Here is a 72,089-nt window from a genome sequence, read left to right on the forward strand (position 1 = left end):
TCGTGGAGCACACCCATTTATCACTAAACCCAATCGCTTTCGCCTACCCACTATTAACAGGAAAGAAAAATAGCACAGAAACACATTGCAAATAACTAGAAACCCCCCTTTAAGTGACTACAGCGAAATAAATACATATTTCCTGTACAACTCAATATTGTTCCTTTCTGGATTTTGCTCCATTTTGGAGCAAAGATAAGAACCTATCAATCATGTATGTGTTCTGTCTGCACATTGAAGATTCCATTATGGAAGGGCACAATAGTATTTGGCTGTTTATGTTCAAAGCCAAACAAAAGCCAGCCAAAGGAACCAATTTCCTCTTTGTTACCTCCATGAATAAGAAACCCATTCGTCTTCCACTGTTCCACATTCACAACCCAAACAACAGAGTAGTGAAGAGCCATTATCAAGCTGTCTGAGAAAATTAAACACACCTCACAGTCTCAACAATAATGGTCAAAGCTCAACTGAGAATTGAAGGAATACTGTACACTGAGGGTGTCTGTGGTAGGGCTTACCCACTGGACACAGATGTCAGTTCAACATCTAATTTTGATGTACATTTGGTTGAATTCAACAACAAATTCACCATGTCATTGGATTTCAGATCAATTCCATTATGTTGATGGCTATTTTCCAAACCCAATCAGTTTTCCATATCGATTCAACTCATTGATATGGAAAACACACGTTTTCCATATTCAACGTCATCAGATTTTTGTTGACAGAATGACAGAAACAACATTGATTTCCCCCCCAGTGGGATGCTTCAACAGCTAAATTAAATTTGTAGACCATAGCATCATCATAAAGGCTGAGGTGTTCCTGATATTGTTGTGTAAAGGGCTTGGCCAGTCCCATTATAATACTCCAGGTAGATATCATTTTAAACCATCATTTGTGCCAGGAGTCTTTCCCTGACCATACAGCCTAACTAGGAAACACTGAGCCGGAGTTGTATAGCACAATACAAAGGCTCAGAGGTCAAGGTCACTTTGTCAGGATATCTCTTAGTCCTGTGACCTATGATGTCAACACATCAACATTACAGATCAAGGGTGCATATTTGTGTCTGAACAACCCACAATAAATATATTGCTGTTGCCTGATTCTCTCACCCCACGGCTTGTCTCACACCTCCACAGCGAGTCCATTGTCTCCATCGTGGCCTGAAAAGCATCTCCCTCTGAGAGGCTATCAGATGACAATCCCCGATTCCGCTCCTCTCCACATGCTAAAGGTCAACACAATAAAACGCAGCACTTTACAAATGAAGCTAGTCACGCTTTAATGTTTCTCAGAGGGCTGTGGAGACAAGAGTACACGCAGGCACACACACACCATGTCATCCCTGTGAAGCCTGTAAACAAACAGTGTGTGTGTGTCTTGGTGTAGTGTTCGTAAGAGCGCATCACGTTCAGCCCGACCTCTCACTGGGGGAGGAAATGAATCCTGATGGCAACATAAGAGCTGTGACTAGAGACAGGTGGCGAAGCCTTGAAGTGACACACTGGTGAAGTGGAGTGTGAAAACTGTCTATCGGAGAATCGGCACGGGGGGGCGAAATAAAGTCAGAGAACAGTCTCCCATCTAAGCTGCTGAACTTGGCATCCTGTGATGATGCTGTAGTTATTGCTTTGCTCTGGTATCAGTCTGGTCTTTTCTGTCTGAGTAGGAACTCTAGGGGCCAGATTGTAGTGTTTGGGAGGAGAAAATGTAGTTCAACCGCAAATAGAATTACAGTACACCTGGGAGGTAGAAGAAAACGCGGGGTAAACAGTTATGTGAAAGAGAAAGACGTTGACATAAAGTTGAAATGAAGACACGTCGCAGCTTTTGATTTTGGCGTTTCATCTTATTCTGCACTTGACAACCCTACAGAATTTGTCTCTACAACTGACAACAGTATTTAAGTTTGCGCTATTGGACTGATAATGACCTACCTCTGACAGAGTATACAAAAGCCTGAGCTAAATGTAGAAATCCACAACTTAATTTCAATTGAACTAAATACATCTATAGAGTAAACCCTCTGCTAAGCTACCCACCATTCAAGCATGAGGGCCGGCTGACACAGCGTAATACTGAGAAATCCCCAGTCTGCTGGACTGTATCATGTCCTGTTGATTATTTCTTTGAGGCCTGGATGTAGCTCCATAAATCATTAAGATTTATAATTAATGGAACCAGTTTTGTTCTAATCAACTCTAATCTCCCATACAGTTTGGATTGCGGCCCAAATGGCACCCTATTCAGTGCACAAATATTTACAGGACTAGAGCCTTATACTGGGACAAAGGTAGTGCACTATGTAGGGCAGGGTTTCCCAAACTCAGTCCTGTGGACCCCAAGGGGTGCACGTTTTGTTGTAACAACACCGGTGGTGCAGGACCGACTTTGGGATACCCCGATGTAGGTAATAGGGTGCCATTTGGGATGCGCCTCATATTTCCGTTGGTAACGCTTGGGAATTGATGGGTCCTCCGCCACTTCGGGTCTTTCATCTCATGTAAACGCGAGGCATTATTCAAGATGTGATGAAAATAAAAATCAGGGGAAACTGTGGCACTCTAAATAAAACGATTACAACTGGAATAGACCTAACAGAGGGTCTGCATTCATTGACTGAGGAGAATGCATCTGGGTCATGTTCATTACGGTATGCAATAGAACATGTTTAGAAACAGACAAGACACTTATTGGATGAGTCAGGTAGTCCCTCCCAGTTGCAGTGGGTTCTCTTCTGGTTGGTGTTGAATAACCTCGACGATTGCATTCTGTTAGTGCATTTTGTATGACACCATAGCACTGTAAAATCTGATCACAAAGGTTTATAACATTTTTACTAGCACAGACTTCTCCGGGGTAATAATAATATTTCTTAGAAATACTAGGGGGCTTTACTTAAAGCTCACGTTACAGGCAGGATGGTGCTGTACATAAAGATAAAGGGATGCTGTAAAGGAAAACGTCATTATCATCAAATAATCCCTGCTAGTTCCTGGGGGGGGGGGGCGTGTTCAGCCATACAACACACACAAACAGAGGTCAGGGTCCCAACTCTCCCTCCCTCATCCACAACTTTTCCTCCCTCTCCTCCACAACTTTCCCTCACGTCCTCCCAAAAACCCAGGGTTACATTCAGTAGGTACAGAAAGGAGAAAACAGCTTCAAACAAAAAGGCCCATTCTCATTGGATGCGTTCAGGTGACGCCTACGTTCAAGTGAAAAAACACATTCAGTGACTTCTGAATTTTTTATGCATACTGAACGCTACCCTCCCTTCCCATCAGACCGAGGGTCTCCGTCTTGTTCCAATCACTCCTTCCTGCGTTTCTTGTCATGGTCATAGTCCTTGGAGCCTCTGCTGGTGGAGGGTTCTCTTGGAGCCTCTGCTGGTGGAGGGTTCTCTTGGAGCCTCTGCTGGTGTAGGGTCTCGTGGAGCCTCTGCTGGTGGAGGGTCTCGTGGAGCCCCCGTGCTGCTTAACCTCCTCCAAAAACTTGTCCAGACCGAAGGGATCCTCCTCAAACTGGACGGGTCGTCACGACGAGGACCGTGATCCGTACCAGAGAACTCACGGTCAGGAACAAACCTGGGAGAGGGGAAGGAGAGAGTCAGGATATGTTTTGTTTCTGAAACAGTAGACAAAATGCTGCTGCAAAAAAAATAATGACCCATAGAAAGTGTAATTCAGGGAATATTTTCTTTAATGGTTTATTTATACAGGTATATGTAAATATATAGCTAACTAGATAAATAAACTAGCTTCTACCCCCCAAGCCATAGGACTGCTGAACAGTTCATCAAATGGCTACCTGGACGACTTGCATCGAACCCCTAATTTTATTTCCATTTATTATCCTTTTTTCCCAACGACTCTCTTGCAGAGGCTGGATGTACATTCACTGGACTCTAACCACACACACCTCTCCGTTTATTATTTATGCATAGTCACTCTACCCCTACCTATATGTACATCACAGGAGGTTGGTGGCACCTTAATTGGGGAGGATGGGCTCATGGTAATAGGTGGAGTGGTATCAAATCCATCAAACACATGCAATTCCATGTACTCCATTCCAGACAATATTATGAGCCAGCCTCCCCTCAGCAGCCTCAACTGATGTATATTACCTTAAATTAACCCGTACCCCTGCACATTAACCCAGTACCGCTTGTATGTATCCTCATTATCATTTTATATCATCTTTTAGTTTGTTTAGGACTTTTTAAAAACTGTATTGTTGGTTAAGGGCTTGTAAGTAAGCATTTCACTGTAAGGTAAAATGTGATTTGATAAAGGACAGACACACTTTAGTAATAAGGGAAACAAAGTATATTGAAAGCAGGTGCAATTATCCTCCCATCAATGTCATAGAGATGGAAAGAGGCCTCATCATTGTGTCCGTACCACTATGGCATCTGTGACAGCATGGGCAGTGCCATTGAGGCCATCAATTTTAAAGTAGTACATTTTCTTATTTTGTGAAAAAAGTACAAAGCTTATATTGGTGATCCACAACCTGCAGTGCCTGAATCCTGAACCAAATATTGCGTCATTCATTTATTGTGGCCACTAGATGGCGATGTTAATGCCATTTACAAACCATAGGACCCAATTGGAAGAAGACAATGCGCTGATCATTGGATGTTGGTTCCCAAACAATAGGAATCACCACCGATGACTACTTAAAAAATGGTGGAAGCCCTCAATGGATCTCTATGGGTCATGAATAAAAAGTCTGTTCTCCATTATTTTGGATACCATGTTTAGAAGAGGAGATCTCGGTGACTTTGAAAGAGAGGTCTCAAAAGGGGGTTTAACGCTTTATTATAGGCACTAAACTCTGTTTTTCAACTGGTACCCGGCTCCCTTCAGAATAGTCTTGAGGCTTGTTGGCGCCCTAGAGTAAAACCAACGGCATCGTGTTTGTGAGAGTCTCGTCTCTCCATAGAGGGGTGTCGTGTCTTTACTCTCATTAACTGAAGACTGATAGTTTTTATCAAAGATTCTCTGTAATTAGTTACAGTGCCTTGCGAAAGTATTCGGCCCCCTTGAACTTTGCGACCTTTTGCCACATTTCAGGCTTCAAACATAAAGATATAAAACTGTATTTTTTTGTGAAGAATCAACAACAAGTGGGACATAATCATGAAGTGGAACGACATTTATTGGATATTTCAAACTTTTTTAACAAATCAAAAACTGAAAAATTGGGCGTGCAAAATTATTCAGCCCCTTTACTTTCAGTGCAGCAAACTCTCTCCAGAAGTTCAGTGAGGATCTCTGAATGATCCAATGTTGACCTAAATGACTAATGATGATAAATACAATCCACCTGTGTGTAATCAAGTCTCCGTATAAATGTACCTGCACTGTGATAGTCTCAGAGGTCCGTTAAAAGCGCAGAGAGCATCATGAAGAACAAGGAAAACACCAGGCAGGTCCGAGATACTGTTGTGAAGAAGTTTAAAGCCGGATTTGGATACAAAAATATTTCCCAAGCTTTAAACATCCCAAGGAGCACTGTGCAAGCGATAATATTGAAATGGAAGGAGTATCAGACCACTGCAAATCTACCAAGACCTGGCCGTCCCTCTAAACTTTCAGCTCATACAAGGAGAAGACTGATCAGAGATGCAGCCAAGAGGCCCATGATCACGCTGGATGAACTGCAGAGATCTACAGCTGAGGTGGGAGACTCTGTCCATAGGACAACAATCAATTTCAGTCTCTCGATGTGCAAAACTGATAGAGACATACCCCAAGCGACTTACAGCTGTATATTGCACAAATCTGGCCTTTATGGAAGAGTGGCAAGAAGAAAGCCATTTCTTAAAGATATCCATAAAAAGTGTCGTTTAAAGTTTGCCACAAGCCACCTGGGAGACACACCAAACATGTGGAAGAAGGTGCTCTGGTCAGATGAAAAAAAAAAAAAAAAGTTTGAAATATCCAATAAATGTCGTTCCACTTCATGATTGTGTCCCACTTGTTGTTGATTCTTCACAAAAAAATACAGTTTTATATCTTTATGTTTGAAGCCTGAAATGTGGCAAAAGGTCGCAAAGTTCAAGGGGGCCGAATACTTTCGCAAGGCACTGTATTACGCGATTAGACTGATTAATCATGTAACCGTAATTACTAGGAAGTCGGGGCAAGGAAAAATATTCAGATTACAAAGTTATCATTTCCTAAAATAACTTTTCAGATATTCTATCTGATCAATTAGTCTTCGAATTAATTAATTATTTACTTTACCTCACGTTAGTCTCATTCCAAACGTCGTAAATTGTTGGTTATCTGCACGAACCCAGTCTTCACTATGAGTCATCCATACATCAATTGTCTTAAATCATTTATTAATAACTAAGTAATTCACAGAAATGCATAAACAAACAAACAAACATGGTAAATGTGGTTACATGAAATGATAGGAGAATGTGCCCTAGTGGCCTAAACCGGCATGGCGGCTTGTTAGACAAAAGGGGAAAGTGGGGGTCAACTAAGAAGTCACTACAGAGTGATAATTATAACAATTGAAATGCTAATCCTTTACACATGAACGCTCACTCATTCGGGAACAATTGCAATCAATATATATATTTACGCTCAGTGTGTCGTCTTGATCGCTGGTGAAAAGTTCATTTATTTTGTAGAATTGTCCGTCTCTCTCCCTCGGTTGTGGTTAGAGGGGATTGTTCAGAGTGACATTCGTTATAGAATGAATGTTTCGGCGGTTGTCGTTCTTCGCGTTCAATGATACCAAATTCCTAGCTGCAGACTAGTAATTATTATCAAAGACTTGTTCTTATTCTGTTGGTAACGATAGTCTAAGAGTTTTACCACGTGGTATGGTTAAAAGATTCAGCAATGGTCTACAACCTTTGTCCTCCTAATGGAGAAAAACATGGTCTGCAACCTTTAGCCATCTGGTAATTGAGGTAAGCTCGGTCTGCTGATCGAAAACCAGAGTGGGGGTTTCATTCGGAAGGGCCGAAGAGGGCTGTTCCAGGATGTCTGACCCTAACTTGGCTCAGGGGCGGTCCTCTGATTTAGTTCAAATCAAAAGGGAATCATATTACACAAACAGTATCATACTCACTCATTCATCTTATACAACAATTAGATGTAAACCTCATATCTGAGGCTATTATATAAACAGTGTTATGGTAATGTGGCCACACCGTCTCCCATGAGCTTCCCAAGTTGTGACAAACGGACCAGTTCGTAGCTGGATTCTTCACCGATCTTTTATACTTTCTCCAGAACATGAAATTTGTTCATACCTCAAGTTCTGTGAGGTGGAAGGATTTCCTTAGTCCTCTATGAAAATGTACTCTCTCTCTACTATGTGGCAGGGTATTCTCAGGAATTTACAACCTCTGACCACAGCAGCCTAGTTGAAGGAGGCAAGGGGAAGGCAGAGAGAGGGGGATGGGGTTGCTATACCCAAAGAGGCCAACGTCATGACAGGGGTCATAATAGTTTGTTGGCCAAACTGTTGGGACGCTACAGAGAATTTTGTGAGAAGACCGATTTCCCGCGATGTCTCACGGTTTGACAAACACTGCTCTAGCTCTGCCGCCTTTCACGCAGATGCGAAAGGGCGACATCGGCAGATGCAGAGGTTTGAGACGCAGCCCATGCAGAAATGTGATATCTAGATAGATATTCTAGTTTAATGTAATTAGATTTCCAAGGGGACATTGACACTAGGGGGTTAAGACACCACATTGAGGTTTCCTTTATTTTGGCAATTACCTGTATGCATTGATGTGTACTGTTTGGAATGCTGTCCATTGAACTTTCTCAGTGTATTATTTCCCCCAATAGAAATGTGATCGAAACAGGTAGAATGTGTCAGTGACGGCAATCTGTCAGATAACAAATACTGTTCTGTAGTGTCTAGAAGGCTATAGCTAGTATCGCATTCCACCACCAGTCCCTGTTAGTGACTGGGTTATCTGTAGAAAACCCAATAAAGAATCCTAACCTATAAACCAGCCAGTACAACGAACTGAGAGTGGATTTCAGTAGAGATAATGTACCTTAGGGGAGGGATACTACGGATTAAGCAAGCTGCTCTGCTCTGGTATACGCACTATACTGTAGACGCCTGCATGTCTCGCTTTGGTGCAATATCCCTACAGCCCTTACAGTACACATCACTACAGCCCTTACACTACAGACTGCAGCGTCCTTGCATTGCATACGTAGGGTAACAAAATGAGGCTTAAACATTGCATTTCTCAGCAGTCGACTGCATCGCTCAATATATCTCTCCCCAGAGAGGAAGCAGCGCCAGGGAAACACACGGCCTACGATACCTGATGCTCTGCACACGAGTGACCAGGTCATCAACATACAGTAATATACTGCATATGGATATAGTATAAGCCAGGTCTCGCCAACCCTGTTCCTGGAGAACAACCTGTCCTGTAGGTTCACTCCAAACCCTGATCTAGCACACTCAATTCTAATAATGAACCTGTTGACAAGCAGAAGCAGGTTAGTTAGAACCTACAGGTGGGTAGTTCTCCAGGAACAGGGTTGGAGAGCCCTGGTATAAGCTATAGTCAGCAGGGTCATTTAACAGACGGAGGTGGTACCTGTTGCTCTGCATGAGCTTGTCCAGGTCGTCTCCATACATGTCCTTGTCAGAGCTCTTGGTGGGCCGGTAGATGTTCTGGGCCATGTCTCTGCCAGTCCTGAACGGCTGGTCGTACACATTGTACATCTCATCCTCCCCGCCTGCAAAACCGCTGTCCATACCCTTGGGGGGGGGGGGGGGGGGAGGTGTAAACAGGTGATAAAGTGTAACAGGTGAGATCTTAAGTCACTCTAGTAGAAACACCACTATAGGAGAACCTCTGACAGCACAGCAGGTGCTTGTGTGTGTGTGTCACCTTGGTCTGGTTGAATAGTCGTACTGAGCCTCACTGGAGGCTCTAGGGTTGGGCTGAACCAGAGCGATGAGCTCACTGACGTCCCTGTCCTGGTCTCTCTGTAGCTTCGACCTGATGATGGGAATAAACCAAACCAGACGGTTAGTTAAGAAAGAAAGCGAGAGAGAGAGACAACATATGGATACGGGAGAGCTTGGTGTTTAGTAGAGCACCCCACCTCTGTAGCTTGTGTGTGAAATGAGTTGCTGCACCAAACATAGCACGTCACTGTCTGCTAACATTATCACAATCCCAACATATCTGCAGATAATCACATCCAGCAGAAGCGACTGCAAGGTTAAGTAGACGCTCTGGGCTAACCGGCTCTTCATAATGAGGCCATTTACAACCAGCAGTCAGGCCTGTCGTTGTAATCAGTGGCCGTCTCCCTATCCTTTCTTCCTACTGCTCTCCCCCTTTCCCCCTGCCATCATCTGACAGCTCCACTGCAGAGACAGACAACTGGAGCAGAGTAGCCTAATCTCTATGTCTGCCTCTCACCAATTTGCTCTTTCATTTTCTTTGCCCGTCTCCCTCTCGGCCTGTCTCCCTATCTCCCTCTCACTCTCTGAAGCACTGCAGCTGTAGCAGACAGGACGGTCAGGGGGTCTGGGCTGGGTGCTGCTGTGGCCAGCTGCGTTCCTTCAGCGCTCCGAATGAACCATGAATGATTCAGCAGGGTGTGTGTGTGTGAATGTATGTACCTCTTATCGGGGAGGCTCGGGAGATGTTCCTGTCGTGCTGTCTCTCTTTCCTCCTGTCATGGCGGATCTCGTCACGCTCTCTGGCCTCACCGTCCTCGCCACCTGCCACAGGAGAGAGAGCGGGAGGGAGAGGTGGCGTAGAAGAAAGAGGATAGAGAGGAGAATAAGGGTGAGAGGATGGAGAGAGGGGAGAGAGAGTTACAGAGTGACGACAGAAAGAGGGGAGGTATGGAGGGCGAAAGCGTGCGAGAGAGAAGGAGCAAGGGTGTTACCAGGCAGCTCACTCACACATAATCAGGACTGACAGCTGAGTAGTCTGCTCTCTGCGTGCACAGAGCTACTTGGACAAGATTCTGAGAATGGTCTAGGGGTTTGTGTTCCTCAATGCTGCATTCGGTTAAACCCCGTCAGTATATTTCATTTCAAATATATTGATTGATATGTCACAGACCATCCACACAACTTTACAACACTTTACATTGGCAGTCCTTGTACAGGAAAACACGACATCACAAACAGGTGACCTGATCCTAGATCTGTGGTTAGGTTCAAGCAGGAAGAGGTTGTGGACTGACCTCTGTCACCTTTGATCCCTGCCCTGCGTTCTCGCGCCATCTGAGCCAGCTCTCTTGAGTTTTTCCTCCTTCTTCTACTTCTCTTTCTGGGCCATCTTCTTCTCCACCTGGGATCTCATCTCCACATCCTCTCTGGCCTGGATGCAGTAGACACAGAGTTAGTTTACATTCATTTAAATCACCATCACATTTTAAACTTTAGGATACAATCATAAATGTGGCTTGGAGGCATATAGGCTTAGACACAGCACAACGAAGAGAAAGAAAACACAGAATCTTAATTTTAGGATGAGAGAATCACTCTAAAGGCTAGGGCCAATATCATACAGAAAAGTAGTCGGCTTTGAAATTGACACAAAGAGATGACCATTCACCCCAAAAAATATATACAGTGGGGAGTATTTGATACACTGCCGATTTTGCAGGTTTTCCTACTTACAAAGCATGTAGAGGTCTGTAATTTTTATCATAGGTACTCTACAACTGTGAGAGACGGAAAAAATCCAGAAAATCACATTTTATGATTTTTAAGTAATTCATTTGCATTGTATTGCATGACATTCACATTGCAAATTAATTACTTAAAAATCATACAATGTGAATGTCATGCAATACAATGCAAATTAATTACTTAAAAATCATACATTGTATTGCATGACATAAGTATTTGATCACCTACCAACCAGTAAGAATTCCAGCTCTCACAGACCTGTTCTCCACTCATTACCTGTATTAACTGCACCTGTTTTAACTCGTTACCTGTAAAAAAGACACCTGTCCACACACTTAATCAAACAGACTCCAACCTCTCCACAATGGCCAAGACCAGAGAGGGTATAAGGACATCAGGGATACAATTGTAGACCTGCACAAGGCTGGGATGGGCTTCAGGACAATAGGCAAGCAGCTTGGTGAGAAGGCAACAACTGTTGGCGCAATTATTAGAAAATGGAAGAAGTTCAAGATGACGGTCAATCACCCTCGGTCTGGGGCTCCATGCAAGATCTCACCTTGTGGGGCATCAATGATCATGAGGAAGGTGAGGGATCAGCCCAGAACTACCCAGGAGGACCTGGTCAATGACCTGAAGAGAGCTGGGACCACAGTCTCGAAGAAAACCATTAGTAACACACTACGCCGTCATGGATTAAAATCCTGCAGCGCATGCAAGGTCCCCCTGCTCAAGCCAGCGCATGTCCAGGTCCATCTGAAGTTTGTCAATGACCATCTGGATGATCCAGAGGAGGAATGGGAGAAGGTCATGTGGTCTGATGACACAAAAATGTAGCTTTTTGGTCTAAACTGCACTCGCCGTGTTTGGAGGAAGAAGAAGGATGAATACAACCTCAAGAACACCATCCTAACCGTGAAGCATGGAGGTGGAAACATAATTCTTTGGGATGCTTTTCTTTTCAGGACGACTGCACCGTATTGAGGGGAGGATGGATGGGGCCATGTATCGCTAGATCTTGGCCAACAACCTCCTTCCCTTAGTAAGAGCATTGAAGATGGGTCGTGGCTGGGTCTTCCAGCATGACAACGACCCGAAACACACAGCCAGGGCAACTAAGGAGTGGCTCCGTAAGAAACATCTCAAGGTCCTGGAGTGGCCTAGCCAGTCTCCAGATCTGAACCCAATAAATCTTTGGAGGGAGCTGAATGTCCGTATTGCCCAGCGACAGCCCCGAAACATGAAGGATCTGAAGGTCTGTATGGAGGAGTGGGCCAAAATCCCAAACCTGGTCAAGAACTACAGGAAACGTATGATCTCTGTAATTGCAAACAAAGGTTTCTGTACCAAATATTAAGTTCTGCTTTTCTGATGTATCAAATACTTATGTCATGCAATAAAATGCAAATTAATTACTTAAAAATGTTTTTTTTGTTTTAGATTCCGTCTCTCACAGTTGAAGTGTACCTATGATAAAAATTACAGACCTCTACATGCTTTGTAAGTAGGAAAACTTGCAAAATCGGCAGTGTATCAAATACTTGTTCTCCCCACTGTATGTATGTATGTGTATATATATATATTTCAGAGAGACTCGGAGAAGAAATCGCTAATCACAGAACAAACATTGGTTCTCAAAACCACAAACAGTGTACCTTTCTGTCAGCAATGTAGAGGGCCTCGGACAGTTTGGCAAAGTTGTCATTGATGTGAACGGTCTGCAGTCCTCTACCGTACGCTTCCAGATGCTTGTCCAGGGGGGGTGGTGTAACTCGAGAAGACAAACCCAGAACATAGGACTCAACTTTGGGAACACTTTCTATGAAACACACACTCACACATAATTAAGTGGTAATGCCAGAGAAGCCGGTGTTTGGAGGATATACTGGCACAGGTCTGGTTAGGCTTTATCTCGGGTCGGCGAACCGTGCCAAGATATCCTCCAAACACCGGCTTCGAGGGCATTGTCACTTTTAAAGAACAGGTTACCAACATATTCAAATAATGACAGACATATTTCAATTTTTCATACCATTTCATCCTTCCACAAGATATAGTCCCGACACATCTAGGGTTGCTACCAATGCCGGCTGGTTGTTCGTTCTATCGGTTCGGTTGCTAGAGATGCGATCCAGTCGTTCATTCTAAATGTTCCATTGCCATACTGGCTGGCAACTTTCTTATCCCTTGCTTGCTAGCTAGCCAACTACAGCTAACTTAGTCACATCAAAAAGTGCAGCCAGAATAACAGCAAAGTCGCCGCATTTGCATAAGCTGTTTTCTAGTGACATTTATTTGGATACATCCATAACAATGACCTAATGAGGCGTGATTTCACCTGGCATAGAAAATGTGCTCACTCGTCAGGACACTGTCGTTCAGAGGAGCTAGCCAACAACACAGCTAACACAATCACTTCAAACTGACCTGGAAAGACATCAAACAAGCTGCACTTCCTTTCACTTTTTTATTTATTTTTTATACATATCCATAAAATGATGCCAGCTGACTCATAACTTCGAATGGCTGAGAAACGCTGCCTGTCTATCTCATCCCCCGAAACTGTCTATATGCTTTTAATAGTGGAGATCAAGTTAATGAAGTGCCTGGCTGGGCTGATGAGACAGTGGATTGCTCAGTCAGATGGAACAGAGTAAATAGGCATTTTAACGTCATAGGATTTAGCCGGTGGTAACTTGTGGAATAGACACAGACTGGAATGCGGTTTTAACCAATCAGCATTCAGGATTAAACCAACCAGTTGTATAATGCCTTACAATAGAAATATAGTGCATTACACAACTTTGCTTTAGGCAATCACAAAAACCACTAGTCATAGAACACAGGAGTGTACTTACAATGTCAGCAATCCTGACCTCAAACAAACACAACCTCCCATTGAGTCAGTGTCTCCAGAAGGAGAGAGCAGAGTTGGTATATCTTTGCGTTCTTCCAGTTTGAGATGCAGGGAGGAATCTTCCTTGACTGTCATCTGGTAGGACAGAGAGAGAAAACGCATCACATCTTTGCTCAACACATCAACACAGCTAGAGAAGAGAGTACATTTCATTTGGACACGAAAAAAGGTGTTGAGTTGAGCTGATCCTTTTACACATTATTAAAAGTAATAAAAACACTATTGGCAACTTAAAATCTCGAGATCAGTTAAGTCTGTCTGAACCCCAACGGTACCTTTCTGCTTGGCGAGTGCATGGCAGGTGCAGGAGGGGAGGGAGGTCCACCAGGAATCTTCTTATTGATCCTGGAATAAGGAACCTTGACACACCACATCCTAGATGACAAAATAAGCGAGTGTGCTTCTAGCTTTATTTAGCAGATGTGCATGACTCAAGTTATCCTAGCACATAGGCAGGTTGGCTGTTTAGCAACAAAACCGACGAGTGCACAGCTATAGGACAAAACAGACGAGGTTGGCTTCGATGGTTGACAACATGTAAGCTATATTTTGTACAAGGACCACTCGTCGTCTCTCAAATACATTGTTACAGTTGCTTGTTAGCTAGCCAGCGAATATTCAGTCAAAACAAGACATGGTATCAAGAACAAGATAAAACTAGCTGAAATGAGCCACCCACGATTCCCCACATGGCAGCTTCTTGTCATTGTTGCTAGCTAGGCAGGGCAGCCTAGTGGTTAGAGCGTTGCAAGTTCAAACCCCCGAGCTGACAAGGTACAAATCTGTTATTCTGCCCCTGAACAGGCAGTTAACCCACTGTTCCTAGGCTATCATTGAAAATAAGAATTTGTTCTTAACTGACCTGCGTAGTTAAATAAAGGAAAAATAAATATCTAGCCCCCCCAGAATCACATAACACATGCCCCATTGAAATGTGCGCATTGTTTCTGTGATGTTTTAAAGTTTAGTCAGTTATGAGTTTAGTCAGCGACGCTGGTGGGAATGTACTTACTTGACGCGTGGGGCTCCATGGGGTCCTTCTGCATCTCCACCATACGTTTGTCCCCCCGAGTTGAAGTCCACGCCCACACAGCACAGTGTGTGGAGGATGTATTTTCTAAGTATGCCCTAGTGCTCCTGATGCTTTCTATACCGCCCATGATGACAGGATTTATATAGCCTAGTCTTATTATCTAGGGCATTCACTCACTGCTACAATGTACAATGTACACACACACACACACACACACACACACACACACACACACACACACACACACACACACACACACACACACACACATTACAGGTCACAAGTTTTAGAACGCCACCATTTCCCCAGTTGTTATTGAAATTCACAGTTTAATGTCTTAATGTACTCTGAAATTAAAGCATAGAACAAATAAACAACTGGAGACAAAAATAAATGTAACCATGGAATCATTTTGTTTAACATAACACTTTGCATACATAATAGCCAAACACACTTGTGGCATTCTTTCTACAATGGAAATCAAATATTGTTGGGAAAGTTCTTCCCGACACTGTTGCAGAAGTTCCCACAAATGTGTTGCACTTGTAGGTTGCTTTGCGTTCACCCTTCTGCCCAGTTCATCTCAAACCAGCTCCATGGGGTTTAAGGCTGGAGACTGTGCTGGCCATTCCATGATTTGAAGCCTACTGTCTTGTTCTTTTCTTCTAAAGTAGTTCTGACATAGCCTGGAGGTATGTTTTGGGTCATTATCTTGCTGTACGATGAACCCCTGCAAAAGGCTGTGATCGCCGTTTTGGTTCAGGGTGCCACTCACTCTGTGCAAGTCGCCAACTCTGGATCCAGCAAAAGTGCACCAGACCATCACGCTTCCTCCTCCATGTTTGACAGTTGCTGTCACACACTGAGGAACCATCCTTTCGCCTGCTTGACGGCGTACAAAAACACTGCGTGATGAACCGAAGAGTTCACATTTTGATTCAGCAGTCCAGAAGACCTCCTTGAGGTCTTCAGTTGTCCGCTGGCAGTGCTTCATGGCCCAGGCAAGCCTCTTTCTTATTTTGCCATCTTAGCAATGGCTTTCTTACTGCCACTCAACCTCTCAAACCTACAGCTCGAGGTATTCTCTTCACAGTTGAAACAGACTTGCTTAAGTTGACCAGTGTTAAGCTGTGCTTGAAGCGGTTGTCCTGTGAGCCACCTATCACGCAAGCTGTTGACTCTCAGAATCTTGTCTTCCGATTCTGTTGTGGCTTTGGGTCTGTCTTTTGATGGTGTAGGAAACTGTACTCACGGACACCTTGGCAATTTCTCTAAAGGAAAGACCTACACTTTTTTAAGGGTTATAATGGTCTGTCTTCCTTTGTTAATTGCTTTTTCCCCTCGCCATTATGATAGCAATATACTACTTCCTGCAGTACAGTACTGTCCAAATAATGCTTAAGAGGGTGTAGTAACACAGTCTGTTCCAACACGGCTTTTATATAGACTGCGGGTTTGTAAGTAATCAACAAAAGTTGGGACACCCGTAGGAACTGTTAACATCAACTTTCAAGGCTTAATTTTCTTCCATTGCTGCAGAACAGCTGTAAGTTGTTAACCCATTACTTGTTCCCTGAAAAAGGCCCTTTTTCACAACTCTGGAATGTACACTAATTTTCAGTTTTTGGTAACCTAAACTTTATTTTAAACCTCTGGCAGTTTATTGCTTACCTTTGTACCATTTCAGGTTATTCACTGGACTTAAACTGCTTGAAATGTAGAAAATAGTAAAAATAAAGAAAAAACCCTTGAATGAGTAGCTTCAAATAAAGGTGTAGGTGTATAAAATCAAGCACACAGCCATGCAATCTCCATATATAAACATTAGCAGTAGAACGGCCTTACTAAAGAGCTCAGACTTTCAACCTTGCACCGTCATAGTATGCCTCCTTTCCAACAAGTCAGTTCCTCAAATTTCTGCCTTGCTAGAGCTTCCCCGGTCAACTGTACGTACTGTTATTGTGAAGTGGAAGCTTATAGGAGCAACAACGGCTCAGCCATGAAGTCGTAAGCCACACAAGTTCACAGAACGGGACTGCAGAGTGCTGAAGCACATAACAATCCTCTGTCCTCGGTTGCAACACTCACTACCGAGTTCCAAACTGACTCTGGAAGCAACTTCAGCACAAGTACTGTTCGTCGGGAGCTTAATGAAATGGGTTTCCATGGCCGAGCAGCCGTAGTACACAAGCCTACTCAATGCCTAGCATCGGCTGGAGTGGTGTGAAGCTTGCCGCCATTGGACTCAGTGGAAACACGTTCTATGGAGTGATGAGTCACGCTTCACCATCTGGCAGTCCGACGGACTAATCTGGGTTTGGCGGATGCCAGGAATGTTTGGTGGAGGAGGAATAATGGTCTGGGGCTGTTTTTCATGGTTCAGGCTAGGCACCTTAGTTCCAGTGAAGGGAAATCTTAACGCTACAGCATACAATTACATTCTATACCATTCTGTGCTTCCAAATTTGTGGCAACAGTTTGGAGAAGTCCCTTTCCTGTTTCAGCATAACAATGCCCCCATGCACAAAGAAAAATCCATACAGAAATGGTTTGTTGAGATTGGTGTGGAAGAACTTGACTGGCCTGCACAGAGCCCTGAGCTCAACCCCATCAAACAACTTTGGGATGAATTGGAACGCCAACTGTGAGCCTGGCCTATTCACCAACATCAGTGCCCGACCTCACTAATGCTTTTGTGGAGTTGTCCCTGCAGCAATGTTCCAACATCTAGTGGAAAGCCTTCCCAGATGAGAGGTAACTGTTATAGCAGAAAAAGGGGGACCAACTCCATATTAATGGCCATGATTTTGGAATGCGATGTTCGACAAGTCCACATACCTTTTGTCATGTAGTGTAAATATATACCTGTATTTAGTATTGTATTTAGCGGATTTAATTTAGAAAAATACCATATTTTAACTCCCGAACCGGCAGTCACCAGTTAGCTTTTCAGTTGACGTTAGTGCCGTTCTGCTGCGGAGCAGCGCCAGAGTTCTATTGAGCATTGACCACTTTTTGATCATGCCCTTGATGACGTTCCATTCACTCTAAACGTGCTACATTCTCAGAGTAAATCGTTGGTAACTTTTGGAACCATATATGGTAGAGACATGAGGTTTGGAGTATTGTTTTTCTAACAAAATGTTCTATTGAATGGACATACTTGTAAAAACCTTGAATGAATTAAGCATTTTATGGGTGAACACCCTGTATTATCTTCCATTTTGAAAAGGGAGAAACTCATAAACAACAGTTGGCATCATCCATCACATTCAAAATCCATACCTGATGTACTGTGCTGGGGCCTGTTTGTCAGCTGCCCTCACAGGCATAGCTGCAGCTATCTTCTGAGAGACCTGCTTCAGCAGAGCATCGCGGGTCTTCTCCGTCAGCTATTTGACAGCCTCCTCGTCAGGCTTCTGCAACTCTGGGGCATAGTCGCTCAGCACTTCCTTAGGAAGCAGGTCTGAGTACTTACTGAAAATCACCTGCACAGAGACAACAGAGGAGACAGCTGAATATATAGAAACTGAACTGTACACAGGTCCTCCGTGACAGTAGTTATTCAAATGATGGCTCTCTGTTTAATACAGGATTGTGGCAAGAAACAGCTTTGTTTACTTGGTAACTAGATGACAATAACAAAAACATGGTGGGTCACAGCACAGGAAGGAGTCTGGAGACCACTGCTCTATAAAATAAAGATGTGGGCACAGCGATTCATAGGCAATTTTGTCCCCAGAATCATGGTCCCCAGCGTCATGGTCCTATGTGGCTCAGTTGGTAATGCATGACACTTGCAACACCAGGATTGTGTGTTCAATTCCAAGTATGAAAATGTATGCACTCGCTCTGCATAAAAGCATCTTAAATGACTAATGTAAATAATGTAAAATAAATCCACATGAGAAGGACCAATGGATTTACTTTAGATTCATATGAGAATGTCTCGTACGTCCTTGCCCTGTCCCTGTCTGGCGATGGCGTCGTATTTGATCTTGGCCTCCCCGTCCACCTGTACAGCCAGGGTTTTGGAGTGCTTCTTCTTCCTTCCCATCTCCAGAGGGAACTGTGCCACGTGGATCTCAGGGAACGCAAAGCCATCTCAAAAGTCCTCCAACACAAGGAAGGTTGTCAAACACTGAGAGACTAATAGTAAGAAGCAATGTGCAGATGTACCCATTTCCACTGTCCTACAACACAGTCCAACACACAAACTGAGAGGAAAAAGCTATATCCCATGATATCGCTTTTCTGAATATTCAGGGCGTCATTTCTAACACAACACCAACAATAACACAGCTTCATTGAATCCATTAAACTGGGTATGGAGTAAAGCTTAGTACTTCCAGAGAGCGGGGCATGCAGCTATTCCTGTAGCCGTAGGGAGGGGGTTGTCTGCGGGAGGAGACGAGGGCGGTGGAGTGGGACCTCTTTGTCCGGGCTCTCTACTCGGACTCCAGCTGGTCCTGGGACAACTGAGTCGGCGCCGGTAGGAAATTGTCATTCTTCTTGCACCATTTGCTAAGATTTCCACTTCCAACATCTCAACTGTAAACAAGGCCATCTAACGTTAGGATAACGTAGTTAACCTTACTTACGTAGTTACAGTAGCGTATGTGGGCGGTGCATGTGCTAGCTGCAAATACTAGTTTTGAAACACAACAGAAGATTTTGTGTTCGCAGTAGTAACGTACAGGTCCTAATAAACCTGACCCCGATACAATAATTAGCTAAACACCAAAACAAGAAACTGGTGAAGGAGACCAGCTAAGGTTAGCTTGCTAGCTAAGTGAGTAACTAACTAACGTTATGGAAAGGCCAGGACTCGTCTCAGGAGTTAGCCATAGCTAGCTATAAGCTAACGAACAAAACATCGATTTCAAAGCAATAATATGGCAGTAAAACCTTAGTAACTTTACATAATCTTAACATGACATTTTATCACTTAAACGCCTGATTGGAATTGTTTTACATTCTGTAACAAAAAATAAGGCCTTTCCACAATACTCACTTCATAAGTGACATTCTTGTTTATTCCACAATGTCTATGATCTCGCAATGCTTGCTTCAACGTTTTTCTGAAAAGGGCGAGGAAGAGGGTCAAAGTGAGAGGTTTCACTCTCAAAACACATTGTATTTGTCACCTGCTTCGTAAACAGCAGGTGTAGACTAACAGTGAAACGCTTACTCAAGGGTCCTTTTCCAACAATGCAGAGTTTAAGATAAAGATAAAATAAGAATACAAATAGTGACACAAGGAATACACATACAGTGAATAACGATAAAGAGTCGTGCCCTCTTCACAACTGTGTGGGTATTGACCATGTTAATTCCTTAGTTACTGTATGTGGACACACATGAACCTGAAGCTCTTGACCCGCTCCAGTACAGCTCCATCGATGTGGATGGGGGCGTGCTTGCCCATTAGTTTTCTGTAGTTCACGATCAGATCCTTTGTCTTGCTGACAGTGAGGAAGAGGTTGTTGTTCTTGAACCATACTGCCAGGTCTGTGGCCACTTCCCTCTATGGATGAACAGAGAGTAAAGAAGGGGACTAAGCACACACATCTGGTACTCTCATGCATGGTTCAGTGTTGCTTGCCTTGAAGTGAGCATTTAGCTTGTCTGTTAGGCTCACATCACTGGGCAGCTCGTGGCTGGGTTTCTTGGTAATCCATGATAGTTTGCAAGCCATGCCACATCCATCATGCCAGAGCCGGCGTAGTAGGGTTCAATCTTAGTCCTCTATTAACGCTTTGCCTGTTTGATGGCTTGCCGGAGGTCATAGCCATCAAACAGGGCCGCCAAAATCTAGCCAAAATATGTGCTAATTTAGGACCTAAGCTTGCCACCTGGCTTCCCACCTTTGGGACAATGACTCCTGTTGTTAGGGCGGAGACTTGAGCATCTCGTAATTATACATATACAATTGGATAAAGCCAATTTCGACTTTGTGGCTGTGCTATCTAGTGGAAACTGTTGTATGGGAGAGTAGGGGTTTGTGGAAAGGAGTGGGTGTGTCGAAAGGAAAATAGTGGGCGTGTGGAAAGGAGTGGTTGTGTTGAAAGGAAAATAGTGGGCCTGTGGAAAGGAGTGGTTGTGTTGAAAGCGCTCTGCTATAGATTAGATGGTTTTGATTGAGCTGTGTTTTTTTATTTTACATTGAGCTACCAGAGGATGAGTCTGAGGATGAGTAGTATTTCACTATACATTTTCAGTTATAAAGTTATATGTTTATTTTTTATTAAAATTGCTCATGTAACTCTACCTACATGTACATATTACCTCAATTACCTCGACTAACCGTTGCCCATTGACTCTGTACCGGTACCCCGGGTATATAGCCTCGCTTGTTATTTTACTGCTGCTGTTGAATTATTTGTTACTTTTATTTTCTATTCTCTACTTATCTATTCTTTACTTAACACTTTTAAAAAAAAACTTCTTAAAGCATTGTTGGTTAAGGGCTTGTAAGCAAGCATTTCACAATTTGATTTGATGATGGCTGCAGTGTTGCTTCTTCATAAGTTTTATGCGTGTGCTTACAATGATTTGGCTACTCGGTAACTTGTCAAGCGGGAGCGAAGGGCACAGTGTTGTTGCCATTCATGCCTTCCCCATTGAGTAGTAGACTGTATGTTTGTATCAAGATTACATCTACAGTATGGTTATCAATATCAGTTATATTTTTGGGTAGGCTGCTATCCTACTTGAAATAAAATCATGGGAGGGAAAAATGCTACCCCACTGCTAACGGCCCAGCAAAGACAATTCAGATGAGGAGCCCCTGCAACAAAGCAACTCACGCCAAACATTTAAGACTAGATAGCACATTAATCAGTGATCACCAAGGATGTCCAAGGTGAAATAGCTTATGAAATCTATCGATAGGCTATTAGATGTAAAATATATAGGGCGAAGTCAGAAAAAGTGGAACCTCCTTTTTTAGGCCTAGCTTTCTACACTGTTGTAACTGCCTCAAAATGATCCGAATTAGGCTATTGAGAAGATGGCAGAAAGAGCATCGATGACCCAAAAGATAAAGGCTGCCTTGTCTCATTCATCTCCCTGTCACTCATCCGCAATCCTCTGACAGTGTTATTCCTCCAAACCCTGTCAGCTCACATCCATCACAGCATTTCCGCATCAGATCAAACTTCATTAGGTGTCCATTCGCCAAAAGAAGACACAATAAAGACCAAAATAGCAATAGCCTAAGTGCCTCTTCAATACTGTTGACCTTTTGTGCAGTTCTTTTCTAATACGTTCCACTGAATGGAAATCCCTCTTTGAGACTTTCTCCTATAGGATACGTATTGTATTAATACATAACAGAGGGTCACATCCCGTGTGGAAAATGTATAGAATAATGTATTAACAAGGTTCTTAAGTGTTCTATCTGGAACTTGGAAGTGATACATAATGGCAGCAAATACACTTACACGATTCACTGAAGATTCTTGTAATATCCAACTTATATGTTGCATGTATTGTATGAAAAACATACATTAGAGACATGTAAACGAATCCTTCTAAAGTCTCAAATACCATATCTATGTAGGAAAATGACCTCAATCATGTATTCAAATGTGTTTTGCCACATACATGTATATGTTAACACATACAGTGCCTTCGGGAAATGATTCAGACACCTTGACTTCTTCCACATTTTGTTACGTTACAGCCTTATTTTAAAATGTATTAAATTGTCACGTCCTGACCATAGGAAGCCTTTATTTTCTATGGTAGAGTAGGTCAGGGATTTAGTCTAGTTTATATTTTCTATGTGGGGTTCTAGTTTGTTTTTTCTATGTTGGTGTGTTAGTATGATTCCCAATTGAGGCAGCTGGCTATCGTTGTCTCGAATTGGGGATCATACTTAAGTAGCATTTTTCCACCTGTGTGTTATGGGATAATGTTTTGAGTAAGTGTATGTAGCACCTCTGTTGTCACGGTGTGTTGTTTAGTTTGTTTGTTTTGCAAATTTTCACTTTCGCCTTGGTCCGTCTATACAAACGAACGTGACAGAATATCCCATCAACAAAGGACCAAGCAGCGTGCCCGGGAGGAGATGGCATCCTGGTCTTTGGCGGAGATCAGGGAGAGAACATCCTGGACTTAGGACGACATAATGGCAGGAGAGAAGAGCCTGCCATGGAAGCAGGCAGAAGCAGCGAGGGAGGGACAGCGACGTAGTCGGGGAGGAAGGCCACAGAAACCCCACATTTTGGGGGGGGAAGCACATGGAGCAGTCGGCGGAGCCGAGGAGTGAACCAGAGCCAGTCTGGGAGAAGAGGGAGAATGTGGAGGAGATAGAAATGAGAGAGTTAATGAATTGGTGGAGGATGCACGACATTTGCCCTAAGGAGCGTGTTATCGATTTAAAGCCACCTGAGTCAGCTCTCCGTACTCATCCTGAGAAGTGTGTTAAAGTTCCGGTACAAGTGATGTCGGCTATACGCACCAGGCCTCCAGTACGCCTTCCCAGCCCAATACATCCTGTGTCAACTCCCCGCACTCACCGTGCGGAGTGTGTCATTGTTCCGGCACCATCTGTGCCAGCTCTATTCACCAGTTCTCCAGTGTGCCTCCACAGCCCAGTACATCCTGTGCCTGCTCCTCGCACTCTCCCTCAAGTGCGTTTCCCCAGTCAGGTATGTCCTGTGCCTGCTCCTTGCACTCTCCCTCAAGTGCGTTTCCCCAGTCCAGTACGTCCTGTGCCTGCTCCACGCACTCTCCTTGAAGTGCGTGTTCCCAGTCAGGTACGTCCTGTTCCTGCTCCTCGCACTCTCCCTCACGTGCGCCTTCTCAGTCCGGTACGTCCTGTGCCTGCTCTTCGCGCTCGCCCTGAGGTGCGTGTCACCAGCCCAGTACCACCAGTGCCGGTCCCACGCACCGGGCTTCCTGCGACGCTCCCCAGTCCAGAGCTTCCGGCGACAGTTCCCAGTCCAGAGCTTCCGGCGACAGTTCCCAGTCCAGAGCTTCCGGCGACAGTTCCCAGTACAGAGCTTCCGGCGAACGTGACATAAATAAAACAATTTCCTCAGAAAAATAAATACAATACCACATAATAACAAAGGAAAAATAGGTTTTTGGAAATGTTTGAAAATGTATTAAAAACAAAAAATAGAAACACCTTATTTACATACGTATTCAGACCCTTTGCAATGAGACTCTAAATTCAGCTCAGGTGCAACCTGTTTCCATTGATCATCTTTGAGATGTTTCTTCAATTTGATTGGAATACACCTATGGTAAATTCAATTGATTGGACATGATTGGGAAAGGCTCAAATCAGTTTTGGAAAGGCTTTAATCCATTTTAGAATAAGGCTGTAACAACATTTGGAAAAAGTCAAGAGGTCTGAATACTTTTCGAATGCTTCACTCTTTTTCCTCTTCCTAGACCTGTTGGGGAAGGAGAAAAATGCAGCATTGGACAAATAAAACAGGAGTTAATTGAGTGTAAAAGGAAAATGGTTGCAAATGCCAGAGCCCACGTGTGTCTGCGAGCAGGAGTTCTGACATACTGTAGAGATCTTTCAATTGTGTGCAGATATGAGATGTACATGTAGTTTATTTATCATGATATCATAATGGAATGGTCCCCCAATCCTATTATTTAATACTATGTCTCTTGACACATTGATGAAAATAATCATGGCCTCTATACCTTCAAGCTGCATAGTTGGACCCTATTCTAACTATTCCAACTACTGAAAGAGCTGCTTCCTGTGCTTGGCCCTCCTATGTTGAACAGAATAGATGGCTCTCTATCCACCAGATGTGTACCAAACTCACTAAAAGTGGCAGTAATAAAGCCTCTCTTGAAAAAGCCGAACCTTGACCCAGAAAATATAAAAAACTATTGGCCTATATTGGATCTCCCATTCCTCTAAAAAGAAAATTAAAAAGATGTTGTGCAGCACCTCACTGCCTTCCTGAAGACAAATAATGTATATGAAATGCTTCAGTCTGGTTTTAGACCCCATCATAGAACTGAGACTGCACTTGTGATGGTGGTAAATGACCTTTTAATGGCGTCAGACTGAGGCTCTGCATCTGTCCTCGTGCTCCTAGACCTTAGTGCTGCTTTTGATACCATCAATCACCACATTCTTTTGGAGCAAATTGGTCTACACGGACAAGTTCTGGCCTGGTTAACATCTTATCTGTCGGAAAGATATCTGTTTGTCTCTGTAGATGGCTTGTCCTCTGATAAATCAACTGTAAATTCTGGTGTTCCTCAAGGCTCTGTTTTAGGACCACTATTGTTTTCAATATATATTTTACCTCTTGGTGATGTCATTTGGAAACATAATGTTAACTTTCACTGCTATGCGGATGACACACAGCTGTACATTTCGATGAAACATGGTGAAGCCCCAAAATTGCCCTCCCTGGAAGCCTGTGTTTCAGACATAAGGAAGTGAATGACGGCAAATGTTCTTCTTTTAAACTCGGACAAAACAGAGATGCTAGTTTTAGGTCCCAAAAAACAAAGAGCTCTTCTGTTGAATCCGACAATTAATCATGATGGTTGTACAGTCGTCTCAAATAAAACTGTGAAGGACATCGGCGTTAGTCTGGACCCTGATCTCTCTTTTGACGAACATATCAAGACTGTTTCAAGGACAGCTTTTTACCATCTACGTAACATTGCAAAAATCAGAAACTTTCTGTCCAAAAATGTATCCATGCTTTTGTCACTTCTAGGTTAAACTACTCCAATGCTCTACTTTCCGGCTACCTGGATAAAGCACTAAATACACTTCAGTTAGTGCTAAACACAGCTGCTAGAATCATGAGTAGAACCAAGAAATGGATCATATTACTCCAATTCTCTGCCTGGCAGGTTCCCTTCTCTCCACTGGGATTCTCTGACTCAAACCCTATTACAGGGGCTGAGTCACTGGCTTACTGGTGCTCCTAAATGCTGTCCCTAGGAGCGGTGCGTCACTTGAGTCGGTTGAGTCACTGACGTGATCTTCCTGTCGGATGGCGCCTACCCTTGGGTTCGTGCCGTGGGGGAGATCTTCGTGGGCTATACTCGGCCTTGTCTCAGGATAGTAAGTTGGTTGAAGATATCCCTCTAGTGGTGTGGGGGCTGTGCTTTGGAAAAGTGGGTGGGGTTATATCCTGCCTGTTTGGCCCTGTCCGGGGGCCGGACAGGGCCACAGTGTCTCCTGACCCCTCCTGTCTCAACCTCCAGTAATTATGCTGCAGTAGTTTATGTGTCTGGGGGGCTAGGGTCAGTCTGTTATATCTTGAGTATTTCTCTTGTCTTATCCGGTGTCCTGTGTGAATTTAAGTATGCTCTTTCTAATTCTCTCTCGCTCTCTCCTTTTCTCTCTCTCTCTCTCTCTCTCTCTCTCTGAGGACCATTGTTTTTGCTTTTTGTGACGCGGTTGCGTCCTGTTTTAATAATTGCCTGAGTAAAGTGCTTTGTCCACTCATCTCTGCTCTCCTGCGCCTGACTTCCATGCACCAGCTACACCCACCCACTGACAGAATTTCACACGCTCAATGTGGAGTCAGCAGGAGCAGGTGCCCCTGGTATAGGGGTCGAGGGATGCGGTCCATGGCGGCGCCGAGATGATGGAGCATCGCCGCGTGCTCCCGGACGCGCTCCTAAACCCCTATACCAGGGGCAACTGCTCCTGCTGACATATTGTAGCTGGACTTTTAATGGAATATCTACATAGGCGTACAGAGGCCCATTATCAGCAACCATCACTCCTGTGTTCCAATGGCACGTTGTGTTAGCTAATCCAAGTGTATCATTTTAAAAGGCTAATTGATCATTAGAAAACCCTTTTGCAATTATTTTAGCACAGCTGAAAACGGTTGTTCTGATTAAAGAAGCAATAAAACTGGCCTTCTTTAGACTAGTTGAGTATCTGGAGCATCCTCATTTGTGGGTTCGATTACAGGCTCAAAATGAAACAAAGGACTTTCTTCTTAAACTTGGCAGTCTTTTCTTTTTCTGAGAAATTAAGGCTATTCCATGCGAGAAATTGCCAAAACCCTGAAGATCTCGTACAACGCTGTGAACTACTCCCTTCACAGAACAGCGCAAACTGGCTCTAACCAGATTGTATCGGGACTCTGGAGTAACTTCCTGGCTATTTTAATTTAATGTTCAAATTTGAGTTTGCTTGTTGTAGTGTATGACAACTTAAACTATAACGAATACATGCTCTATTGATCTTCACTTGATAAGGAAAGGGTTGCATAAGCCTTCCTAACAAAATACGTGAGGTTTTTAACTTGGTCTACATAAATATTATATATTTTGGCTTTGACCAAAACACATTTAAATGCATCTGTAAATGATGGGCAAACTAACATTCATGGATATAGTCTACTGAGAAGAGATAGGAATAGGAATGGTGGGGGTGGAGCACTGTACATTCAGAATCATATACATTTTAAGAGAAGGGATGACCTTAATGTATGTCAAATAGAGGCACTATGGGCTCAAGTACATCTGCCTCACCAGGCACCCATATTGGTAGGATGTGTGTATAGACCTCCTAGCTCTAAGGTGTGCTATCTGGGTAACTTATGTACTAGGTTTGACCAGGCCACAGATAGCAACAGAGATGTATTTATCTTGGGGGATTTTAATATAAGTTGGAAGGATCACAATAACTCGAATAGAACAAAATTGATGAGATATACCAAGAACTGTGGTTTGAAACAAATGGTTAATGATACTACTAGATCTTCAATTAAGTTGGGTCATCGTTCAGACACATGCATTGATCAGATTTTCTGTAATATACCATTGCAATGCTTAAAAGCCAGATCAATGCCAGTGGGCTGGACAGACCATAATATTGTGACCATAACCATGAACACCAAGGTTCCAAAGAAACCCCCTAGGATTGTGGTTAAGAGAAATTTTAAAACATTTAATCATGAGCTATTTCTAAATGATTTGGCTACTGTACCCTGGGAGCTGATTTATCTAGAGGATGATTTAAATCATGCTACAGAATGTTTTATTGATTTTCTCACTGAGGTAATGGACCATCATGCCCCTATAAGAAAGAGTACAGTTGGTGCCCGTCCATCTCCATGGATTGATGAAGGAACTGGGTGAGACTTTTTCTCAAAGAAATATGGCAATGCTTTAATTGATTGGAAAAATGATTCTATAAAGGTATGGAACACAGTTAAGGGCTTACTTGGTACATCTATCTCATCACGCCCATCTAGTGTGGAGGTTGACGGGAGAATAATAACAAAACCAGCTGATATTGACAATCATTTTGCAGATTTTTTTACAAAGAAAATGTATTTACTGAGCAAGAAATTTAAACATACATTCTTCGAAACAAGCTATTGTCCAATGGATTGATGATCATATTTTGAGCAACAAGATCTGCTCTTTTAGTCTGCAAACGGTGTCAGTGGAGGAGGTGTTAAACCTATTGAAGTCCTTACCTGATGGTAAATCTACAGGTTATGGTCTTATGGACAATTTTTTGCTTCGTTGTGCTGCTCCGCAGATTGCAGTTCCACTGAGACGCATTTAATTGGTCACTGGAAAAGGGGATGTTTGCAAGTGTATGGAAGCATGCAAAACTGTGTCCTATTCCAAAAGACTGCAAAGAACCCATTACTCCTGCCAATAGTCGACAAATTAGTCTACTCCCTACACCCAGTAAGATATTGGAGGGTATTGTGAGTAGACAAATATGGGAGTACATGGAAAAGAATGACCTGATTACAGCCAATCAGCATGCTTATCGCAAAAAAAACATTCCACTACCACTGCATTGGTTGACATGACTGACCATTGGCTCAATGCTATGGATAATGGCAAGTTTGTGGGTGTACTATTTTTAGATTTCAGTGCAGCATTTGATTCAGTGGATCATGAAATTATTTTGACAAAAGTAATGCATTATGGTTTTAAGGAGGTAGCATTGAATTGGGTACAGTCATATCTAACTGACAGGAAACAGTTCACCTATATCAATGATTAATTTTCTTCCCCTCATGTGTTAAACTGTGGAATACCGCAGGGCAGCTGCCTTGGGCCACTTCTCTATTTAATATATACCAACGACTTTCCCTATGCCTTAGCTGAAACTCAAGCTACTATATTTGCAGATGATACTAAAATGTATGCAGCAAGACAATCGGTTCAAGCTTTACAAGGAGATTTGGAGAATATTAGGGAGTGGGTTTGCCAAAACAAACTTGTTTTAAACACCAAGAAAACCAAAGTTATGTTGATCTGTTCCACTAGGAAAAGGCCAAAACAGCATGGGATACAATTAAGTATAGGAGGAGTACAAATTGAAGAAGTGGAAGAAACCAAACTATTGGGAGTGCAGCTAGACAACTGCTTATCATGGTCTCAAATAACCAATCTATGTAAAAAAAAAAAGTATTAAAACAGCATGCATAATCAGAAGGATAGCTAAATATTTACCAGGAAAAATTATTCAGCAAATAACACAAGCATGAATTGAGAGTCAGGTGAACTACTGTTCTGTGGTCTGGGGAAATGCATCATCAAGTGAAGTTAGGAGGCTGCAGAATGCACAGAACAAAGCAGCAAGGATTGTTTTAAGGTGGAGATATGGTTCTTCTGTTGCAGTCATGCGCAATGTTCTTGGTTGGTCATCAATCGATAAGATAATTGAAAGGAACATGCTTATTTTATTTCATAATATACATAATTTAAAATGGCCAAGTTCTATTCACAACAGTATTCAGTTGGTAAGAGACAGACATTCAGTAAATACTAGGAATAGATTGTCCACCATCTATGCGTTATCTAGACAGAAAAGAGAATAGGCAAAAGAACATTCCGATTTATTTATTTATTTATTTGATTTCACCTTTATTTAACCAGGTAGGCAAGTTGAGAACAAGTTCTCATTTACAATTGCGACCTGGCCAAGATAAAGCAAAGCAGTTTGACACATACAACAACACAGAGTTACACATGGAGTAAAACAAACATACAGTCAATAATACAGTAGAAAAATAAGTCTATATACAATGTGAGCAAGTGAGGTGAGATAAGGGAGGTAAAGGCAAAAAAAGGCCATGGTGGCGAAGTAAATACAACATAGCAAGTAAAACACTGGAATGCTTGATTTGCAGTGGAAGAATGTGCAAAGTAGAGATAGAAACAATGAGGTGCAATGGAGCAAAATAAATAAATAAATACAGTAGGTAAAGAGGTAGTTGTTTGGGCTAAATTATAGATGGGCTATGTACAGGTGTAGTAATCTGTGAGCTGCTCTGACAGCTGGTGCTTAAAGCTAGTGAGGGAGATAAGTGTTTCCAGTTTGAGAGATTGTTGTAGTTCGTTCCAGTCATTGGAAGCAGAGAACTCGAAGGAGAGGCGGCCAAAGGAAGAATTGGTTTTGGGGGTGACCAGAGAGATATACCTGCTGTATCGCGTGCTACAGGTTGGTGCTGCTATGGTGACCAGCGAGCTGGAATAAGGGGGGACTTTACCTAGCAAGGTCTTGTAGATGACCTGGAGCCAGTGGGTTTAGCGATGAGTATGAAGCGAGGGCCAGCCAACGAGAGTGTACAGGTCACAGTGGTGGGTAGTATATGGGGCTTTGGTGACAAAACAGATGGCACTGTGATAGACTGCATCCAATTTATTGAGTAGGGTATTGGAGGCTATTTTGTAAATTACATCGCCGAAGTCGAGGATTGGTAGGATAGTCAGTTTTACAAGGGTATGTTTGGCAGCATGAGTGAAGGTTGCTTTGTTGCGAAATAGGAAGCCAGTTCTAGATTTAACTTTGGATTGGAGATGTTTGATGTGAGTCTGGAAGGAGAGTTTACAGTCTAACCAGACACTTAGGTATTTGTAATTGTCCACATACAAGTCAGAGCCGTCCAGAGTAGTGATGTTGGACAGGTGGGCAGGTGCAGGTAGCAATCGGTTGAAGAGCATGCATTTAGTTTTACTTATATTTAAGAGCAATTGGAGGCCACGGAAGGAGAGTTGTATGGTATTGAAGCTCGCCTGGAGGGTTGTTAACACAGTGTCCAAAGAAGGGCCAGAAGTATACAGAATGGTGTCGTCTGCGTAGAGGTGGATCAGAGACTCACCAGCAGCAAGAGCGACATCATTGATGTATACAGAGAAGAGAGTTGGTCCAAGAATTGAACCCTGTGGCACCCCCATAGAGACTGCCAGAGGGCCATTTCTTTATTTAGAGCAATAAATACATGAAATAAATTAACTGAGCAAACCAGAAACCTTTCAATATATGCATTTAAACATTATTTTAAAACAATTTAAATATAATACATAGAAATGCTGTGGGACTATAGTAGATGAAGAATCAATATTTTTTTAGATTGAGTATTTATTGGGTCATTATGTTTGTATATTATGTATGTTTGTAATAGTGTGTTATATGTGGAAATGTGTTCGTATTATAAATTGTATTTGAATGTTTAACTCTTTAGTCATATCTCAGTTGATCTATTTGCTTATGGCCTTGCCTACACCTAGCGACTTGTTTTTTAAAATTTTATGAGCAAAATAACATTCCATTTTATTTGGAACGGCAAGCCAGACTAAATTAATTTGTCTGGCGGTCCTACATGAATTTGGAGGGCTGAAATGATTAAATATAAAAGCATTAGACCTCTCACTAAAGGCTTCAGAGTTAGTTATTCTTAAATCCAAACTAGTTCTCTAGCAGATTAGAATGTTTCACCTCATGTTCAAGAATGGCATTTTTAGTAAGAATGTCTCACCCCATGTCCAAGAATGGCATTTTTAGTAAGAATGTCTCACCCCATGTCCAAGAATGGCATTTTTCCCTTTAATTTAATTTCAACCTCACACTTTCCAATATTTGAAAATGAAATTGTCTCCAAAATATCACTATTTTTAAATCAAGCCATAGAAAGTTGGTGGCAATTTCAGTTTAGTCCACCAGAAAAGACAGAACAAATATTACAACAAATATTATCGGCAAATGATTATGGCAGCTCACCACACCTGGCTGATTCAGAGGGGTTGGGTTAAATGCGGAAGACACATTTCAGTTGAAAGCATTCAGTTGTACAACTGACTAGGTATCCCCTTTCCATTTCCTTTAAACTCAAATATACTATTTGATAAACAAAAACTTTTGTAAATCATGTAAATAGGACTGGTGGAGTTATGGTGGAGTTATGTCTCACTTGCAGCTAACAAAAATATATGGAAATGTCTGCTATCCAAAATTACAACCACCTAATTGCAGCATTACTGCAAAAATGGAAGAGGTGAGTGGAAGGGGAAGAAAGTAAGGAATTTGTCTGTTGGCCCTGTATTAAAGAACAAAATCGGTTAAATAAAATTGGGATGAATAAAAAAGTATACCAGTTTAATCTACTGACTCCCCATCCCGCATGGGGGAGCGTAATCATCGCCTGACACTAATTAGCATAACGCAATGGATATAAATATCCCTAGAAAATATTAATATTCATAAAAATCACAAATGAAATATAGTGAGACACAGTTTAGCCTTTTGTTAATCACCCTGTCATCTCAGACTGTCAAAATATGCTTTACAGCCAAAGCTAGACAAGCATTTGTGTAAGTTTATCGATAGCCTAGCATAGCTAGCTATGCCTTGCTAGCAGCAGGCAACCTTGTCACAAATCAGAAAAGCAATCAAATTAAATCGTTTACCTTTGATGAACTTTGGATGTTTTCACTCACGAGACTCCCAGGTAGATAGCCAAAGTTCATTTTTTCCCAAAATATTATTTTTGTAGGCGAAATAGCTCCATTTGTTCTTCACGTTTGGCTGAGAAATCGCCCGGAAATTGCAGTCACGAAAACGTCGAAAAAATATTCCAAATTAGCTCCATAATATCGACAGAAACACGGCAAACGTTGTTTATAATCAACCCTCAAGGTTTTTTTCTAATGTCTATTTGTTAATATATCCGTCGGGACAATTCGTTTTTCAGTAGGACCGATTGGAGTAATGGCTACCTCTGTATTTTACGCGAGAGTCACCCTGGGAGCCATCAGGTGACCACTTACGCAATGTAGCCGCCTACGGCTATTCTTCAACATAAATGCGTAAAACTACGTCACAATGCTGTAGACACCTTGGGGAATATGTAGAAAGTGCAAGCTGGTTGATAGCACATTCTCAAAACAAAATCTGAGTAATCTATTTATATTCAAGTGCCATCCTTAGAGCTCAACAGCCCTATGGCCACACTTGAAATTGGCTTTCAAAATAGCGCTTTCAAAATGTGGGGCACTGCCGGATTGGATTTTTCTCAGGCTTTCGCCTGCAACATCAGTTCTGTTATACTCACAGACAATATCTTTACAGTTTTGGAAACATTATAGTGTTTTCTATCCAAAGCTGTCAATTATATGCATATTCTAGCATCTTGTCCTGACAAAATATCCCGTTTAAAACGGGAACGTTTTTTTTCAAAAAATGAAAATACTGCCCCTAGAGTCGCAACAGGTTTTAAGGGGTTGGCAATGATGCAGACAATTACAATGATGGAAGCCACAATCTATCTGCAATATTAAAGCTGATTTACACCCTAAACAATTAAGAATAACTCAAAAATGAAACAAGCTCTTCTAAGACAGTCCAAAGAAAGCATTTGGTCTAGATCAGTGGTCACCAACCTTTTCAAGCCTAAGATCACATCCCAAGTCCAAATGTAAACCAAGATCTACCACTTGCAAAAAATGATGGAAAACAAGGCCACAATGTAGTTCCAATTTGACATTCTTTATTTTGTTACCTGTCAGTCACATGCAAAGTATTAATTTAATTATACAAATAGTATAATCAGAAGTAAGTGCAACTATCATTCAACATTTTAAAACAGTCATATTACATTGTTCAATATTTCAACTGGCCTATTACTCATTCACCATTCACGCATGTATGCTCCTGACTGGCACAGCAGTCTAAGGCACTGCATCTCAGTGCAAGAGGTGTCACTGCATTCCCTGGTTCAAATCCAGGCTGCATTACATGATGCATGGCCTGAGATGGCACACAATTGGACCAGCGTCATTTGAGTTTGGCTGGCGTAGCCCGTCATTGTAAATAAGAATTTGTTCTTTACTGACTTGCCTAGTAAAATAAAGGTAAATAAAAAATATATATAATCTCAATAATCAGTAAATTACAAGCCTAAGCTAATCATGTACAGTACTGTTTCCCTTTTTGAACAGCACAGATCATATCCTTTTGTAAACAATATAGCCTACAACAGATTTAAAACTGGCAATACTCACTCACTCTGATGGCTGTTGATGAGAGCCCCACACACATTCAATGTGATGGCTGTGATTGCAAACTCTCAGCCAGTGCTCTGTAGTCTGGCTCGTACTTAGACACAGCAAGTCTGACACTGTTTGTGAGATTAGTTAGACAAGACCTGTTCTTTGACTTGATTCTTTTCATCTGTGAAAGGGCCATCTCACAGAGATATGTTCACCCAAAGTAGGCCTTCACCTTAAGCGCCGCAGGATGAAAGGAGGGGAAACTTCAGTGTTTACAAGACCCCAAAAGTCACTGTCTCTTGATCTTGCTTTCAACTCGATGTCATATTGCAATTCAATTATCTCCATGTCAACTCCAATTGGTAAAGCAAATACCTGCTGGAATCTGGCGGACACCTCCCCAATCTCAAAGGGGAGGAAAGGGTTTGAGATAAATGCAACAACCTCCCCTATGTCATTTAACTCCTGAAAACACCTGTTGAATTCGGATGCCAGTTTCTCCAGGTGGGCGCAGAATTCTTGTGGGAGAAAAGCATCTTTGTTTCCAATGTTTTGTGACATCTTCTCCAGGTTTGGGACTCATTTTGTGACTCAGAAATGATTTGATCTCGGGCAGCAAGTCAACAAATCGCTGCAGTACTTTCCCGCGACTCAACCACCTTATGCAAGGGTGGAGAATCAAGCCACTGTATGCAGCATCAAGCTCATCTAATAAAGATTTAAAACAAGCGGTGCTGAAGTCCTTTTGTGCAAATTTAATTAACAATCATAACGGACAGACATAACTGGAGTGCCACAGGGTGGGATTGTCGCACCTTACTTCTTCCAGCTCCACATGTCCACTTGGAGAGACATACAGTATGTGATGACACTGGCTAAGAAGAACAAATTATTATTTACAATGACAGCCTACCTGGGAACAGTGGGTTAACTGCCTTGTTCAGCGGCAAGATTTGGTACAGATTTGTACCTTGTCAGCTCAGGGATAACCAACTGGAGGAACAACATGCTTCTTATTGGAAAGAACTCACTGGGCAGTGGGCAAAAACTGGTTGAATCAACAAAGTTTATATGTCCTCTCAACCCCAAAGATGAATGTGATGACATTGAATCAACGTGGAAAACAAATTAAAATAGCAAAAAGTAATTGTATTTTTTTTTACCCAACTTTTAACCTAAGTCAAATCAAATCCAATTGTATTTGTCACATGTTTCGTAAACAACAGCCATGGACTAACAGTGAAATGCTTACTGACGGGTCCTTCCCAACAATGCAGAGAACAAGAAAATAGAGAAATAATAGAAAAGTAAAACATGTAATAATATAAGTAATAATAGATACACAATGAGTAACGATAACTTAGCTATAAAAAAAGGGTACCAGCACCGAATCGATGTGTATGAGGTAATTGAGGTAGCTATGTACAATAGCAGCAGCATATGTGATGAGTCAAAAAAGTTTGTGCAAAAAGGGTCAATGCATATAAAACATTTTCTCAATGCTGCAGCTGATCTGAAGGCCCATGTCACATCTTTTCCTGAGGGGGAAGAGGCATTGTTGTGCCCTCTTCCCAACTGTGTTGGTGTGTTTGAACCATGATAGAGCCTTAGTGTTGTGGACACAGAGGAACTTGAAGCTCTCGACCCGCTCCACTACAGCCCGTCAACGTGAATGGGGGTGTGCTTGGCCCTCCGTTTCCTGTAGTCCATGATCAGCTTCTTTGTCTTGCTGACATAGAGGGAGAGGTTGTTGTCCTGGAACCAGACTGCCAGGTCTCTGACCTCCTCCCTATTGGCTGCCTCATCGTTGTCGGTGATCAAGCCCACCACCATCATGTCGTCTGCAAACTTGATGATGGTGTTGTAGTCGTACGCAGCCACGCAGTCGTGAGTGAACAGGGTGTACAGGAGGGGACTAAGCACACACCGCTGAGAGGCCCCCGTGTTGAGGTTCAGCGTGGCAAATGTGTTGTTGCCTACCCTCACTACCCACAAATCCAACTAATGGTGACATTTTTTGTTGATTTCACATTGAATTCAGATTAGTTGACAACTCAACCAAATGTACATCAAAACAACTCAATCAAATATAAATCAAAACTAGACTTTGAACTGACGTCTGTGCCCAGTGGGAAGTCTGATAAACTAAAAATCCTCCCCAACCAGCTCCGCTAATTCTGGGTGGACTGTTCCAGTTGTAACAAGCACAAAATACCTTGGCTTCCACTTGGACAACCAACTCAGTGGGGACCAACACATTGGTCCCCACAGGCAGTGGAAAAGGCTTGAAAGTGTCTCCATTTTTTGAGAATAACCAAGTTTCTATCCAACCTTTTTATGCGAGTAAAGTACATGTCGCATAAAACATGTTTGTTTTGTGTCAGTAAAATGAATAGTGTGAGAAATGTTGGTAGAAACGCTTTTCTGCGCACATATTGATATAATAACCATCATATTGCGAGTTCAAACCCCCGAGCTGACAAGGTACAAATCTGTTGTTCTGCCCCTGAACAGGCAGTTAACCCACTGTTCCTAGGCCGTCATTGAAAATAAGAATTTGTTCTTAACTGACTTGCCTAGTTAAATAAAGGTAAAATAAAAAATAAAAATAAAATATCTTGGCTTCCCAGGCCCAGCCCGATAGTGGTCAAGTTCCTGAGGTTCAAGGACAAGGTAGCTGTTCTGGAAAGAGCCAAGAATTTGAGAGGAACGTAAATCTTCCTCAACGAGAACTATCCTGAAGCTGTGCGCCAGAAGAGGAAAGAACTTATCCCAGCTATGAAAGCTGCCAGAGCACGTGGGGACATTGCTTTCATCCGCTATGACAGGCTCATTGTCCACCCTCCCTCCCAGATGCCTGGAAGGGATGAGAGTCAAGCCTATGGGTTCGTAGCTTCAACCCCGCAGCGCACACACACACACATATACACACACACACACACACACCTATTGATTAATGGACTGCTGAATGTTTATATTTTTTCTCTTGCTTTGTTTGCTCTTTTCCATATTATGTCTATCTTTGATAATCTCCCCATGAAAGGGCTGAAAATAGCCCATATTAATATATGTAGCCTTAGAAATAAGATTCATGAAATCAACAACTTGCTAACATCAAATAACATTCATATTGGCCATTTCTGAGACTCACTAAGATAATTAATTTGATGATACAGAGCTATGCAAGGATATAACATATACAGTGCCTTGCGAAAGTATTCGGCCCCCTTGAACTTTGCGACCTTTTGCCACATTTCAGGCTTCAAACATAAATATATAAAACTGTATTTTTTTGTGAAGAATCAACAACAAGTGGGACACAATCATGAAGTGGAACGACATTTATTGGATATTTCAAACTTTTTTAACAAATCAAAAACTGAAAAATTGGGCTTGCAAAATTATTCAGCCCCTTTACTTTCAGTGCAGCAAACTCTCTCCAGAAGTTCAGTGAGGATCTCTGAATGATCCAATGTTGACCTAAATGACTAATGATGATAAATACAATCCACCTGTGTGTAATCAAGTCTCCGTATAAATGCACCTGCACTGTGATAGTCTCAGAGGTCCGTTAAAAGCACAGAGAGGATCATGAAGAACAAGGAACACACCAGGCAGGTCCGAGATACTGTTGTGAAGAAGTTTAAAGCCGGATTTGGATACAAAAAGATTTCCCAAGCTTTAAACATCCCAAGGAGCACTGTGCAAGCGATACTATTGAAATGGAAGGAGTATCAGATCACTGCAAATCTACCAAGACCTGGCCGTCCCTCTAAACTTTCAGCTCATACAAGGAGAAGACTGATCAGAGATGCAGCCAAGAGGCCCATGATCACTCTGGATGAACTGCAGAGATCTACAGCTGAGGTGGGAGACTCTGTCCATAGGACAACAATCGTATATAACAGTCGTATATTGCACAAATCTGGCCTTTATGGAAGAGTGGCAAGAAGAAAGCCATTTCTTAAAGATATCCATAAAAAGTGTCGTTTAAAGTTTGCCACAAGCCACCTGGGAGACACACCAAACATGTGGAAGAAGGTGCTCTGGTCAGATGAAACCAAAATTGAACTTTTTGGCAACAATGCAAAACGTTATGTTTGGCGTAAAATCAACACAGCTCAACACACCATCCCCACTGTCAAACATGGTGGTGGCAGCATCATGGTTTGGGCCTGCTTTTCTTCAGCAGGGACAGGGAAGATGGTTAAAATTGATGGGAAGATGGATGGAGCCAAATACAGGACCATTCTGGAAGAACCTGATGGAGTCTGCAAAAGACCTGAGACTGGGACGGAGATTTGTCTTCCAACAAGACAATGATCCAAAACATAAAGCAAAATCTACAATGGAATGGTTCAAAAATAAACATATCCAGGTGTTAGAATGGCCAAGTCAAAGTCCAGACCTGAATCCAATCGAGAATCTGTGGAAAGAACTGAAAACTGCTGTTCACAAATGCTCTCCATCCAACCTCACTGAGCTCGAGCTGTTTTGCAAGGAGGAATGGGAAAAACTTCAGTCTCTTGATGTGCAAAACTGATAGACATACCCCAAGCGACTTACAGCTGTAATCGCAGCAAAAGGTGGCGCTACAAAGTATTAACTTAAGGGGGCTGAATAATTTTGCACGCCCAATTTTTCAGTTTTTGATTTGTTAAAAAAGTTTGAAATATCCAATAAATGTCGTTCCACTTCATGATTGTGTCCCACTTGTTGTTGATTCTTCACAAAAAAATACAGTTTTATATCTTTATGTTTGAAGCCTGAAATGTGGCAAAAGGTCGCAAAGTTCAAGGGGGCCGAATACTTTCGCAAGGCACTGTATATAGAAGAGACAGAAACGCTTACCGGGGAGGTGTCGCTGTATATATTCAGAGCCATATCGCTGTAATGCTTAGAGAAGATCTTATGTCAAGTGTTAATTAAGTGTTGCAGGTTCACTTGGCACATCTAAAGCCTTTTGGGGTGTTGTTATAGGCCACCAAGTGCTAACAGTCAGTATGTAAATAATATGTGTGAAATGCTTGATAGTGTATGTGATGTAAACAGAGAGGTGTACTTTCTTGGGAACCTGAATATTGAGGTCCCTAAGAAAGCTTCTCACCAGTACCTGTAATCTGGATCAGGTTATTAATCTACCAGGGTGTTTACAAACACTACAGGGACAACATGTATCGATCACATTTCTACTAATTCTGTTGAACGTTGTTCTAAAGCTGGATCTGTACCCATTGGATGCAGTGATCGAAATATAGTGTCTATATCCAGGAACGCCTAAGTTACAAATGCTGGGCCTAAAATAGTGTATAAAAGATCAATCAAAAGATTTTGCTGTGCCTCTTACGTGGATCATGGTAAAAATATGTGTTGTTCTGATGTAATTAATAAGGAGCATCCAGGCGCTGCCCTTGATGAGTTTATGAAATTGCTTCTTCCAATTATTGATAAACATGCACCTCTTAAGAAACGGACTGTTAGACCTGTGAAGAACTGTTAAGGCTCCATGGATAGATGAGGAATTGAGGAATTGGAAAACTGTATGGCCAACTTAGTCAGGAAATACCAACAATGAACAATGAGCCATCTTATTTATGCATAAAAAATAAATAATGAAAGAAAAGTATTGTAAGTTTGAATTTTGTAAAGTTAGTGTGGGAGAGGTGGAAAAAGTATTGTTAACGGTCAATAATGACAAACCTCCTGGCATTGACAACATAGATGGAAAGCTACTGAGGATGGTAGCTGACTCTATAGCTATTCCTAACTGTCATATCTTTAATCTGAGCCTAGAGGAAAGTATTTGTCCTCATGCCTGAAGGGAAGCCAAAGTAATTCCGCTACCCAAGAATGGTAAAGCGGCCTTTACTGGTACTAACAGCAAACCTATGAGCTTGCTGCCAGCTCTTAGCAAACTGTTGGAAAGAATTGTGTTTGACCAAATACAATTATATTTCTCTGTAAACAAATTAAGAAAAAACTTTCAGCATGCTTATAGAGAAGGGCACTAAACATGTACTGTACTGCACTGACACAAATGACTGATGATTGGTTGAAAGACATTAATAATAATAAGATTGTGGGAGCTGTACTGTTAGATTTCAGTGGAGCCTTTGATATTATTGACAATAATCTATTGTTGAAAAAACACGTGTTATGGCTTTTCAACATGTTCCATATCATGGATTCAGAGCTAACTATCTAATAGAACTCAAAGGGGTTTCTTTAATGGAAGCTTCTCTAATATCAAACATGTAAAGTGTGGTGTACTGCAGGGCAGCTCTCTAGGCCCTCTACTCTTTTCTATTTTTACCAATGACCTGCCACTGGCATTAAACAAAGCATGTATGCTGATGATTCAACCATACACGCATCAGCAACCATAGCTCATAAGGTCACTCGAAACCCTTAATAAAGAGTTGCAGTCTGTTTTGGAATGGGTGGCCAGTAATAAACTGGCCCTGAACATCTCTAAAAGTAAGATCTAAGTTCTCGACCTCAGCTGAATCTGGTAATGAATTGTGTGGCTGTTGAGGAGACTAAATTGCTTCGTGCTACCTTAGATTGTCAAACACTAATGGTCAAAACATATAGATTCAATGGTTGTAAAGATGGGAGAGGTCTGTCCATAATAAAGAGATGCTTTGCTTTTTTGACACCACATTCCAAAAAGCAAGTCCTGCAGGCTCTAGTTTGATCTTATCTTGATTATTGCCCAGTCGTGTGGTCGAGTGCTGCAAGGAAAGACCTAGCTAAGCTGCAGCTGGCCCAGAACAGAGTGGCACATCGTGCTCTTCATTGTAATCAGAGGGCTGAAATAAATGCTATGCATACCAGCCTCTCTTGTCTAAGAGTTGAGGAGAGACTGACTGCATCACTTCTTCTTTTCATAAAAAACATTGTGTTGAAAATGCCAAATTGTTTGTATAGTCAACTTACACACAGCTCTGACACACACACTTACCCCACCAGACATGCCACCAGAGGTCTTTTTACAGTCCCCAAATCCAGAACAAATTCAAGAAAGCGTACAGTATTATATAGCGCCATTATTGCATGGAACTCCGTTCCATCTCATATTGCTCAAATGAACAGCAGACCTGGTTTTAAGAAAACAATAAAGCAACACCTCACAGCACAACGCCTCTCCCCTATTTGACCTAGATAGTTTGTGTGTATGTATTGGTATGTAGGCTACATGTGCCTTTTATTTTTTATGTTTATGTAGTTCTGTCTTTGTCTAGTAATGTTCTGCATTATGTCATGTTTTTAGTGGACCCCAGGAAGAGTAGCTGCTGCTTTTGCAACAGCTAATAGGGATCCTAATAAAACATTAAAAAAAATATCAAAAAATATCAAAGTGGACTTGGAGTCATGCGATAATATGGTGTATGTGGTGTGTGGTCCTCCCTCTACGACTCGTCTGGAAAACATGCCGTTCATTAGGCTACAGATAAAATAAATCACGACGAACTTCAAAGGGTTGTGTAAGTGCAAGGTGATGAGCTTGATGCTCCTTTCCAATAAATACCAGAGTAGGCACACTCACTATGTAACGCATTTTTTGTTGCGAGAAAACCTTCAGTCGAGTTAGAAAATGCAGCGGAAACCCATTTTCCTTGCATTCTTTATTTAGTACATGTACATTTAACCGTAAAAGGTATTTTGATGTGCACTGCGTCATCACACACAGCCTTTGTGAAGGCAAGAAATGGCCTTCCTACTGATGACCTCGTGGAACTCTACACCACCGAGTATGCCTAGAGTATGCCTAGAGTATGCCAGTGTGTTGCTGGTGGGCTGCACAATGAAGCATTAAGCTGCACTGGATAGGGTACAGAAAAGGGCAAGCAAGATAATAACCAAAAAAACTAAGATTGTTTTTCTGCATAATTCAGTCTTGTTGAGTACAAGCATAAACAAAATAACCCCCCCCGCCAAAAAAAAAATTGTCAAACTGTTTCAGCCACCTGATTCTAACTAACTTACACCTGCTCAAGAAAACAATACGAGATCATTTCAATTCATAAGGTTAAGTGCCCCCCTTCCTTACCACTCAGTCAGTACTAGTAGTAACCTCTACAGTAAAGTGTAAAATATCTTCTCTTCACTGCCTGAGCTGTGGGCAATGAAGAGGTAAGCAGGGATCGTTCCATTTCCACAGTTTTCCTTCCTCTTCCCCTCTCTGAGTGTTACTATTCCAGTAACGGACGTTTCTGAAAGGGTGTGAAACTAAGGGTTACGTAACCGTGACCACATATTGAGGCCGCCACGGTGTGTGCGTGTGTGCGTGTGTGCGTGTGTGTGTGTGCAGATGTATGTGTGTGTCGCCATGCATGGAGGATGTAAAAAACTATATGTTCTGGTCCCCTGCTTAGTGCTCAGCTGCTAACCCCCTCCTCTCCCTCTCTTTCTCTCTCTCTTTCTCTCGCCATCCCTCTCTCCCTCCACATACTCCTTAGGTTGTTTCTGAGTGTGCTGATTGGCTAGTCTGTTGAACAAGGAGCTAGCAGAGGGCAGTGAGGCAGGTTAACCTGAAGGGACAGAAGACATTATCCCTAAGCAAAATAGCCTGGAGGGAGCCCTCTAGCCATTGTCAGTGTCTGACTCTCTGTTTAAACCATCAGATTGGACTTCTGTTTAACCAAACAGAGCTAGAAAGCCAGCCAAAGCTGCTGAAAACATTGGGTTTTGGGTTGAAGAAAGATAATTATTATATGACAATTTGCATGTGAATGTCATATTCAGTAGTGAATGACTGATGATTGCATTGACAGTAGCCACACTGCTGCTGGAGTGATTGCTCTGAGCCCTGAACCTGTCAGCAGAAAGACTCACCAAGCAGCTCACAAGCTAGAGTTGCTTGGTTTCTAATGAGTATCTTGCAGCTCTCGTCCTCCCTTTTCTCTCAATCCCTATCTCCCTTCTATCGCAACCCCTCTCTCTCTCCCTCATTTCTCTTTCTCTCCTCTCTCACATCTTTTATTCCCAACCCCTCTCTCTCTCTCACTCCTCTCGCCTTCTCTATCCCGCCTCTCCTTATCCCCCCCCTCTCTGTATGTCAGTCTCTCTCTCTGTATGTCAGTCTCTCTCTGTATGTCAGTCTCTCTCTGTATGTCAGTCTCTCTCTGTATGTCAGTCTCTCTCTGAGTAGGAGAGGCTGTTATTAATGTGACAGAGGGTAAAAGGACGGTTCGGATGAGATCAATCACTGGGTCCCAGGCAGGCAGGCAGGGGACGACAAAGGTTGCTTTCCAAATGGTACCCTATTCCCTTTATAGTGCACTACTTTTCACCAGGGTCCATAAGGGCTCTGGTCAAAAGTAGTGCTTTGTGTAAGGAATAGGGTGCCATTTGGGAGGCAGGAAATGAGACACGGTACAGATGGACGCTTTTAATAGACCCAATCATCTGTGGGCACCGGCCAGCCTCCTTCTTCTGGGCCACAGGTGGCAGTTGGCATTTTTTAGCTGTCTTCTCCTCCTTCTCTCTCTCTCCCTCTCTCATCTTCTCCTCTCTATATCCCCTGCCTTCTCTCTCTCTCTCTCTCTCTCTCTCTCTCACTCCCTGTCCCACAACACTCTGAGGAGTGCCTCCTCGGCTGAAAGAGCGATCATTTCAGGGCTGAAGTGAGATCACTCACTTGGCATATGTATGTGTGTGCATGCTGCAGGATGTTTTCAGGCTGCAGTGGATGAATCGAGTTAGAATGATCAATCAATCAACCAGTGTTAACCTATCACATTGATGGATAAGGACAATTATCAACCGACGCCCAGCCTAAAGTATCTATTGATAAGATCTCAAGCTTAATTCTCTTGAATATAGAAGGTTTTAAAAGGAATGGTGGAGAGAGAGAGAGAGGGAGTGAGTGAGGGTAGAGTATGGAGGAGAGAGGGAGGGAGAGAGAGAGAGAGGGAGTGAGTGAGGGTAGAGTATGGAGGAGAGAGAGAGCCCAGTTCCCACAGCAGCAACAATGGACCAGTGATGGAGTGGGAGAAGCAGAGTGAGGTAGAGAGAAAGAGACGGAGGTAGAGAAGAAACAGAGCATGGTGGAGAGAGCAAAAGAGAAAGAGAGCCTGTTGTATTTACATGTAATTAGACATGGCAGAACGAAAGGAAAGAAAACAAGCTGAAGTGGGTCAGGAGCAGCCACACACACACACACACATGATCCTACTTATAACTTCAATGACTCCACAACATGTTTGATACCACATATATTTTTTTGTCACTTTGGTACATTCCAAACTGGTCACGCTTGTAACGCAGCCAGTCTTTCATTCAAAACCTGTCATTGTGTATTCATTTGGATTGTAAAAATCTTTCACCTCGCAACCATTGATTCAAAATATAAGTTGATTGTGAAATGTAATGAGAACATTGGTTTAATCACCAAAACACAACATAATCATCACTTTTTCAATGTAGTCGTTTGAACAACCAGTTAATCCAATAGCAAACAATGCAAGATACGTGTTTTGAATTGCCCTTAGAAGTACTGAAAGTAATATGCAACAGTACTGTAAATTACAGTAGATTACACAGTTTTCACATGCGGCAGTACACTTACATTATCCAACAAAAATCTATAATTGACAGAAAATCTATAATTTCCATAATATCTATCCAATGTGTGCTCAATGAAGGCATTCTCTACAATCATTCATACAACGATTCTATTTTCAGATAGAATAGCAACATCGGTCTACTGTCTGTAATCAAATGTAAGAAATGAAATGAAAAAATGAAATGAATGAAAATAAAACCTACTCTTTATCATGCATTCCTTTGCATCATCCCTATCTTGAGCATTTGGCCATAAATTCTCATCCACATCACAGCGAATGTCCTCATTGTTCATGCACAGCGGGAAACACCTTTTGGCATGGCAAATCCAAGCTTGACATTGGTCTGCATCGACGTTGTCGCATGCCTCATCCATGGCCAGGAGGGTTGCACGCTCATGGGGATGGCGATAGCACACCTTCCACCTCCATGCTGAAAAAAAAGTCTCAATAGGGTTGAGGAAAGGAGAGTACGGTGGCAGGTGTACGGTGCATTCGGAAAGTATTCAGACCTCTTGACTTTTAGTCACTTTGATACGCTGCAGCCTCATTCTAAAATGAATTGTTTTTTTCCCTTCATCAATCTGCACACACTACCCCATAATGAAAAAGCAAAAACAGGTTTCAACATTTTTGCAAATGTATTACAAAATATCCGGAAATATGACATTTACAGTGCATTCGGAAGGTAATCAGACACCTTCCTTTTTCCACATTTTGTTACCTTACAGCCTTATTCTAAAATTGATTAAATTACTTTTTTCCCCTCATCAATCTATATAATCCCATAATGACAAAGTGAAAACAGGTTTTTAGATTATAATTTTTTTTAGACAGACGCTTGGTATTCAGGTCAATGAGTTCAATTTTGGTTTCATCAGACAAGAGAATCTGGTTTCTCATGGTCTGAGAGTCCTTTAGGTGCCTCTTGGCAAACTCCAAGCGGGCTGTCATGTGCCATTTACTAAGGAGTCTTCCATCTGGCCACTACCAATAAGGCCTGATTGGTGGAGTGCTGCAGAGATGGTTGTTCTTCTGGAAGGTTCCCCCATCTCTACAGACGAACTCTGGAGCTCTGTCAGAGTGACCATCGGGTTCTTGGTCACCTCCTTGACCAAGGCCCTTCTCCCCCTATTGCTCAGTTTGGCCAGGACGCCAGCTCTAGGAAGAGTCTTGGTGGTTGCAAACTTCTTCTATTGAAGAATTATGGAAGATACTGTTCTTGGGGACCTTCAATGCGGCAGAAATGTTTTGGTACCCTTCCCCAGATATGTGACTCGACACAATCCTGTCTCGGAGCTCTACGGATAATTCCTTTGACCTCATGGCTCGGTTTTTGCTCTGGCATGCACTCTCAACTGTGGGACCTTATAAAGACAGGTGTGTGCCTTTCCAAATCAAGTCCAATCAATTGAATTTACAACAGGTGGACTCAAATCAAGTTGTAGAAACATCTGAAGGATGATCAAAGGAAACAGGATGCACCTGAGCTCAATTTCGAATCTCATAACAAGGGTCTGAATACTTACGTAAATCAGGTATTTCTATTGAAAAATTTGTATCAATTTGAAAAAATGTCCAAAAAACATTTAGCTTTGTCAGTATGTAGATTGATGAGGATTTAAAAAAAAAACAATTTTAGAATAAGGTTGTAATTAACAAAATGTGGAAAAAGTCAAGGGGTCTGAATACTTTCTGAATGCGCTGTAGGGTCACGAATCGGGGATGTGCCCAAAACCATGCCTGAACCACCTCTGCAGGGTGGAACCTGACATTGTCCCACACAATGACATAAGTGACCCCTTCACCTTGACAGGCCTTCTCAATTTCATTGAGAAACACAATGTGCAGCATTGCAGGATCCAAGTAATGGCCTGCGTCCTACTACACCATCTTCATCTCCCACCTTGTCCAGGCCGTTGGACGGTCGCCTGTCGGCTGACGAGGTTCCGCCCGCGGCGGAAAGATATACTTGTGATGGTTCACAGCAGCATCAAGCACCATCCCCCTCTAAAAATATATTTTGGTTAGTTATTTTTACAGTATAGTTCCAGGATGATATTGTGAAGTAGCATGTGCATTAACAGTAAAAGTAATACAGTATATAGTGCTGTACCTGAACATACTCGGCCAGCATTTGTTTCACCCGGTCGTTGTTTCTCTCAAAAGGTGGGGGCGATTGTTGGTAGAATGATGAATGCCACATTGGCAAAGGTGTCATTGTTCTCAATCAATAGCCTGCTTTGTTTCGGACATCCGTGTGTCATTCCTGGACCTCACCATTTCCACCAGTGCCCACTCCTGCTGGTCGGTCAGCACACGGCTACCACCATGGGGTCTTCTGTCAATTCTAAGGGTAGAACAGAGTATACTGTCAATAGATCATACTGTACGAATATTGTAACATGTTTTGTGAATTTACATGCATTACAATACATGTATGTAATTTGCTTTAAATGTAATGGTAAAGCATAGTGCATATCCTGCTGACTTATAGGTTTTCTTGGCAAAATGTTCTTTATTGGCAAATCTTTTCAGATTGGGGTGAACTAATCTGGCAGCCTCGGCCATGGTAAGGTCTCTGTTTACCACATGGTCAACGACGGTGACCTCTTTGATGGAGCCCATGCCTACCTCTCTGACCTCTTTGATGGGGCCCATGCCTACCTCTCTGACCTCTTTGATGGGGCCCATGCTTACCTCTCTGACCTCTTTGATGGGGCCCATGCCTACCTCTCTGACCTCTTTGATGGGGCCCATGCCTACCTCTCTGAGCTCTTTGATGGGGCCCATGCCTACCTCTCTGAGCTCTTTGATGGGGCCCATGCCTACCTCTTTGACCTCTTTGATGGGGCCCATGCCTACCTCTCTGACCTCTTTGATGGGGCCCATGCCTACCTCTCTGACCTCTTTGATGGGGCCCATGCCTACCTCTCTGACCTCTTTGATGGGGCCCATGCCTACCTCTCTGAGCTCTTTGATGGGGCCCATGCCTACCTCTCTGACCTCTTTAAAGGGGCCCATGCCTAGCTCTCTGACAGGCTCCTTGTCCACAATCTCTTTGATTTCTTCCTCTCCCTTGCAGTCTATTATGCTACATGTTGAAAGAAATTGCAAATGTTCACACACCCCCTTTCACATCTATATGATGACCAATTGTGATTACCACTATGTGAAATCAATTAGCAATAACGAGTAGTCATTATGTATGGTTATTAGATACCATACATGTCATTTACATGTTTATACTTGTAACGGTTTTCTGTATGTGAAGGAGAGTCGGACCAAAATGCGGCGTGTCTATTGCAATCCATGTTTAATGAAGTAACACACTAAACACAAACACTACCAAAACAATAAACTTAACGAAACAGCCTATACTTGTGTAACCTAACACAGAACAATGACATCAGGACACTAAGGACACTAAGGACAATCACCCACGACAAACTCAAAGAATATGGCTGCCTAAATATGGTTCCCAATCAGAGACAACGATAAACACCTGCCTCTGATTGAGAACCACTTCAGACAGCCATAGACTTAGCTAGAACACCCCACTAGCTACAATCCCCATACATACACACCACCTACAAAACCCATACCACACCCTGGCCTGACCAAATAAATAAAGATAAACACAAAATACTTCGACCAGGGTGTGACAGAACCCCCCCCCCTAAGGTGCGGACTCCCGAACGCACCTCAAAACAATAGGGAGGGTCCGGGAGGGCGTCTGTCCATGGTGGCGGCTCCGGCGCGGGATGTGGACCCCACTCAATCAATGTCTTAGTCCCCTCTCCTCGCGTCCCTGGATAGTCCACCCTCGCCGCCGACCATGGCCTAGTAGTCCTCACCCAGAACCCCACTGGACTGAGGAGCAGCTCGGGACTGAGGGGCAGCTCGGGACTGAGGGGCAGCTCGGGACTGAGGGGAAGCTCAGGCAGGTTGATGAATCTACCAGATCCTGGCTGGCTGGCAGATCCTGGCTGACTGGCAGATCTGGAAGAGTCTGGTCGACTGGCAGATCTGGAAGAGTCTGGTCGACTGGCAGATCTGGAAGAGTCTGGTCGACTGGCAGATCTGGAAGAGTCTGGTCGACTGGCAGATCTGGAAGAGTCTGGTCGACTGGCAGATCTGGAAGAGTCTGGTCGACTGGCAGATCTGGAAGAGTCTGGTCGACTGGCAGATCTGGGAGAGTCTGGTCGACTGGCAGATCTGGGAGAGTCTGGTCGACTGGCAGATCTGGGAGAGTCTGGTCGACTGGCAGATCTGGGAGAGTCTGGTCGACTGGCAGATCTGGGAGAGTCTGGTCGACTGGCAGATCTGGGAGAGTCTGGTCGACTGGCAGATCTGGGAGAGTCTGGTCGACTGGCAGATCTGGGAGAGTCTGGTCGACTGGCAGCTCTGGCTGCTCCATGCTGACTGGCTGCTCCATGATGACTGGCTGCTCCATGCTGACAGGCAGCTCTGGCTGCTCCATGCTGACTGGCAGCTCCATGCTGACTGGCAGCTCTGGCTGCTCCATGCTGACTGGCTGCTCCATGCTGACTGGCGGCTCTGGCTGCTCCATGCTGACTGGCTGCTCTGGCTGCTCTGGCTGCTCCATGCTGACTGGCTGCTCTGGCTGCTCCATGCTGACTGGCTGCTCCATGCTGACTGGCGGCCCTGGCTGCTCCATACTGACTGGCGGCCCTGGCGGCTCCTTGCAGACTGGCAGCTCTGGCGGCTCCTTGCAGACTGGCAGCTCTGGCGGCTCCTTGCAGACTGGCAGCTTTAGCGGCATCCTGCAGACAGGCAGCTCTGGCTCTGGCTCAAGGCTCTGGCTGCGCTGAACAGGCGGGGCGCACTGTAGGCCTGATGCGTAGTGCTGGCACAGGACGTGCAAGGCTAGGGATGGGCACAGGAGGCCTGATGCGTGAGACTGGAACCAACTTCACCAGCCGACTAAAACGGACCTCAGGACGAGTATGGAGCGCTAACCCAGGTGCCATCAAATCCCTGACACGTTCCGTCAGGCGAATTCTATGCAAAATGCACCAACACAGCAACTCCCTCATTTCTCTCTCCTCCAATTTCCCCATTAACTCCTTCACAGTCTCTGTTTCGCTCACCTCCAACACCGGCTCTGGTTCTGGTCTCCTCCTTGGCTCCTCACGATAAACAGGGAGAGTTGGCTCAGGTCTGGCTCCTGACTCTGCCACACTCTCCCTGAGCCCCCCCCCCAATAATTTTTTGGGGCTGACTAGGGGGCCTCCGTCCGCGCCGCCTTGCTTGCTTCGCAAACTCCATTCTCCTATATCCTTCCGCGCACTGCTCCATCGAATCCCAGGCGGGCTCCGGAACTCTCCCTGGGTCGGCCGCCCACCTGTCGATCTCCTCCCAAGTCGTATACTCCATACTGTACTCCACTTTGGGCTGTTCCTGCCTGTTGACACGCTGCTTGGTCCCTTTGTGGTGGGTGATTCTGTAACGGTTTTCTGTATGTGAAAGAGAGTCGGACCAAAATGCGGCGTGTCTATTGCAATCCATGTTTAATGAAGTAACACACTAAACACAAACACTACCAAAACAATAAACTTAACGAAAACCGAAACAGCCTATACTTGTGTAACCTAACACAGCCCAATGACATCAGGACACTAAGGACAATCACCCACGACAAACTCAAAGAATATGGCTACCTAAATATGGTTCCCAATCAGAGACAACGATAAACACCTGCCTCTGATTGAGAACCACTTCAGACAGCCATAGACTTAGCTAGAACACCCCACTAGCTACAATCCCCATACATACACACCACCTACAAAAACCCATACCACACCCTGGCCTGACCAAATAAATAAAGATAAACACAAAATACTTCGACCAGGGTGTGACAATACTTTAAAAACACACATTCTATTTCCCTAGTTCTCAAAATCCATATATACATATACCAGTTTCTTTCTTCTGGGTAGGCTTTCCACTAAATGTTGGAACATTGCTGCGGCGACTTCCTTCCATTCAGCCACAAGAGCATTACTGAGGTCAGGCGAGTAGGCCTGACTTGCAGTCGGCATTCCAATTCATCGCTAAGGTGCTTGATGGGGTTGAGGTCAGGGCTCTGTTCAGGCCAGTCAAGTTCTTCCACACCGATCTCGACATACCATTTCTGTATGGACATCGCTTTGTGCAGGAAAGGGCCTTCCCCAAACTGTTGCCACAAAGTTGGAAGCACAGAATAATCTAGAATGTAGCGTTAAGATTTCCCTTCACAGGATCTAAGGGGCCTAGCCCGAACTATGAAAAACAGCCCAAGACCATTATTCCTCCTCCACCAAACGTTACAGTTGGCACTACGCATTGGGGCAGATAGCGTTCTCATGGCATCTACCAAACCCAGATCCGTCCATCGGACTACCAGATGATGAAGCGGGATTCATGACTCCAAAGAACGCGTAACCACTGCTTCAGAGCCCAATGGCGGCGAGCTTTACACCACTCCAGCCTACGCTTGGCATTGAGCATGGTGATCTTAGGCTTGTGTGCGGCTGCTCGGCTATGGAAACCCATGTCATGACCCATTTCACAGTTCTTGTGCTGATGTTGCTTCCAGAGGAAGTTTGGAACTCGGTAGTGAGTATTGCAACCGAGGACAGACTATTTTTACTCGCTACGTGCTTCAGCACTCGGCAGTCCCGTTCTGTGAGCTTGTGAGGCCTACCACTTTGCGGCTGAGCCGTTGTTGCTCCTAGACGTTTCCACTTCACAATCACAGCACTCACGGTTGACCAGGGCAGAAATTTGACAAACTGACTTGTTGGAAAGGTGGCATCCTATGACGGTGCCACGTTGAAAGTCACTGAGCTCTTCAGTAAGGCCATTCTACTGCCAATGTTTTTCTATGGAGATTGTATTGCTTTGTGCCCAATTTTATACCCCTGTTGGCAAAGGGTGTGGCTGAAATAGCCGAATCCATTCATTTGAAGGGGTGTCCCCATACTTTTGAATATATAATGTATTTCTAGATGAAACACTAAAAGTTACTCTGGGATTTTGTGTGTTGTACTTAGTCAATTGAAAATATGCTTCGAGCAAAAAAAAAAAAAACAGCATTTTTGATGATCTGTTTTGAGTTTTGTTCTAAGAGTTGTGACATTTTACCACATACTTATGAAAATAGTACCAAAGCAATTAAAAAACGAAATAATTTCTTGATTTAGCTTCCTATTCCCTGTAGTTGTATACTTTGGCCACGTATTCAGTATTCCTACCTATATTCACTAGAGTTGGTGTTATTCTCAGGTTTGGTTATTCTAGGGGTGTCTCTATCCAGTATAATCTGGTTTAAACACACAGCAGGGAGTTTGCTGTCTGCCCAGAGTGTTTCTACCTCCAGCACACCTTTCCTCTCCATAAATCTACAGGACAGGTACACGGAGTGCTCTCTCTCTCCTCTGGCTCTCATTCTCTCTCTTTCAATATATCATTCGCTCTCTCATCTTGTCTCTCGCTCTTTCTCTCTCCCTCCGCATCTCTTTCTCTCCCATTCTGTTGTCTGAACCTGGCGAGGGTAGGCAGAGAAAGCTGATAATCATCTGTCTTACTGTATATACAGTTATATTTGTCTAGCTTCTGTGTATATCTGTGTGTTTTAATGGATACCAAACCCACTCGGCTTCTCTTTAGAGAGTTAAAACCTTTACTCACAGTCCTAGTGTCTCCATTATAGGAGAGTTGAGTAAGCCAGCCAGGCCATGATTGACCGCAGCAGAGGGCAGACAACATGGCCTTCAGCTCAAACAGCACTGGGAACCTCGGCATGGCCACTCAGGACTGTGTAGAGAGTACGACTGCAGTGCCAGCCAAGGTCAATGGAAGGCTTTAGCAGCTTATAGGAGTAAATAAGCGTGGAGAGGGAGAACAACGGACCCAGATGGACCTGTAAAACGTTTTATAAGAGGACGTATGGTAAAGCAGCTAACAGGGACGGAAGATGGAGGATGGGGGTTTTACATGTAAAAATAGTAGAGTCACTGTGGGAATCCTAGGGTTCAATTCAATCTGTAACGCTGAAGATCCGCACTACAGTGAGATTTAAAGGCAATGCTCTTGCGTTGCGGAGACTACATCCATGGTAAACACTGCATACAGGTAACTGCCAAAATAAAGGAAACACCAACATAAAGTGTCTTAATAGGGTGTTGGGCCGCCACGAGCCAGAACAGTTTAAATGCACCTTGGCGTAGATTCTACAAGTGTTTGGTACTCTATCGGAGGGATCTGACACCATTCTTCCACGAGAAATTCCATAATTTGGTGAATCTCCCGTAAGTGTACAATTGGGTTGAGATCTGGTGACTGAGACAGTCATGACATCTGGGCTACATCGGTTTTATGCTCATCACAACATTCAGTGACCACTCGTGCCCTGTGGATGGGGGCAAAATAATGGCCTATCCAGCATTTGTATTCATTAACATAAGCATGATGGGATGTTAATTGTAAATTAATTTAGGAATCACACCTGTGTGGAAGCACCTGCTTTTAATATACTTTGTATCCCTAATTTACTCAAGCGTTTTCATTATTTTGGCAGTAATCTGTATGTCGGCTCAATCGGAAATGCACATTTTCAACGCTACGGATTGAATTGAGCCCCTAATGTCTTAGTCTAGTGTCTGTCTCATGGGCCCTAAGGTGGTATATGGTCAACATACCACAGCTATGGGCTGTTCTTATGCACAACTCAAAGTGGAGTACCACAAACCCCTGAGGTACCTTATTGCTATTATAAGCTGGTTAACAACGTAATTAGAGCAGTAAAAATAAGTTTTGTCATACCCGTGGTAAACGGTCTGATATATCATGGCTGTCAGCCAATCAGCTTCCAGGGCTCAAACTACCCAGTTTATAATGTTCCAAATATCGCAGAAATGACAGAATGTTCAGCATCAGGATTAACAATGAAAAGGAGGATAAAAAGAGACATGGATGTTAACTATTCCCTTTTGTGCATCGTAATGTAAAGATTGAACCATTTTAGAAGCAAATTACTACAGAATCTTCACTGCATGAACTACTGGGTAAAGAGACTAATTGGAATACCAAATGCCTGAGCTGATGCAAAATGGCACCCTATTCCCTATTTAGTGCGCTACTTTTGACAAGGGCCAATTGGGCTCCGGTCAAAAGCAGGGGAGTATATAGGGAATAGGGTGCCCTTTGGGACGCAGACAGCGTCTTCATAGCATGGACATGTGGCCTAGTTTCATGTTGCATTAGCATAGCATGATGGAGAGAACGATAAGTGCAGAACACATAGCAGCTTATCACCCAATCAAATTAATACATCTGCTCATTCTGGGATGGAGGATATGGAATGGTTAGTACAGTTCATGTATGTGCCAGTAGATGGCAGCACTAACACACACACACGTACTGTACATACATAGCATGGAGACACCGCAAACATACACACATGCACGCACGCATGCACACTTCCCTTTGGCAAGCTTTCATTGTGCTGTGGAGCTCGTAAACGTCTAAGAAACACGTGCAGATATATCTGCCTTCGCTCCTCTGTGTACACAGTGCCACTCAAGTGGGTTGTCATGTGCCTTTTACTGAGGAGTGGCTTGCATTTGGCCACTCTACCATAAAGGCCTGATTGGTGGAGTGCAGCAGAGGTGGTTGTCCTTCTGGAAGGCCTTCCCATCTCCACAGAGGAACTCTGGAGCTCTGTCAGAGTGACCATCGGGTTCTTGGTCACCTCCCTGACCAAGGCTCTTCTCCCCCTGTTGCTCTTGGCAGGGCTCTAGGAACAGTCTTAGTGGTTGCAAACTTCTTCCATTTAAGGTATTTCTGTTTTTAATTTGTAATAAACTTGCAAAAATGTATAAAAACCTGTTTTCGCTTTGTCATTATGTGTGTAGATTGAAAAACAATTTTTGAATCAATTTTAGAATAAGGTTGTAACGTAACAAAATGTGGAAAAAGTCAAGGGGTCTGATCACTTTCCAAATGCACTGTATGTGTGTGCACGTGTGTGTCTGTTCCAGCATTAGAGCATTACAGCATTAGAGTTTATGAGGAGAGGCCAAAAAGCATCCTATTCACTATTTAGTGCACTACTTTTGATCAAGGCCCATAGGGCTCTGATCAGAAAGTAGTACATTAAATAGCGAATAGGGTACCATTTGGGACGCATCGAGAGAGATGCTGTTTCTCCAATCTGTAAGTCTGGACTGTCTCCACTCACACTGTCTTCCTAATGCAAATCCCATCTAGGGCATAGGGAGGGAGGTAGGGAGGCTCTGAAACAACCAACAGTCATGCTGTGACACACACACAGACACACACACACACACACACACACACACACACACACACACACACACACACACACACACACACACACACACACACACACACACTGCGACACACAGGACCCTCACTTTGGGGAGGAAATCACACATCTTCCTAATCGAGACTGAAAATGTTTCTTCACTTCAACAAGAGCTCGTTAAGAGGCAAACGAGATGGCTAATTAGAATGCTCTCAGCAAACATTGACATCTCTCCTCTTCCTCCCCTCATCCACGCAATTATTCAGTCCACTGCTCGCTTGCGTTCACATAAACACGCAGTGGGTGTCACAGAGAGAAAGTTGTTGTTCTGATAACCCCATTTCATGCTACGTATGTTCATCCCTCCCTCCCTCCCTCCCTCCCTCCCTCCCTCCCTCCCTCCCTCCCTCCTTTCACGTCTGTAGGGCTTGTGGTGGTGGAGCTGATCGAGCTTTGACCTTGAGAAGACAGACCGTGTGTGTGTATGTGTGTGTGTACGTGTGTGTGAGCGTGTGTGTGTGTGTGTGTGTGTGTGTGTGCATGTGGCAGCCAAGCAAGGAGGCAGCACGTAGCTAATCTATGGAGCATGTCGTTCATTGGCAGTGCCTGAGAATGAGCAACTAGCGTCGGTCGCTCGATAGCTCACTTACTGCTTGTAAGTGAAGCCCAAGTGTTACAAGACATGATGTACTCAGAATCACATAACACCACTGTTCTGCTCCCTATTTACTCACAGTGTGGAGGATGTTGTGCTGAAACAGTGAATGGTTGTACTGTAGCCTATCACTGTTGGAAACACCTCCAACTTCCCCATAAACAATTGTAGTCCTGCTATATCCAGCCCGGTGGGAGTTAAAACTGTCCTCTGGCAGGAGAGCACTCATCTCACTCACTCATTCTCTCTCTCTCTCTCTCTCTCTCTCTAGAGAAGAGGCAGCCTTAGTAGCTAATCTTCTCTCTTCTCCTCTCCTCAGCTTCCTCTCCTTTCCTCTCGTCCATCCCTAAGGAACTCACACAGGCAAAGATAAGCCCCAACTCTTCTCCATCACTGCTCAGAGAGCTCACCCATAAAACCATAGAGAGGGAGAGCACTGTGGGCATTATCTAGGGCGGGCAACTTTCTCAGGACGGCTTCAAGCACTGACGTGAGGATCCCGTCCTTGTATATGTAGTCGAGAAGCGTAACACCTGACAGTGACACTTTTTTAATGATCTTCATGGAAATGTCACAATAGTCAACATCAGTGCATATAGTTTCATGTCTGTGTAATTATCGTTGCAAAATACATGATGATAGTTCAGTTACAAAACAACGCTGATGCAAAATGAGCACACCTCTCCATTCCAGAATATCAAAACACTAGAGCAGTGGTAGTATGCCAACTGTATTAATGGGATCCAGTCATGAGGGAACAGTTTCAAAGTGTGTCTCTCTAACCTGTTTTGGAAGACATCTGATTTGTCCGTGCTTCCTTCTCTGTGTCTCAACTCTTCTCTCATTTCACCTATTCTCTCCTCTCCAGGGGACCTCTTGAGACTGACTTGAGGGTGTGCGGAGGATCTGACGCACGCACACACACACACACACACACACACACACACACACACACACATACACACACACACACACACACACACACACACACACACACACACACACGTACGTTCACACATACACGTTCTGTACATGCAATGTAATGTAGGAGAAGACACAGAAATACTTAACGTGTATGCACGGAATAGTACACAAGCGTGCCCATGCAGACACGCGCACGCACACACACCGTCCAGCCAGCCAGCCCCGCTAACCACTGTCTGATCGATTTGTTGGAGCAGCACAGCCTCTCTGCTTTCATCTTTAAGCATAGCGTGGAGGTGGCCCCTGGAGCTTACCCCCTCCTCACCCACAATCAACCTCCCTAACCTCCTCCTCAACCCTCGCTCCTGGAGCTCAGAACCAGTGTTGTAGTACTTGAGTTCAGCACTCCCTCACCATCCTCACACCTGCCCTCACCCCTTTACCATAATATATGCCATTTAACAGACACTTTTATCCAAAGTGACTTACAGTCATGCGTATATATATTTTAGATATGGGTGGCCCCAGAAATCAAACCCACAACCCTGGCATTGCTAACACTGTGATCTACCAACTGAGCCACACAGGACCATCTCTCCTTCCCATCATCTCTCCTCATTCCCACTCACCCCTCCCTATATCCCCCCTCAACCCTTCTCCCACGTGGCGCCCACCTCTCTGAAACGGAGCTCATCATCATAGCGACTGCTGCCATTGGTTCACCTGGGGACATCGCTCGGCTCCACGGCAACTAGAGGAGCTGTCGGACTGACCGAAGCGAGGGGGGGCTGCTTCCGCCGTAACTACTTCTGACAGGTGAGGAGGGGAGAGGAGAGAGGAGGGGGAGGAGATGAGTGCACAGCTGTGACCGCATCGGCTTAGGTTTGGTTGTTTGGGAGGGCTTGGGATGTTTTGTTATTTTCTGTCCCTGAGGACAGAGATGTCACACTTGCACTGCTTCATGTTTGTGTACCTGGCAGCATCAATAACTGATATGTAGTCCTACTTCGTATTTTCAAAAAGCAGGATATATATCCCCGAAGACTTGATATTTGGTGTTTTTGAAAAGTAGCTTTGTATGTATGTAATATAGTTTCAAGTTTTATTAGTCGTATGTATGGGGTACATCGTCCAACAAAATGCTTACTTGCACGTTCCTTCTCTTCAATGCAACACCAATAAGAAAATATAAGAATATGAAAATAAAGTCAATGGCTCAGTAGAATAGAAAACGTTTTAGCATCAGTATAATACTGGAAGGCACAATTTATAGTCCAATATTTACACATGTATTGGGGAAGGGGGGATTAGGGGCAAGTGTTTAAATTGAGCTGTAATAAGAGTCTAGTAGCAGCAGTTGTGATGTGTGTGTAGCATGAATGTATATGTGTGTTTAAGTACAGTATGTCTGTGTGTTTGTGTGAGTGAGTGCATGAGAATGCGGAGAATCAGAGCAGGTGGTGAGTCCAGTTCAAGTGTTCAGCAGTCTGATGGCTTGTAGATAGAAACGGTCTCTGAGCCTGTTGATATCATACCTCATGCTGTGATACTGTCTGCCCGACAGTAAGGGAGAGAACAGCTTGTGGGTGGGGTGTGTGGGGTCCTTTGGCACGCCAAATTTCTTCATCCGCCTTAAGAAGTAGAGACGGTGCCTTCTTGACAAGAGTGGTGGTGTTGTTGGTCCATTTCAAGTCCTCGGTGATGTGGACGCTGAGGAACTTAAATCTCGTGACTCTCTCTACTGAAATCCCGCTGACGTGGTTCAGGGGCATGTTCTTTCCTCTGCTTCCTGAAGTCAACAATCAACTCCTTTGTTTTGCTGATGTTGAGGGGGAGGTTGTTGTCATGACACCACAATGCCAGTTCACTTACCTCCTCCCTATAGGCTGACTCGTTATTGTTGGTTATCAGGCCAACAACCGTGGTGTCGTCAGCAAACTTGATGATGGAGTTGGTGTCGTGCAAAGCCACACAGTCGTGGGTGAACAGGGAGTACAGCAGAGGACTGAGGACACACCCCTGAGGGACCCCTGTGTTAAGTCAGTGTGGAGGAGGTGTTGTTGCCAATCCTCAAAGCCTGTGGTCTGCCCGTCAGGAAGTCCAGGATCCAGTTGCTGAGGATGGTGTCCAGACCCAGGGCTCTGAGCTTGTTGTCGAGCTTGGAGGGAACAATATTGTTGAATGCTGAACTGCAGTTAATGAACAGCATTCTTACGTAGGTGCTCCTCTTGTCCAGCTGTGTTACGGCCGTGTGAGTAGAGGTGGAACTGTCATCGTCCGTGGATCTGTTGGAGTGGTACGCCTATCCTACCCTAGCCTATCCTACCCTATCCTATCCTACCCTACCCTATCCAATCCTACCCTATCCTACCTTATCCTAACCTATCCTATCCTATCCTACCCTACCCTAGCCTATCCTATCCTACCCTATCCTACCCTATGCTATCCTACCCTATCCTATCCTACCCTACCCTATCCTACCCTATCCTACCCTATGCTATCCTACCCTATCCTATCCTATCCTACCCTATCCTATCATATCCTATCCTACCCTACCCTATCCTATCCTATCCTACCCTACCCTATCCTACCCTACCCTATACTACCCTATCCTACCCTATCCTACCCTATCCTATCCTACCCTATGCTATCCTAACATCCTACCCTATCCTATCCTATTCTATCCTGTACTGTACTGTACTGTACTAAACTGTGTTTCAGGACTTATTGAACAATATTGAACCACTGCAGGCTCTCAAAAGTGTTAATTTACACATGGAGACTGGGTGAAGAACAGAGCAGAGCAGAGCTGGGGAATGTGATGCTATAGCCATTTTCATCGCAGTGTCACTCAGGGATAGGGAGAAATTGAGAGCGAGCAAATGAAACTGCCACCACTGTCTCCCGCATGGTTTTATCTGGCTCTGTATGAATTAGGAAGCCCATATGAAAAGGGCACTAATATGGATTTGCGAGGAAGGCCTCCCCGTATAAAGATATAGCTCAGCAAGCACTCAGGGTGTGTGTGTCCCTAATGGGACCCTATTCCCTATATGATGCACTTATTTGGACCAGGGCCCTATGGTAGTAGTGCACTATATAGGGGATAGGTTGCCATTTGGGATGTGATCTGGGCCTTGGTGGCCACCAGGGATCACAGGGCATATATTTCATCACGAAGGCTGAACGGGAAATTAGCAGTGCATGACAGGAAAATACTGGGCGTGAAATTAGCTACAGCTCCCTCTCCTCTCCTCCACCATGATCCCTCTCTCCCCTGATGTCAGTGCGTCGCTCGTTGGGCTGGGTGTGCAGCATTTACGCTGTGTGTGTGAATGTGTGTGAGTATAGCATTGACGCTGTAGTATCTTTTCACATCAATCTGTAAATGAGCTGACAGATCAAATGCATATGATTAGATATGTCAGAACCACCAGGAGGTTAGATTAGCTTGAGAGGAGAAACTTCTATAAGGCTTCTTCTCACTGGTGGAATAGGGGCTACTGTAGGCCTGCAGCGAAAGTCATTGCTGATGTTATTTTCTGAATACCAACTCCCGCAGAGTCAATCAAGTTCATATGATGTTACTTCCTACTCCTGCATGGCCCATTGCACTGTAACAGACCACAACAGACTAGGTGTAGCAGGGCCTGTGCTTGTCCTTGACCTACATTGTAATGCGTTAGAGCATATGACTCCTATGGGAGTGAGGGACTCCACATTTCCACACTTGACCACTTAGACATGAATTGGAGGTTGTACCTGAATCGCTGCTGTTTTTTTCTTTCTGCGTGAGTGAACACTGAACAGTGTTTCAAGGTTATCACTCAGGTAGAGTGACATGTTCTGCATCCCTGTAATAACTACTTTCCTCTGGGATCAGCAGTGACATTGTGAGCCAGTGAAAGGTTCTGTAACCCTGTATTAACTGGTGTCAGGTGTAGTGACACGTGTTGTATCCCCGTGATAACTGGTGTCCAATGGGATAAACAGGTGCAGTGACATTTGTTGCGTCCCTGTTATGAATGGTTTCACATCCTGTAATAACTAGTGACTTTGTGGGCGGCATGCAGCAGCTGAATGAGGCCTTTTGGGTAAACGGATTAGGGAGTGTCGAACCATCTCTGAACACTAGCTAATAAAGAGCGATGCACTTACACCTTTCTTCTGCTCTCTCTCTCTCTCTCTCTCTCTCTCTCTCTCTCTCTCTCTCTCTCTCTCTCTCTCTCTCTCTTTCCTGCTGTCTCTCTCTCTCTCTCTCTCTCTCTCTCTCTCTCTCTCTCTCTCTCTCTCTCTTTATCTTTCTCTCTCTCTCTCTCTCTCTCTTTCCAGTGCCGGTTGTAGCATTTTCAGGACCCTTAGCTTTTAATTTGATGTAAAACATATGAAGATCTGTATGTGTCTTTGCCATGTTTGTAGCATGTCCATACATGTTTGGCATGGCAAGGAGTATGTTCACACGCACACTAATAATGTTATATTATACTGACTATGCCAGTAGGCCGAGTAAGGCATTAGTCATGTAAACACCTTATCTTAATCAGTGTAAGGTCATAAACTCTGCACCCCCCACAGCAACTTCCCCATGCCTCCCCATTTCTCCTTCACCCAAATCCAGATAGCTGATGTTCTGAAAGAGCTGCAAAATCTGGACCGCTACAAATCAGCTTGGCGAGACAATCTGTACCCTCTCTTTCTAAAATGATCCGCCTCAATTGTTGCAATCCCTGTTACTAGCCTGTTCAACCGTTCTTTCATATTGTCTGAGATCCCTAAGATTGGAAAGCTGCCACCGTCATCCCCCTCTTCAAAGGGGGAGACACTCTAGACCCAAACTGTTACAGACCCATATCTATCCTGCCCTGCCTTTCTAAAGTCTTTGAAAGCCAAGTTAACAAACAGATCACCGACCTTTTCGAATCCCACCGTACCTTCTCCGCTATGCAATCTGGTTTCCGAGCTGGTCATGGGTACACCTCAGCCACGTTCAAGGTCCTAAACAATATCACATAACCGCCATTGATAAAATACAATACTGTGCAGTCGTCTTCATCGACCTGGCCAAGGCTTTCGACTCCGTCAATCACCGCATTCTTATTGGCAGACTCAACAGCCTTGGTTTCTCAAATGACTGCCTCGCCTGGTTCACCAATGGTAGAGTTCAGTGTGTCAAATCGGAGGGTCTGTTGTCCGGACCTCTGGCAGTCTCTATAGGGGTGCCACAGGGTTCACATCTCGGACCAACTCTCTTCTCTGTATACATCAATGATGTCGCTTTGCTGCTGGTGATTCTCTGATCCACCACTACGCAGACGACACCATTCTGTATACTTCTGGCCCTTCTTTGGACAATGTGTTAACCGCCAGACGAGCTTCAATGTCATACAAAACTTATTCCGTGGCCTACAACTGCTCTTAAATGCAAGTAAAACCAAATGTATGGTCTTCAACTGATCGCTGCACACACCTACCCACCCATCTCTACTACCCACCACTGCGACCTGTATGCTCTCGTTGGCTGGCCCTCGCTTCATATTCTTCGCCAAACCCACTGGCTCCAGGTCATCTATAAGTATTTTCTAGGTAAAGCCCTGCCTTATCTCAGCTCACTGGTCACCATAGCAATACCCACCCATAGCACGCGCTCCAGAAGGTATATTTCCCCAAAGCCAACTCTTCCTTTGGCTGCCTTTCCTTCCAGTTCTCTGATGGCAATGACTGTAACGAACTGCAAAAATCACTGAAGCTGGAGTCTTATATCTCCCTCACTAACTTTAAGCATCAGCTGTCAGAGCAGCTTACCGATCATTGCACCTGTACATACAGTGCCTTGCGAAAGTATTCGGCCCCCTTGAACTTTGCGACCTTTTGCCACATTTCAGGCTTCAAACATAAAGATATAAAACTGTATTTTTTTGTGAAGAATCAACAACAAGTGGGACACAATCATGAAGTGGAACGACATTTATTGGATATTTCAAACTTTTTTAACAAATTTAAAAACTGAAAAATTGGGCGTGCAAAATTATTCAGCCCCCTTAAGTTAATACTTTGTAGCGCCACCTTTTGCTGCGATTACAGCTGTAAGTCGCTTGGGGTATTTCTCTATCAGTTTTGCACATCGAGAGACTGACATTTTTTCCCATTCCTCCTTGCAAAACAGCTCGAGCTCAGTGAGGTTGGATGGAGAGCATTTGTGAACAGCAGTTTTCAGTTCTTTCCACAGATTCTCGATTGGATTCAGGTCTGGACTTTGACTTGGCCATTCTAACACCTGGATATGTTTATTTTTGAACCATTCCATTGTAGATGTTGCTTTATGTTTTGGATCATTGTCTTGTTGGAAGACAAATCTCCGTCCCAGTCTCAGGTCTTTTGAAGACTCCATCAGGTTTTCTTCCAGAATGGTCCTGTATTTGGCTCCATCCATCTTCCCATCAATTTTAACCATCTTCCCTGTCCCTGCTGAAGAAAAGCAGGCCCAAACCATGATGCTGCCACCACCATGTTTGACAGTGGGGATGGTGTGTTCAGCTGTGTTGCTTTTACGCCAAACATAACGTTTTTGCATTGTTGCCAAAAAGTTCAATTTTGGTTTCATCTGACCAGAGCACCTTCTTCCACATGTTTGGTGTGTCTCCCAGGTGGCTTGTGGCAAACTTTAAACGACACTTTTTATGGATATCTTTAAGAAATGGCTTTCTTCTTGCCACTCTTCCATAAAGGCCAGATTTGTGCAATATACGACTGATTGTTGTCCTATGGACAGAGTCTCCCACCTCAGCTGTAGATCTCTGCAGTTCATCCAGAGTGATCATGGGCCTGTTGGCTGCATCTCTGATCAGTCTTCTCCTTGTATGAGCTGAAAGTTTAGAGGGACGGCCAGGTCTTGGTAGATTTGCAGTGGTCTGAAACTCCTTCCATTTCAATATTATCGCTTGCACAGTGCTCCTTGGGATGTTTAAAGCTTGGGAAATCTTTTTGTATCCAAATCCGGCTTTAAACTTCTTCACAACAGTATCTCGGACCTGCCTGGTGTGTTCCTTGTTCTTCATGATGCTCTCTGCGCTTTTAACGGACCTCTGAGACTATCACAGTGCAGGTGCATTTATACGGAGACTTGATTACACACAGGTGGATTGTATTTATCATCATTAGTCATTTAGGTCAACATTGGATCATTCAGAGATCCTCACTGAACTTCTGGAGAGAGTTTGCTGCACTGAAAGTAAAGGGGCTGAATAATTTTGCACGCCCAATTTTTCAGTTTTTGATTTGTTAAAAAAGTTTGAAATATCCAATAAATGTCGTTCCACTTCATGATTGTGTCCCACTTGTTGTTGATTCTTCACAAAAAATACAGTTTTATATCTTTATGTTTGAAGCCTGAAATGTGGCAAAAGGTCGTAAAGTTCAAGGGGGCCGAATACTTTCGCAAGGCACTGTAGCCTATCTATAAATAGCTCACCCAACTACCTCATCCCCATGTTGTTATTTATTGTTTTGCTCCTTTGCTTCCCAGGATTTTTACTTGCACATTCATCTTCTGCAGATCTTTCACTCCAGTGTTTAATTGCTAAATTGTAATTATTTCGCCACTATGGCCTATTTATTGCCTTACCTCCCTAATCTTACTACATTTGCACACACTGTATATAGTTTTTTCTAATGTGTTATTGACTGTACGTTTGTTTACTCCATGTGTAACTCTGTGTTGTTTGTGTCGCACTGCTTTGCTTCATCTTGGCCAGGTCGCAGTTGTAAATGAGAACTTGTTCTCAACTAGCCTACCTGGTTAAATAAAGGTGAAATAAAAAATAATAAATAAGTAAAATAATCGTAGTGAGCACACGCCGATTAAAACACCTGGCTGTCAGAGCAATATTTCAAATGATTAGGACATGTAAATAGTTTAATCAGAGTTCCAGCAGTGTATTTCTTCTGCGCATGTGCCAGAACCAGCAGCGCAAGACTCCCTCTAATGGGCGAGGGAAGTGAGTTCGGGAAAACTGAAAGTACTCATGTTAGGTATAGTTATCGAATCAAATCGATTTGCCCCGAATACAACAGGTGTAGACTTTACCGTGAAATGTTTGCTTACGAGCCCTTCCCAATGAAAAAATTGGACTTGGAATTGTCATAAAATACAGAAGAAGGAAGCAATATACAGGGAGTACCAGATGAATGTGCAGGGGTACAACGTATTTGAGGGAGAAATGTACATAAAGGCAGGGTAAAGTGACCAGGCATCAGAATGAATAATAATAAGAGTAAGAATAAAGAATGCATCACGACATACAAACTTATCACATACAAACTTTATATGTCCGAACTCAGAATCAACCGTGCTTCCCAAAAATAACATGGTCGCTGTGGTAGAACATTTATTTTGATTGCCAGATTCTCTGCTTTTATCAGAGTGCCATCAGGTAGCCTGATTTCAGATAGGTCCATGTAAACAGGATTATTAGAGATCCTTCTTGCCAAGCATGCAAACATTTGAATTAAATTACTATATTAATCTGACTAGTCACAATAATCACATAATTGTGTGCATGTAACCATACTCATTGATAGACCCGTTGATGAGAGATCTAGAACCAGGCTAGCATGCATCATGAACTTGCTCTATGTGACATTGTAGCATCCCAAATTTCACCCTATTCCCCATACAATGCACTAGTTGTGACCAGGGCCCATAGTGCTCTGGTCAAAAGTAGTGCACTATTTAGGGAATGGGGTTCCATTTGGGACGTAGACACTATTGCATGAGTGCACATGGGTTATCTTATCAGGGCATCCTCTGCCAAGAACAATGCCTCATAAAATGGAGGCCAACTCTCCTGGAGCACTGTGGAGCCCAGCCACACACATTACCCATAATGAAATGTGACTGTGACTTTCATTCATGTAGACCTTACATCTCACTGAATGAAGAGTGCATGTTGTAAACTAGAGACCTAGACCCCTCTTGTGCCCTGGAGTAGCATCCTTCCCTAGACCCCTCTTGTGCCCCGGAGTAGCATCCTTTTTTAAACACAGACAATAGACGACACAATATATCACTCACTGTACATTATAGAACTTACATCTCACTGAATGCCTGGTGTATGTTGTAGAGATGGCCCCCTCTTGTGCCTTTCAAGTAGGATCCTTTACAAAGCATAATATATCACACACACATATCCATGGATTACAGGCAAACCATGGATTACAGGCAACAGCCGCACTGAGCTAAAGGCTAGAGCTTCCGCATTCAAGGAGTGGGATATTAACCCAAACGTTTAAAATAAATTAACCATCAAACAGGCAAAGCGTCAATAGAGGACTAAGATCAATTCTACTACATCAGCTCTGACGCTCATCGGATGTGGCAGGATTTGCAAACTATCACGGATTACAAAAAGATTACAAAACCCAGTCACGAGTTGCCCAGTGACACGAGCCTACTAGACGAGCTAAATGCCTTCAATGTTTGCTTTCAGACAAACAATACTAAACCATGCATGAGAGCACCAGCTGGTTCCGGAGGACACAGAGCTGTAGTCAATGAACAGCATTCTCACTTAGGTGTTCCTTCTGTCCAAGTGGGAAAGGGCAGTGTGGAGTACAATAGAGATGTATTACTAGGACGTGTTCTCAGAGCATGCGCTGACCAGCTAGCAAGTGTCTTCATTTCAACCTCACCCTGACCCAGTCTGTAATACCTACGTGTTTCATGCAGACCACCATAGTCCCTGTGCCCAAGAATGCCAAGGTAACCTGTCTAAACGACTATCGCCTCGTAGCACTCTCTATACATCTATAGCCATGAAATGCTTTGAACGGCTGGTCATGGCTCACTTCAACACCATTATCCCAGACACCCTGGACCCACTCCAATTCGCATACCGCCCCAACAGATCCACGGATGATGCAATCTCTACAGAATGCTCTCTCTGCTACCGCACGGCAAGCGGTACCAATGCACCAATTCTGGAACCAACAGGAGCCTGAACAGCTTCTACCCCCAAGCCAAAAGAGTTCTAAAAAAGACAGCTAAATAGCTAATTCAATGGCTACCCGGATTATATGCTTTGACCCTTTTTCGCACCAACTCTCTTGCACTGAATCTATGCACACACACTGGACTCTACCCACACACTCACATATACTTACACTGACACCCCAACACACACACACACACACACACACACACACACACACACACACACACACACACACACACACACACACACACACACACACACACACACACACACACTACATACGCCCACACACACAGACCACTGATAGTCACTACCCCTACCTACAGTATATGTACAGTACATAGCTACCTCAAATACCTTGTACCCCTGCACATCGACTCTGTAATGGTACTCCTTGTATATAGTCTTGTTATTTTCTACTCCCTATACTGTATATAGTCTTGTTATTTTCTACTCCCTATACTGTATATAGTCTTGTTATTTTCTACTCCCTATACTGTATATAGTCTTGTTATTTTCTACTCCCTATACTGTATATAGTCTTGTTATTTTATACTCCCTATGCCGTATATAGTCATGTTATTCTCTACACACTGTGTCTCCAGTGCGCATTTACAGCCGGGGGCACTCGGTGCCAGCTCTCCGCACTTGCCTTGCGAAAATGATCATCCAGCCAGGAAGGGTTGTGCCGGCTCAGTGCTCCTGGTCTCCAGTGAGCCTCCTCGGACAAGAATATCCTGTGCCGGTTCTACGCACTGTGTCGCCAGTGCGCCTTCACAGCCCAGTACATCCTGTGCCTCCTCCCCGCACTCGCCCTGAGGTGCGTGTCATCAGCCAGCCCGGTGGCACCTGTACCGGTCCCACGCATCAGGCCTCCAGTGCACCTCCACAGTCCAGTACGTCCTGTGCCTCCTCCCCGCACTCGCCCTGAGGTGCGTGTCATCAGCCCGGTGCCAACTGTACCAGTCCCACGCATCAGGCCTCCAGTGCGCCTCCACAGTCCAGTATATCCTGTGCCTCCTCCCTGCACTCGCCCTAAGGTGCCTGTCATCAGCCCGGTGCCACCTGTACCGGTCCCAGTGCCCAGGCCTCCAGTGCGCCTCCACAGTCCAGAGCTTCCGGTGACAGTTCCTAGTCCAGAGCTTCCGGTGACAGTTCCCAGTCCAGATCTTCCGGCGACAGTTCCCAGTCCAGAGCTTCCTGCGAAAGTTCCCAGTCCAGAGCTTCCGCCGATGTTTCACAGTCCGGAACCTCCAACGACGGTCCACAGTCCGGAACCTCCAACGAATGTCCACAGTCCGGAACCTCCCTCGACGGTCCACAATCCGGAACCTCCCTCGATGGTCCACAGTCCGGAGCCTCCTGAGACGGTCCACAGTCCGGAGCCTCCTGAGACGGTCCATAGTCCGGAGCCTCCTGAGACGGTCCACAGTCCGGAGCCTCCTGAGACGGTCCACAGTCCGGAGCCTCCTGAGACGGTCCACAGTCCAGAACCTCCCTCGATGGTCCACAGTCCGGAGCCTCCTGAGACGGTCCACAGTCCGGAGCCTCCTGAGACGGTCCATAGTCCGGAGCCTCCTGAGACGGTCCACAGTCTGGAACCTCCCTCGATGGTCCACAGTCCGGAACCTCCCTCGACGGTCCACAGTCCAGAGCCTCCTGAGACGGTCCACAGTCCGGAGCCTCCTGAGACGGTCCATAGTCCGGAGCCTCCTGAGACGGTCCATAGTCCGGAGCCTCCTGAGACGGTCCACAGCCCGGAGCCTCCTGAGATGGTCCACAGTCTGGAGCCTCCTGAGATGGTCCACAGTCCGGAGCCTCCTGAGACGGCCCGGAGCCTCCTGAGACGGTCCACAGTCCGGAACCTCCTGAGACAGTCAACGGTCCGGAACCTCCTGAGACAGTCAATGGTCCGGAACCTTCTGCGATGGTCCACAGTCCAGAACCTCCAGTTCCATGGCAGGAGACTTTCCCTGCACCGATGCCCAGTCTAAGCACGGCGTCCAGTCCCGCTCCATGGCCGGAGCCTTTCCCTGCACCGATGCCCAGTCTAAGCACGGCGTCCAGTCCCGCTACATGGCAGGAGCCTTTCCCTGCACCGATGCCCAGTCTAAGCACGGCGTCCAGTCCCGCTCCATGGCAGGAGCCTTTCCCTGCACCGATGCCTAGTCTAAGCACGGCGTCCAGTCCCGCTCCATGGCAGGAGCCTTTCCCTGCACCGATGCCCTGTCTAAGCACGGCGTCCAGTCCCGCTCCATGGCAGGAGCCTTTCCCTGCACCGATGCCCAGTCTAAGCACGGCGTCCAGTCCCGCTCCATGGCCGGAGCCTTTCCCTGCACCGATGCCCAGTCTAAGCACGCGTCCAGTCCCGCTCCATGGCCGGAGCCTTTCCCTGCACCGATGCCCAGTCCAAGCACGGCGTCCAGTCCAGCTCCAAGGTCAGAGTCTTCTTCTGCATTGGTGCCCTGTCCAGGCACAGTGTCCAGCCCGGGTCCATGGCTGGATTCACAGGATGAGCGGATTCTTGGTCCTGCACCTGAGCCGCCTCCGATGCTGGAGGATCCACGGGATGAGAGGGTTCTTCGTCCCGCACCTGAGCTGCCACCGACACTAGACATCCCCCTAACCCTCCCTTTTGGTTTCAGGTTTTGCAGCAGGAGTCTGCACCTTTGGGAGGGGGGTAATGTCACGTCCTGACCATAGAAAGCCTTTATGTTCTATGGTGGAGTAGGTCAGGGCTTGACTGAGGGGTGTTGTAGTTTATTATTTCTATGTGTAGTCTAGTTTTTGTGTTTCTAGGTTGGCCTGGTATGGTTCCCAATCAGAGGCAGCTGTCTATTGTTGTCTCTGATTGGGGATCATATTTAGGCAGCCTTTTCCCAGCTGTTGTTTGTGGGATCTTGTTTTTGTATTGTTGCTTTTTGAGCCCTACAAGGCTGTACGTTCGTTTGTTTGTTTCTCTTTATTATTTTGTTGCTGGTTCACATTTAAAACAAATATGATGAACTCAAATCACGCTGCGCCTTGGTCTACCCATTTCGACGAGCGTTACAGTATATAGTCTTGTTATTTTCTACTCCCTATGCTGTATGTTGTTATTGTTATTTATATTCTTTATTTTTGTTTAATTATTCACTTAGCCACTATTTCCATTTTTACTGTTCGTCTACACCTGTTTTCTACGAAGTATGAGCCAAATAACGTTTCATTTGATTTAATTCATATAGATATGCAGACCCTGTCATTCCTTTCCCATGCTACTGTACGCAAAACTTATATTTAATGGAGCCCTAGCTTACATAACCTGCTATCCTTAGATCATTCCATCGCTTGACGTCCGCATGACTTCCGTTCATTTCCTCAATCTTTAAACTGACACACTTTTACTACCGGTCCCCATTTCGCTATACGTATTATCATAAATGGCGTTACGTATGGTGACGTTATCAGGCTAAGCAGCTTGGCAGGAAGCTGATGATTAATCACGTTGGAGTGTGATGTCGACACCTCATCAGCCAACGCTGTGATGAATGTGGCTCTCTAATGCTGAAGCTATAAATCACTATCTATCGTTGTGTGTGTGTGTGTGTGTGTGTGTGTGTGTGTGTGTGTGTGTGTGTGTGTGTGTGTGTGTGTGTGTGTGTGTGTGTGTGTGTGTGTGTGTTTGTGAGTGTGTCTGTGCACTAATGCTGAAGCTATAAACTGTTATCTATCGCTGAGCTCTCATCGTAATGAATGGCACCAGCCAGAGAGAGAGAGAGGGGGAGAGACTGAGGAGAGGGACATGCAGGGTAAGAACATAATACTCACTGCCATACTTGAGACTGAGGAGACTGAGTCTAGTGCTGCCTCTCTGGGGTTGAAGTAACACCACTGGCTGGCTATGTTCCAGTGTCTATACAAGTATAGCACTTAAGATGCTTTCCCAATGCATTGATTCGTTCTAAGTGGTATGCTAAGTGTGGATATTGGAATGCTGCCAATGTTTATGTGATTTCCATATCTAAATAGGAAATGTACATAGTGAATTCTGCCTCCTCCGTCTTCTTCTTCTTCTTCTTCTTCTTCGTGATAAGACTAGAGACAGTATAATTATGATGACAGGGCATGAGAAACAACAACTGCCTCCTCATCGCGCAGTTAGTTTATCTAATCACAGACTGTGTCCCACAGATAACATCTACACAGCAGATTATTCAAATGGTGCATGTCTTTGTCAAAGTAACGGCCTGAGAATTCTCTCATCTCATCCTCTCATCTTGGAATGGTTTTCAGTCATGGTACACGCGGTAACAGTTTGCAATAAGTTGCTCTTATTATACCTGTGACGTAAAAAATCAAGTATTCTTACATATACCTTAGTAATTGCATTTTAATTGTATGGTAATGGAGTTGAGCGGTAACTGGTTCACTGTGGATGAATATCAAATCAAATCCAATAATCAATATAAATAATAAAAAGTCTAATTAAAAATATAAAGTAATTAGAAGGTAGTTTGCAAAGTAATTAACGGATATGTGCACAGTAGGATATACAGTATAGATTATGAATGTGCTATGTCAAGTATGATTGTATTTACAAATGTAAAGCGAATAGTGACTTGGCCGCACAGTTAAATACATAGTATATAATAGAACAGCAGCATTGACTGTGTGTGTGTGTGTTTGTGTGTGTTTGTGTGGTTGTATGTGTGTGTGCAATACCAGGCGGTGATACAGCCGCCATTCAAGATGCTCTCAATGGTTCAGCTGTAGAACTTGTTGAAGATCTGAGGGCCCCTTCCAAATGTCTTCAGTCACCTGAGGATGAAGAGGCGCTGTTGTGCCTTCTACGCCATGGTGTCGGTGTGATTGGTCCATGTCAGGTCCTCTGTTGTGCCTTCTACGCCATGGTGTCGGTGTGATTGGTCCATGTCAGGTCCTCTGTTGTGCCTTCTACGCCATGGTGTCGGTGTGATTGGTCCATGTCAGGTCCTCTGTTGTGCCTTCTACGCCATGGTGTTGGTGTGATTGGTCCATGTCAGGTCCTCTGTGATGTGCATGCAGAGGAACTTTTGTCCCTCTCCACTGCAGCCCCCTTCGATGCAGATGAGGGTGTGCTCACCCCCCTGTTTTCTGTAGTCCATGATCAGCTCCTTGGTTTTGCTGACGTTGAGGGAGAGGTTATTTTCCTGGCATCACTTTGCCAGGGCTCTAACCTCCTCCCTGTGGGCTATCTCGTGAGGCCCACCACCGTTTTGTCGTCGACAAACTTAACGATGGTGTTGAAGTCATGCATGGCCACGCAGTCGTGGGTGTACAGGAGGGGGCTGAGCCCACACCCCTCGGAGCTGCTGTGTTGTGTATCGGAGGTGTTTTTGCTTACCCTCACCACCTGGGGTCTGCCCGTCAGGAAGTCCAGGATCCAGTTGTAGAGGGAGGTGTTTATAACCAGTGCCCTGAGCTTAAAGCATGGCTGCGTTTACACAGTCAGTCAAATTCTGATATTTTTTTCACTCATTGGTCTTTTGACCAATTATATCAGCCCTGAAAAAGATCTAATGAGAAAAGATCTGATGTGATTAGTCAAAAGATCAATTAGAAAAAACATCAGAATTGGGCTTCCTGTGTAAACGCAGCCGAACTGTCCAGTGAAAATCTCACTTTTAAAAGTACATTTTCTGTTTACTCATACTCAGTTTATGTTGTTGACTCATCTTACACATGTTTTTGTGTCCA

General features: G+C 44.0%; 2 pseudogenes; one reads left to right on the plus strand and one right to left on the minus strand.

The window, feature by feature from the left end:
* Positions 1–3,321: 3,321 nt before the first annotated feature.
* LOC110529223 (SNW domain-containing protein 1-like) lies at positions 3,322–47,131 on the minus strand (annotated as a pseudogene).
* Positions 47,132–67,603: 20,472 nt separating this feature from the next.
* On the plus strand, positions 67,604–68,540 carry LOC149981487 (uncharacterized; annotated as a pseudogene).
* Positions 68,541–72,089: the final 3,549 nt, after the last annotated feature.

Source organism: Oncorhynchus mykiss, chromosome 8, assembly GCF_057628025.1.
Source record: "Oncorhynchus mykiss isolate SJ-2025 chromosome 8, ASM5762802v1, whole genome shotgun sequence".
In the NCBI taxonomy this organism is placed as follows: domain Eukaryota; kingdom Metazoa; phylum Chordata; class Actinopteri; order Salmoniformes; family Salmonidae; genus Oncorhynchus; species Oncorhynchus mykiss.